Here is a 72,089-nt window from a genome sequence, read left to right as displayed (position 1 = left end):
TACCCACAAATCTTAGATAAAAAAAATAAATCTATTCAGCATAAAAGCAGTTGATTCTCCTCCTGATCCACATTTGGCTAAGCTTATCCCACCATGGAGTCCTTCTGAGAATCACTGAGATGAGGCAATCACAGCACTATAAGATAGGACTGCCATAAGTCCATTCAAAGGTGGAATTTCTGAAAGGCAGTGCTTTGTCCTAGATCTTAGGCAAGTCAATCAAAAATATGTGTTCTTTTTAGCTCAACAACTTATGTGGTGTCCTGGTTTTTCCTTTTTGAAATATGGGTGTTATGTATTCAGTGGTCTGCGTTTGCCTGAGCTTGAGTCTGGACTAAGGATTCTGAGCTCCTGAGTTCTGATTTGATACATGTTGTCCAATCACAGGACATTTCAGGATTTTGGCCTCTGCCATTGGCCCTTGAACTCTGAGTCGTGATTTGCATTGTGGAAGTGTAGACAGCCAATCACATTGGGAGTGGGAGTGGCCCAGCTTTCAGAAAAGTATATAAGTAGTTGCTTTGCCTCTGCTTCCCAGTTATGTAGTCAAAAAAAAAGGTTCTTGCTGTTATCTCTGTGTCTTGCCTCATGGGAACACACATCACTGGCGACGAAGGTGGGATGCTAGGCTAGGTATGCAGCCCTGGCTCAATGACAACCCTACCATAAGGACCATGTAGCCCAGTGTTTCCCAAACCTGGGTCTCCAGCTGTTTTTTGGACTGCAATTCCCACCATCCTGATCACTGGTCCTAGGGATGATGGGAGTTGTAGTCCAAAAACAGCTGGAGATCCTAGTTTGGGAAACCCTGATGTAGTCCAACCCCTGCTGGTGCTGGAATTCCTCTGCTACAGCATCCCTGATAGGCAGCCATCCCCACTGGAATTAAGGGTGGCCTATACTTGGCGTTCCCAGCTGGTCTCTCATCAAGGCAGTGACCAGATCTAGACCTGCTTAGCTTCAGCAAGATTGCTGTGCCATGTGCCTCAGCCCAGACCCTGGAACCCTTGTTAACGCTATAACCCAGGGGTCAGCAAACTTTTCCAGCAGGGGGCTGGTCCACTGTCCCTCAGACCTTGTGGGGGGCCGGATTATATTTTTTTTTTGGGGGGGGGAATGAACAAATTCCTATGCCCCACAAATAACCCAGAGATGCATTTTAAATGAAAGGACAAATTCTACTCATGTAAAAACACGCTGATTCCCAGACCATCTGCGGGCCAGATTTAGAAGGCAATTGGGCCAGATCTGGCCCCCGGGCCTTAGTTTGCCTACCCATGCTATAACCCCTTGCACATGTGATTTCCCCATCCAGTTAAGGGTGTGCATGTGGAAATCCTCTGGCACACCTGCAGAACCCCACAGCTGGATCAGGCTGCATGCATTTCTGGAGTGATGCATTTTATCTGCGTGACAACTCTTTCCCAATTATACAAGTTCTAAAAAATTACAGTGAAGCCTGTACTCTCCCATGCTATTTGTTTATGCTACATTGTATACACCGCCTTTCTAAAAATAGTGTTCTAAGATGGTTTACAATCAAGATAAACGAAATATCGGGTTTGCAACAATAAAATAATAAAAATCTAAGCACCATATAATTGTTAGAAATAGAAGGCTAACTGTAGGACCGTTCACCAGAAAGCAGAACAGATTCTGTGGCTTCACAATGCCAGAGGCTCAACCAAATAACAATACCTTAAGGTGTGTTCCCGAAACCCAAGGAGGGATTTGCAAACATTAAAAAATGAGCCAAAGACTTGGCACCACCACGGAGAAGGCACTGCTATGGACAGCTAGTGAATGCTAGTCGGACTCAAACTAGATTTCCATCCATTTTACTGCCTGTGTATAATGATGATGATAAGTCATAATATAAGTTTATTGATCTAGTGGTATCTCCAGTGTCTACCATTTGGTGTCAGTTGAGTACAATGCAGTCCCTTTATACCAAATTCATGGTTGAAAAAATACATTGTGCTGGACATAACCTATTAGGATTATATTTGTTTTTATCTTGTGAAATGCCCTGAGATATTTTGATGAAGGGAAGTGTATAAATTAATAATAATAATAATAATAATAACAATCCTGATTTTCCCCTGAGAGGGGAGGAGAAGAGTAAAACATTTTGTGTGGCTCTGAGATTCGGTCCATACCTCACATTTTCTAAAGGCAGATTGACTCTTACAACTTGTTCTCGTCTCTGGAAACATGCATATATTTACTGCATGAATGGATGTGGAGTTTAATATGTGCCTTGCTTTTCAACAAACCTATTAACTGCAGCACTCCGGAATACGGTTTGCAATTCAAGTACGGGCAGGCGATCAGAAATCAAATCTGAAATTCACTCAGACAATAGAGCGCTTTTATTCTGTCAAGGGATTTGATTTTGGAAGATATCCCACGCCTAGAAAATATAATGTGAGAACTGGACTGGAATTCCACCCTGTCAACTATATTCAGAGGAAGATTGGCATGCAGTTTGGTAAGACTCGGATCAGGCAGAGAAGTGCTGGATCAAGTTTAGCTCCTATGACTGATGCAAATTTGGTTATCTTCTTGAAGTATAAGGTCCTTGAGAGTCAGTCCTAGTTCACCATTATATATTTTGTCTTCCATTTAAAAAACAACAACCACAACCCAAACCCAACCTGGTACTTTATTTTAATTATTCTTGATCCTTTAAATGTAAAATCCTTTTTCCAAATGCTCATATAAGTGGCTGCTATTAAGTCTTTATCAGCTCTGTGCATTTCAGCCTCTTGCATGCAGAAATTTCTCAATCTGACAGAATAAGAAATGCATTTACATGGCCTAAGCTCTTAAATTGTCCCTTTCAATTAATGCCCCATCATGGAGCAATCTGGAAACCATTAGTCAGTAACTCTTCATTGTAATTGTTTGCAGCTGAGTACCCAGGCCCTGGTAATATAAGAATAAAGAAAACTCAGTAACAAGTGCAATTGATTCCATTCTGAATTCCCCTGGTGCTCTGCCATGTTTGGCCTGCCTAAGAGGAAACTGGAGAGGTTCCCCACCCCCACCCCTCTCCACTTTTCAGGGCCAGGAAATGAACTGGCAGACATAAGATGGTTTGTGTGCAGCATGCCTTCATTTTTCAGCTGGTCCTTGTTAAAAATGAGACGCTGGGGCTCCAGCAACCTCCCCTATTTTTAATTTTTTTTTTTTAAAAAAGAGGGCTTATTCTAGTAGCAGATAGAAAAACTACAGTGTCTCAATTTGCTGTATACTAACAGCAACGAAGCTGCCACCTTCTTCTATGTGTCCACACACGGCCAGCCCAGAAAGTTAATTTGGCTAACGAGATATTTTGGTTTCTCAGGGGTTCTAAACAGTTCTGAAAGCCAAGGAACGCAAGGCAATTCCACGAGCACCAGTGGCGCCTCCTCTTCTTGCACAGGTGGTTGTTAGGGTGTTTGGAAGTTGTCAATCACTGGACCACAAAAACACCAAACCCATTTATAATGTATTGAAATGGTAAGATCATAGAAACGAGGACAACTGATTCAGCACCCAGGTAAAGGTAAAGGTAAAGGTAAAGGGACCCCTGACCATTAGGTCCAATCGTGGCCGACTCTGGGGTTGTGGTGCTCATCTTGCTTTACTGGCTGAGGGAGCTGGCCTACATCTTCCGGGTCATGTGGCCAGCATGACTAAGCTGCTTCTGGCGAACCAGAGCAGCGCACGGAAACGCTGTTTACCTTCCCGCTGGAGCGGTACCTATTTATCTACTTGCACTTTGATGTGCTTTCAAACTGCTAGGTTGGCAGGAGCAGGGACCGAGCAACGGGAGCTCACCCTGTCATGGGGATTCGAACAGCCAACCTTCTGATCGGCAAGTCCTAGGCTCTGTGGTTTAACCAACTGTGCCACCCGTGTCCTGATTCAACACCCAACTTGGTGCCAAATTTGAAATCATAGAATCATAGAGTTGGAAGGGATCCTGAGGATCATCTAGTCCAACCCCTTGCAATGCCAGAATATGCAGTTGTCCCTTATGGGGATCGAACCTGCAACCTTGGCATTATCAGTACCACACTCTAACCAACTGAGCTCTCCAGATGATGTAGGAGGAAAGTATGACATCCCTGACAGATGGCTGTCCAGCCTCTGATTAAACACCTCCAGTGAAGGAGAGCTCATCACTTCTTGTTTTTCAAATATATTTTACGCTGTGGTCTAAACCACTGAGCCTCTTGAACTTGCCGATCAGAAGGTCGGCAGTTTGAATCCCCGTGACGGGGTGAGCTCCCTTTGCTCTGTCCCAGCTCCTGCCAACCCAGCAGTTCGAAAGCATACCAGTGCAAATAGATAAATAGGTACAGCTCCGGCGGAAAGAGAAATGGTGTTTCTGTACACTCTGGTTTCCATCATGGTGTTCCGTTGCACCAGAAGCGGTTTAGTCATGCTGGCCACATGACCCGGAAAGCTGTCTGTGGACAAACGCCGGCTCCCTTGGCCTGAAAGCAAGATGAGCAGCGCAACCCCATAGTCTCCTTTGACTGGACTTAACTGTCCAGGAGTCCTTTACCTCTTACCTTCCTAATTTCACATATAATTCCAACGCATAGTATTTTTTTTCTTTTGCTTTATCGACAGTGTTTTTCCCCTTACCCCTTTGCTGCACCACTTCTCAAGGCGGTCCATTGTAGAACTGCTCTGTATCCTAATGTTTAGCCTAAATCTGCTTCACTTCATACCACCCATTGGTTCTAGCCTTCCCCTCTGAAGGAACAGCGAATAAGCCAGCTTCATCCTCTGTGTGAGAGCCATTTAGATGTTTGAAGATTGCTATCATGTCTCCTCCACCTTAATTTTCTCTTCCACACCCCTGTCTTCAATCATTCCTCACAATGTTTCCTTTCTACACTTCTCACCATCCTGGTCATCCTACTCTGGAACACACCAGTTGGTCAATGTTATTCTCAAAGTGTTCCACCCAGAAATGGACACAGACACAATACTCCAGATGAGGTTTGTTCAGTGCTGATGAATAAAGTGGAAATATTACATTTCATGACCTGGACACTAAATGCAGCCTAAGGTTCCATTGTTATTTGCAGATTGATAAACAGCTTCACAACCAACAGTTACTGAGACAGTGTACAATGACAAAAAGCGGGTTGTTAGTGGTCGCATCACACTATTTGTGGAATTAAGAAATACCGTTGAGAAGGCACATGGCTGCACATTTACAGCATGGCAAGCTCTCATACTCTGCTATGTTCGCCTGTCCTCTCCATTTATTGAACAGGAGGAACAAAGATCGATGCAAAGTTAATCAGGTATTCAAATACATTATGCACCACTAAGCACAATATGCAGCCCTGATAAATTATAACAAACGTTTCAACCTTTTACGGTTTTCTGAAAAGAATGTCCATAAAAAACCCCCAAATGCAACTTCTCAGAAGCGTCTCCTGCTTCGTTGTTATATAAGATATCATGCAAGTCTGCAGGTTGACTTATTAAAAGCCGGTGGTCAGCTTAGAATAGAAAGAAAGCAGAGACGGAGATTACCAAGGAAGTCCCGCTGCAAAAGTCTTCCTGATTCTGAATCACTGGAATTAGCAAAGTGGGAAGTTTATCATCTTTCTTGTGATGCCAGCTATTGCATAATTGATCCGCCTGCTCCAACCATGGAGATAGAAATAGCATTCAGGGTTTTTTTGTCCTCAAAAGAATGCAGAAGGGTCTCTTCAAGATTGTGTTTAATTGCACATAGTAACAGTTATTATTGTTGGCACAATCTTCTGGTTATCATTTCATTTTTTACATTGATATCCCACCTTTCCTCAAAAGAGGCATAACATAGTTCTCCTCCCCATTTGATCCTCACAACAACCCTGTGAGGCAGGTCCGGCTGAGAGAGGCAGGGACTGGCCCAAGGTCACCCAGTGAGCTTGGGATGTGAAGCCTGATCTCTCATGTTCCAAGTCCGACATTCGAACCACTATACCACACTGCCTCCTTCCCTGTGTTCCAAAGTGTTCCTTTGTTTCCCTGTCTTCCAACATGGCACCAGTTCCCCACTGACACGCCTCATTATCTTCCCTTGTCCTGTTTGTTGTTAATAAATATATTACCAGTACAGATTGATTTTTCAGAGGCACCTGCTGCCTTGGAGCTCATTTCCCATATGATCCATGCCCTTTTCGGTCATGCACTAAACCGCACAGAGGCCGGATCTGGACAGATAGAAGAAACACTACAGAAAGAAATATTGTAAGAGCTCTTTATTGAAAATCCCATTGGCAACGGATTACTGCTGGTGCTGCATGTTTATAACACAGTTATAACGATGTATTTGACTAGCATAGCCGAGTCCCAAGATGTGGTGCTGCTGCTCATTTTATTTTTATTTTATTTTTATTAAATTATATACAGTGGTACCTCGGGATGCGAACGGGATCTGTTCCAGAGCCCCGTTCGCATCCTGAATAGAACGTAAGATGCGACTGTGCGTGCATGGGTCATGTTTTGGCGCTTCCGCGCATGCACGTGACGTCATTTTGAGCGTCTGCGCATGTGCGAGCGGCGAAACTCGGAAGTAATGCGCTCCGTTCCTTCCGGGTTGCCATGGAGCATAACTTGAAAATGCTCAACCTGAAGCACATTCAACCCGAGGTATGACTGTACTACACTTCATCCGTAGCTCTCAGGGGAGTTCACAAAATAAAATAAAAGAAGACAAGAAAAAAATGCAACATAGAATCATAGAATCATAGAATCATAGAGTTGGAAGAGACCACAAGGGCCATCGAGTCCAACCCCCTGCCAAGCAGGAAGCACCATCAGAGCACTCCTGACATATGGCTGTCAAGCCTCTGCTTAAAGACCTCCAAAGAAGGAGACTCCACCACACTCCTTGGCAGCAAATTCCACTGTCGAACAGCTCTTACTGTCAGGAAGTTCTTCCTAATGTTTAGGTGGAATCTTCTTTCTTGTAGTTTGGATCCATTGCTCCGTGTCCGCTTCTCTGGAGCAGCAGAAAACAGCCTTTCTCCCTCCTCTATGTGACATCCTTTTATATATTTGAACATAGCTATCATATCACCCCTTAACCTCCTCTTCTCCAGGCTAAACATGCCCAGCTCCCTTAGCCGTTCCTCATAAGGCATCGTTTCCAGGCCTTTGACCATTTTGGTTGCCCTCCTCTGGACACGTTCCAGTTTGTCAGTGTCCTTCTTGAACTGTGGTGCCCAGAACTGGACACAGTACTCCAGGTGAGGTCTGACCAGAGCAGAATACAGTGGCACTATTACTTCCCTTGATCTAGATGCTATACTCCTATTGATGAGGCCCAGAATTGCATTGGCTTTTTTAGCTGCCGCGTCACACTGTTGGCTCATGTCAAGTTTGTGGTCAACCAAGACTCCTAGATCCTTTTCACATGTACTGCTCTCAAGCCATACATACATAATGAAAGCCAGAATACCCCTCCCAACCCAATAGCCAATAATCATAGTCTCAGCAGTTGATACTCATGTGGAACGCACACTCTTGATAACCCAGTGGGTAGCCTCTATAGGCAACCCAAAGTGTAGAAATAAATTCTGGGGGAAAGAAGCAGTGGGCTTTGTAAGGTTAACAGAAATGTTTTCTGTAGCTTGCAGAACCCTGTGTGCAGCTGGATAGCCCCATAGGTTTTGCCAGGCTAGGAATGGCACCTTGTGGCCTGGTTGAATGGGAACATCCAAGACCAAGAAAAATCTAAGCATGTACCAACAAAGTCCCTATTGGTCCAAGTGGCTCAGCACCGCCTCCTCTGACTGCCATCAACTTTCCAGGTTATAGAACAATGGAGTTAGAAAATGGAAAGAGACCTTGGATGCCATCTATTCTAGGCCACTAATCTTCTGTGACAGATGCAACTACTATAGTACCCATGACAGGTACAGCTTCTGCTTCTGCTGAAATATCTCTAGCAATAGAGATCCAGGCTGTGGGAGTCAGAGGGTTTCCTCATCACTTACTGCTGCCTGATCCTTCAAACGGGAGACACCAGAGATTGAATTGGGTCCTTTTCCCATGCAAGGTAGGTGCCACTAAGCTCTTCCCAAAGTCTTTCTGAATATTCATTGTTCTTTTGAATGCAGTTGTTACATGGATTGCAGACAACTTTTCTCCAGCACTTGTAGTACAGAGGGAGGCTGAATTTTTCAGCATTCCAGCTGCTCCGTATTGCTGAGAAAAATAAATAAATGTAAGCACAATTTATAGCAGCAGCAATTAAGCACAATCCCCATGTGGCTTATGGGTTCAGCCGTGCTGAGTTGGTATCAACCTGTCAACCACCATAGACATCTCAGTTTGGAGCTGCCTTAAAATAATTGCTAAGCAGTAACATACTTTCAGGCAGGGCCGGCCCTGCTATTAGGCAGACTGAGGTAGCCACTTCAGGTGGCAGGTATGGAAAGACAGGGAGCAGACAGAATGCCAAATAGTCTACTCTGCACCCTTTAAGCAAATCCATTGCTCTCCATGGAAGAGATTGCCCTATCCCTAGTGTTGAAATAATTAAGGATGTAAGAAGGCATTGTTGTTTTCTGTTATTCGTCTGTGGCAAAACTGCACAACTTACGCAATTCACATAATTAATTACATAAACTGTGCTGTATTTATGTTATTGCAGCCTATTAATTTCAGACCAAAGGAAATGGAGTGCAAATGGGAAGAAACATAATCAATTACATATTGTTTGTGGACTGGAAACAACAACAGTGAACACTGACCATATTCACTGGGTTGATTTCCATTCCGAACATGGGACAAATAAGTGAACATCAGCAACTTCTGCTTCTGTTTCAATTTTTGTCAGAATTCCCTGTCAACTGCCAGTCTGTTTGTGCCATCTTATTGCTTAGCCTTGGGCAGCAAAATGTATTGGGTTGACATTGTACACTTTAATAGATATCCTTAATAATGCACAATAGAGATTTATAATAGCTGCTTCTGAACTCATGTGTCGCCAACCAGCAGTGACTTTTCCACTACACTTGTGAAAGACTTACAGGAGTTTTATTTTTTAAAAATAATAATAATTAAAAATTGAATGCAAATTATTCCAGTTGCAAATGCTTTCAGAGCAGGTCCCTCTTTTCATGCGGTTAATATTGATCTTTCTGTTGTCTCTGACATGGAATGGCCAAAACTAACAATATTAGTTGATCAATATGGAAAGCTGAGCAAAAAGAATTACAATGTGAAAGGACATGCATTGCTATGACAAAGGATTTCAGGCAGGACAACAGGGCAGCTGATGGGCACAAGTCAAACAGAAATACCCACCCAAAGCAATTGATTGGTAGGAAATTGCAAAATAGCAAATGGGGGAGGGGAACCAGAAAAACAAAAGGTGCATATTAATAAACATAACCTATTGCAACATCTTGCCAGAACTAGCCATGTCAAACATGGCAGCCCCAAAACTGGCCAAATGGGTAGTCATGGCAACATTTCCACATTAAGAAAGCCCCAGATTTTCAGACTGATCTTGCTCATTGAAGCTTCAAAATATCATCACCTGACTTCTCTTTTTTAATGGACACTTTCACTGATTTTTTTTAAATAATATTTTTTGAGGCTAAGGCAAGCCTTCTAAGAACCACGTTTCTTATAACAGAGTGAGCTGTATGTGAGACACGTCCTCTGTGAGCTCATTGTAAAAAGCAGTATCTGATCTGAGCAGCTTAGATTTAAGGTTTTGCAAGTGTACAACATATTAAATGCCTACCATGGTTTTGTTTTGTTTTCATGTTACCTTCATCTTTCTGTGTTGGGTGGAAAAGGCCCCGGGATTTCAGCGTTAGGGGAAATAAAATGGCCTTTTCTGCTTTGGTATTTCAAATCTTGGCAAGCAGTAAGGTTCAAAATATTATATTCAATGCTTGGCGCACAACATCGGGGTGTCATGCACATGATGTCGCTCCCCCAATTGCCCTTGCAAGCTGGTGCTTCTGGCCTTAACTGTTCCCCTACCCAAAAAAAAATTCACTGCACGCCACTGCAAGGGATATTCAAAGTTGCACAAGGCTGGAACCTTGCCTGTCTGCTCTTGTGCTAGAAGATTCTCATTCTTCCTTTCAGAGCAAGATCTCTTTTGTGAACCACCCAATCCTTCTTGTCTTCTGGTGAACAAGGGATGGCTTGGGTGGCGACACACACCTCACCAGAAAAGAGGAAGCATATCTCCAAAAAGGAAAACGAAAGATGACATGGATTTGCATAAAATTTGAATGTGCCATCTTTCTGTGCAGATGTAACAGTTAGAAACAATCACTATAATATAAATGCAATACACATCGCTGTGGGGAAGACTGTGACCCGATGAACTGTATGTCTGTTCTCTGTTCAGGTGTTGTTGGTTTGCTCACCCTTGAACCAGACTTGGATCAAAATCAAACAGGGGGCTCCTTCAAAACAGAGGGCTGTGTTGTTACAGCCCTTCAAATGGAGGACTGTTCTCTGTAAAGCAGGACACATGGCCCTTCTGCTACATCATAGCACTGGAAGGGTCTAAGGCATCATCTAGTAGCCCAACCCCATGCTTACTACAGGAATCTTGCAACTACAGCATCCCTGATGGAGAGCTATTCATCCTCTGCTTGAACATCTTAAGCCAAGGAGCACCTCCCACCACCCCAGGCACTCTATTCCACTGTTGAATAGCTTTTAGCACTAGTTTCCCACCCCGACCTGGCCACAGTGATCCATGTGACAGTCATCTCCAGGCTTGACTACTGTAACTCGCTCTACGCAAGGCTGCCCTTGAAACTATCCCAGAAACTCCAGTGGGTGCAGAATGCAGCAGCGAGGTTCCTCACGAGGTCCTTGCCATGGGAGCATATTCACCCAGTGCTCTACCAGCTGCACTAGCTCCCGGTGGAGTATAGGGTCAGGTTTAAGGTGCTGGTTTTGACCTTTAAAGCCCTATGTGGCCTAGGACCCTCGTCCTACGGGACCCTCATCCTTACGGGACCGCCTCTCCTGGTATGTCCCGCAGAGGATCCTAAGGTCCATGAATAATAATAGCTTAAAGGTCCTGGGCCCTAAGGAAGCCAGACTATCCTCCACCAGGGCTTTTTCACTGACAGCTTTGACCTGGTGGAATGCTCTGTCCCACAAGACTAGGGCCCTGCAGGACTTGATCTCCTTCCACAGGGCCTGTAAGACAGAGCTATTCCGCCTGACCTTCAATTTGAATTAGCCTGATCCTCTATTCCCTTTTCCCTTTCCTCTTCTATGAAGAAACCCTTTCTGGGACCCTACATTTAAATTCTTCCCTGGTCTCCTTGCTGGCCCTAGCAGGACCAACTTGGCCAGTTAGCCCTGGTGATCATTTGATGTCTACTGACTGGTTCCCCTCCATCAAATGACCTCTGTATTTTTGAATTTTAATGATATTGATGTTGTTTTTATGCTGTTTTATGCTGTTTTTAAGTCACATTTTAATCAATGTTTTATATTTGCTGTTAGCCACCCTGAGCCCAGTTTTTAAACCGGGAAGGTTTAAAAGGGGTATAAATAAAAAAATATTATTACTATTCGTTTCCAGCATTGCAATACAATGGTTCCAAATCGCTGACCTGAACTCTTGGAACCAAGCTGGTGACTCATCATTACAGCAGAAGAAATCTGGATGAATTAGGATGCCCTCCGCTCCTGCCCCACTGCTCCCTCCAGTGACAAATACCGTGTAAAATAATGCTACAGTACTAAATTAGACCTCATTACCTGCCAAGCCCCTTGATCCAGACCTCCCTTTACATAGTAATGAGGTCTGATTTATTGTGATCATTACTTGGGCATTACAGGTCACTAAATAACATGGTCTGCCCACACATGTCTTCTGAGGTAATAAATGTTCCCGATGGAAAGAATTTTTCAGAGAAATACCTTGAAAAGTTGTTCCAGTGTCTCAGCTTGCGCTCGTTTGGTTCATGTGTGCTTGTGGCAACTGGGCAGGAGAGCCGCAGAGGTAGATGGAGAAAAGGGAGACTGAAGAAACAGTGCTAAAGATCTGCTTTGAAGAGCAGTGTGGAGCAGGTGGTGGAAATTAGAGGTAAAAGATTGTTAGGAAAAATAAGAATAATTAAGCATAGATAATGAAGACAAGAAATAGTGTAGTATAGTCCTGTAAGTATATGTATCACAGATAATATTAAGCATAGACGAGTGTTTCTCAAACTTGGGTCACCAGCTTTTGTTAGACTACAACTCTCACCATCCTTGACCACTGGTCCTGCTAGCTGGGGATGATGGGAGTTGTATTCCAAAAACAGCTGGGGACCCAAACTTGAGGTGCACTGGCATAGACTATCACTACACAAATGGGTGGCAACCAACATCTATGAGATATCTTGGATGGCTTTAGAAGAGGATTAGACAAATTCATGGAGGATAAGGCTATCAATAGCCCATACCTTCCAACATTTCTTCGATGAAAATAGGGATGTCCTATTCCATAAGAAGAAGAATTTTATTATTTATAGCCCACTCATCTGATTGGGTTGCCCCAGACACTCTAGGAGGCTTCCAACACACATAAAAATGGAATGCCTTCAGGTGTCTTCTGAAGGTTGTCTAGTTACAGTGGTACCTCAGGTTACATACGCTTCAGGTTAAATACGCTTCAGGTTGCAGACTCCGCTAACCCAGAAATAGTGCTTCAGGTTAAGAACTTTGCTTCAGGATGAGAACAGAAATCGTGCTCCGGTGGCGCGGCGGCAGCAGCAGGCCCCATTAGCTAAAGTGGTGCTTCAGGTTAAGAACAGTTTCAGGTTAAGAACGGATCTCCAGAACGAATTAAGTACTTAACCCGAGGTACCACTGTACTTATCTCCTTGGCTCAGGGATCGCATAACTCCATACCCGCTGATGGAAAGAGGGCCGTCCTAAGGAGAAGCGAGGCACTCTGGGATCAAATCAGAAAGTGGGATGGCTTCTGTAAATCTGTGACTGTCCCTGGATAATAGGGACCCTTGGAGGGTCTGCTAGCCACATTGGCTATGTTCTACCCCCATTGACATAGGCAGCATGCCTTGAATACCAATTGATAGCAATTTCAGGTGGGAAGAATGCTGTTGTACTCATGTCCTGCTGTCTGGCTTGCCACAGGTTGGGCTCTGTGAGAACAGGGATGCTGGACTAGATGGGCCATTGGCCTGATCCTGCAGGCTTTTTCTTCTAATAACTAGAGCAAAGTGATGACCTTCAGATGCTCTTGGAATGTACCTCCCATTAATCCCGGCTTTGCTGGCTGGGGCTGATGGGAGTTGGAGTCCCAAAACATCTGGAGGGAACCACATAGGCTATGCTGTGAGCTAAAGGCTGATCCAGAAGCACAGGAAGTAAGGATCGCAATAACCCTATGATCTATTCCTGCGTAATGCTAAGAATGCCTCGTAGCACATCCCTCCTGCGGATGCTTTTCTTCTAAGAAACAAATCAACTCAAGTGCCGTGCCTGATGTGTACTTCGGCCCTGAGGACTAGGCGTTCAATAAAGACGAAAATGGAACACTAGGGCTTCCTTTCCCTATGTCACTATCAGTTCACACATACCACAGTCCTGATGGAAATAAGAGGGCGTAAGGATAAAATTGATAGCTGAAGCTCACTGTACACCAAGTAGATAATACTTTAGGGTGATATATTCATTTACGTGTGTCTGAAATTTGATATGAATCCAAAGGTTAGGATCCTATGTGACCATTTCTTTTTTTAAAAAAATGTTTCATTCATTGATAAATGATGCATTTCCTATATAAAGGGATACAAATCCCCCTTTCTTCAGCTAATTATGCAAAGTAGTTTTCTGGGGAATCTGGGTGAACACAAACCCTATAATCAATAGATTTACATTATTTATAGAAATAATTTGGGGTTGTTTGCCATGAAGAAATTGGATAGGACAGTTTTAAAAATTACAGGAATTAAATGAAATCGGGCCCTGTGAATTATCCATGAGCTTGAGGTTAATATAATCAATACTTCAGCCATTACAAGCTGGCGTTACATCTCAAAGACCATTTTCTAGCTTAATAAGATTAGAAATAATAAACCAGTGTTATTCTCTGCGAATTGGGGCCTCTGACCTAGTAATTTAATGACTTCATTATTGTGACCATGGAATGCCGAGAGCTTCAGCTCCCTGCATGTAATCATGACTTTACTGTGTTCAAATGAAAATGGCACCATTTAATACACACACACACACACACACACACACACACACACACACACACACAGAGTTTTCCAATGAGGTTAGATTACTTTTAACAAGAAAAAGAAAGAAAGCTGAACCCAACAACATTATTGGAGAAAACAGAATGTGCCTTGCATTTTGCTTTAGAGTAATATAGTGGGTCATCATTCTCCGGCAATATTGATGGGAATTGTTTCATAGATGTCTTATTTTCATACACCATTTGTACATCATTGTAGGTTAGTTCATCTTTATACAGTGGTACCTCGGGTTACATACGCTTCAGGTTACATACGTTTCAGGTTACAGACTCTGCTAACCCAGAAATAGTACCTCGGGTTAAGAACTTTGCTTCAGGATGAGAACCGAAATCGTGCTCCGGTGGCGCAGTGGCAGCAGGAGGCCCCATTAACTAAAGTGGTACCTCAGGCTAAGAACAGTTTCAGGTTAAGAACGGACCTCCAGAACGAATTAAGTTCTTAACATGAGGTACCACTGTACTGTTTGTTGAGCTGGGACATGTACTACTCTTTCAGGATAATGAAGGCAAAGTTATTCTCAGAACCTGGATTCCAACAATGCCATTGCAGGCTTGTGAATTCAAAGGCCAAGATTACGGTACAGACATCCTCGTAAGCTGCACTCCCTCGTCTCCACTTTACATTTTCCATCTTTGAAATTCGGTATGCACAAAATGTCTCCTAGATCCCTTCCTGAGGCTCTCAGTTGGTTTCAGAGCCTCAGAGACAGCCTGATTCCTTGGGTTTCAGCTGCCTTAGATTCCAAGGCAGATCAAATCTCTCTGAGGCAGGGATCCTTCCCTTGGACTCATACATTGTTTGAGGGGAGAGCACAGCTCTACTGTATATGCCAAGGGGAAGAATAAGAAGAACTCTGGTGGATCAGACCAAAACTAAAGATGGACGAATCTGTAAATCTGGGGGGTTTTCTCATTTCTCCAGTCTTAGGTTCAGTTCAGCACATTTCAATATCGGTCTGGAATTTATTTATTTTTATAGCCATTATGAAAATTCACCAGAATTTAATGTATACCTCGCCAAACATACACATTTTTTGTATACAAATTTGCACCGTATATACACTATTGCAAGCAGTTTCCCCTGGCGTATATTTGTATGCAATTTCCCCTACTTTCTATGTTTTTATGCACCATTTCCCCTAATATGCACCTTTCTGTTCATATGCTGTTTTGGATCTGCATTGCTGCATTTTGGTTCGCAGATTATTTCAGGAAGAGCATATTATGGATTTGTATGCTGAACTGACTTTTTCCTACATCCCTACCAAAGGCCTATCTAGTCCAGCATCCTGTATCCCACATTAACCAATCAGATACCCTGGAGAAGCCTGTAAAGAAACCATTAGTCCAATAGCGCTCTCCCACTCTTGTTTTCCAGAGATTTGCATTGAAGGGTATCCTACCCTTAATCCAGGAATAGAGGAATAGTATAGCGCCATCATGACTAGCAGACTTATCAACAGACTTACCTTCCATGAACTTGTCCAATCCCCTTTTAAAAGCCCTCCAAGTTGGTGGTCATCACTTCATCTTGTGGGAGGCGAATTTCTTAGTTTAACTATTTGCTGTGTGAAGAAGCATTTCCATTTTTCCACCCTTGCCTGAATCTCCTGCCATTCCATTTTCATGGATACTGCCAGATTCTAGTATTATATGGATGGGAGAAATCATACATATCGTGGACAGGTGGGGAGAAGCTTTTTCTTTATATACCATGCATGGTTTTTCTATCATGTCTCGCCTTACTACGGAAGGGGAATAAATTCAATGCAGTTCATATTTAAAGGTGAGCCTACATAATTTGCAATACGAGATCTAAACCAGCCGTCCTTTGAAACTGGCACTTCTCTGAATTTTGCAATGTAGCTCTCGCGTCAGTGCATATATTAGTTGGCAACAGTTTAATCAGAGAAAACTCATTGTCAGCATTTTACTAAAGACTGGGAACTTCTGATGGACAATGGCTGTGCTCCTCCTCCATGGTCATCATGCTACTACTACTAGTACTACTAAATTTTTATTCACACCCCACCCTTCCCAGTTTAAAAACCGGGTTCAGGGTGGCTAACATCAAATATAAAATATTGATTAAAATGTGACTTAAAAACAGCACAAAACAGCATAGAATACAACATAAAATGCAGCATCAATATCAATAAAATTCAAAAATTCAGGGGTCATTCTTTTTGGAACCCCAGCCAGTGGACATCGAATGATCACCAGGGCTAACTGGCCAAGTTGGTCCTACTAGGGCCAGCAAGGAGACCAGGGAAGAATTTAAATGTGCGGTCCCAGAAAGGGACTGAATGCTGGTTGCTGGAAATCATAGGAGAGAAAAGTGGTCTTGTGCGCAATGCCAGTGTAAGCATTTTTTGTGCCCTGGGTGAAGACCGAGTTACCGCCCCTTCACTCATAATATAGCAAGACATTTTAGTGATGTAAGATGGAAAAATACATAACTTGTTGAAATCCATATAAATTTCCATTTTAAAAATTTGTGCCATCAAAACTCAATACCGTATAAAATTATGCCAAAGCACTATAACACAACTTTACTATTCTGTGGTCTAGACAGCTTCCTATAATGATGTGTTTATGGTACTGTTCCTTAGGAAATAGTTTTGGACTTAATAAAGGGGTGATGTAGAGTAGAAGAACCCAATAAAATCGAATTAAATCAGATTTTGTATATGCGTGTGAGAAAATCCTGAAGGTTGCAATCCTACGCCCACTTACTTGGGGATAAGTCACAGTGAACACAACAGGACTTATTCCAAATAAATGTGCATAGGTGTTGATGTTCATTATGTTTTTAGGTGGTTTCAGTATATTGCTGCAACTCTCAAGTCCGGCTTGAGGATGGATGAACTCAAAGGCCAGTATCTGAAGGAGAAATATAGATAGATGATGATAGATGATGATAGATAGATAGATAGATAGATAGATAGATAGATAGATAGATGATAGATAGATAGATAGATAGATGATGATAGATAGATAGATAGATAGATGATAGATAGATAGATAGATAGATAGATAGATAGATAGATAGATAGATAGATGATAGATAGATAGATGAAAAATATACAGGTGACTCAAAATATTTAATTTGTTGTAAAAGTCACCAACAATATTCCTAACCATTAATAACAAGCACAAAGTTGGGAAGATAGGAGCTATATATTTGGTGGGGTGGGAAAGAGAAGAATTTGCCAATTTAGGAGAAGGGGAGGGGGGGAGAAGAGCTTCTTCTCCCAATCTCCTCTACATGAAAAATCAGATGAATTGCTCGTAACCCCCAATAGCGTTTTTTAAATTGGAATGGCAAAGCAATTTTTGAGGATAAAAGTGAAGGCAGGAGGAAGGCAATAAACCTAAACACAGTTCCAAAATAGAGGCAGACATCTTGGCTCCCAAAGCTTGGCTGAACGTGTAGATTTGCCAGCTAGAAGCCAGGATGACTGCTATTAATGTATATGCCTCCACCTGGAAGATGGCAGATTGCAGAGAGGCTTTTAATATATATACGCTGCAACTGAGGAGGGCAAGAGGTGAGGCATGGAAAGAAAGAAAGAAGAGAAGAGATAAGCAATCTTCATTAACAATCCTTTTTAGAAATTTCTTCCTTCACCCGCCCCCCACCCTGCCTCGCTTTTAAGCTCCAAATTTTCTACCCTGCTTACAAGGTGATTTCTAGCTGCTGTTAACCAGGCTGCAGTGAAACAAAACAGAAAGGGAAATATTTTTTAAAAAAGAATCTGGTTTGGTTAAAAAGAGAAGATGCAAAATAATAGCCTGGGTGGAGCCCTTAAATAAAGACAACAATTCTCTGCAAGTTGGATCTTCTCATTCTTATTGACTATTGGCAGTGGCATTAAAACCAAATTTGGTATGTTCTACAAAATAAAAAGACGGGAACTGGAAAACCTTCTCCCGCTTCTGAAGTTTGGTGGAGGAACCAACAGGGGTGGGCAACCGCCCTTCTGATTTTGCTGCCCCTGGAACTTTGTTGCCCAAGGCAGTGGCCTAACTTGGCTACGGGTTAAACCAGCTCAGTTTGTGCTTTTGGGTTCTGATTGTGGATTTTTATGTTCTCAGTCTTTCTGCTTAATGGTTGAGTCAGCATTACAGATAGGCTAGTAATACTATGGGTCAATCCAACGGCTATAGAAACCTGGTGGTCTTGACTGAGCTACAGCTCTCAGGGTGCTTTAACAGCCATTCCCTCTTCTCTGGGAACTCTGGGAATGTTAGATTTGTGAGGGACATGGAGCTCTCTTAATTACTCCCAGCATTCCACAGTTCCCCACATTCTTTGGGTGAAGCCTGACTGTTTAAAGTGGTAAATGTGTCGTGCAGATGGGGCCCTGTGCTTTAATCAAAAATCTTGAGATTTGGAGGAGGGTGAAACGTGAAGTGCTGTAGTTCAGTGGAGGAGGACTTGCTTTGTATACAGAAGGTCTCAGATTCAAACCTTGGTATCTCCAAATCAGGTTGTCTGAAATCCTTGATATCTGTTGTCAGTCAGTGAGCTAAGTAGAGCATTGGTCTGATTTAGTGTAAGGTGTCTATGTATTTTCCTAAAGCCACTGGCAGTTTTTTTTTACTCTGCAGCAGGCCTAGCCTTGGGTTTTCATGGGTGCCGTAGGAAATTCTGGTGGGCATACTGGTGCAGGGAGTCGCCATGTTGGTGACCCTGGACTTAGGGTTACCTGCTCACACAGTACAAGAGGAGAAGAAATAAGTAAGAGCATGTTAGTACAGGTACTTGTCTGTTTGCTCGATCCATTCTTGTTAGCTGGTTCCAATCCAGCTGTTCAGTGATGTCATCCACTAATGAGAACCATTCGGTCCGGTTGACTTTGGTTATTTATTTTCAACTGCCTTTGCCTCGACCTCGTTTACTGTACTTTTAGCGACACAGCACAGAGTTTTAGCAAAAAGTATCTGCACTACTGCAATAATACAATGGTATCTATAAGGGAAGCGTTATTTCATCCGAGGGGAGTAGGGGAAGCAGTACAACGTATGGTTATCATTCGAGCAATCTCTGTGTTAGAAGAGCCACGGAGAGCATGATGGAACAAATTCTTGCCCAGTTCGAATTCTGACACCTCGCAATGACATTATTTATTGCTTCGTGGCCTGGCTGGGTGGCTGATGCCCATTCAAGAATGTGGTGCTTGATTAAAAAGTCACCGAGCCTTGCAAGGTTTAGCCGCTTGCACAGGGCGGTGTTCTGTGAATTCTTTCGGCATCTCTCTTCCCTTTGGTAAGAGAGACCAGTCTCTGGTTAATGTCGCTACAACAGCCTGTTAAGAACGTTACTACAAATTACAGCCTGGATCGTTCCAAACTGAAAATAGACTTCTTTCATCTTCCAGATGGCTGTCTGATTGGGAACTGGGCAGGATCACATTTCAGGTTGTGACTTAATGATTCAGGACAGTATTTATGGTTATTACCTGACAGAGGGCACCAAAGAAAATTAAAGCACAGCCCCATGCTTCATTTATGACAAAAAAACAAATTCTTGACAGTTTGGTATATTAAAGGTGGCATCTTTAGCTCACGGCAAAATCCAGGCAAAGTTCCACATTTAAAGCAGACCCTGCCAAGGGCCGCCATTAGAGTCTCTAGCAAGGCAAAATTAGCCATCAGCTCTTTTGATTTATACGTATCCATCGGAAACATTTGGGGGCTTCTCTTGAAGTTCGCCTTCCGCACACAAGATACAAATATGACTGAGAGCTTTTGGAGGAGACAAATAACATAATTACACAAGGTCTTTTTCTTTGATCCTGGATTCCCTTGCCTGAAATACTGCTCTTTGGGGCATTGTTTATGATCAGGTATAAGCCCTAGAGGAGAAAACAGGGGGTAATTATGGTTGCCAATTGTTCTGTATGTGTTTTTAGTATGTTGATTTGCATTATGCTTTCCTGGCAAGTATGATATCACACTGGGACAAGGGGGGGGGGACAGGAGGGGGGGAGGCAGAGCAAGCAAATGGGCTTAATCAAATTTAAATTATGGGTATGGCAAGTTATTGTAGACTGTCCTCGTGAACAGGACTGGAAAACGTATCAGGAGTTGTGCTCCTATGACTCTTCCCTTCCCAATCATGCTTTGATGGGAAAAGAAATATCATCTTTTTATACAATTTGGCTTCCAAGAAATGCATGCAAATCAGAGGCAAGCTGTGAGATTTCTGAATAAAACATACTGGATAGGGAGAGGGCTTTAGTAGAGAAGTGTAAGGGGTGGGGGGAGATTGGAACCCAGGGCTGATGATAATGCCGACGAATCGCTCAGCTGAAATCTGTGAGTGTTTTTGTTTTTCAAGATTGATTGCTGAAATATTGCTGCAATTAAGTATACTTAAGGTCCCTCCTTCCTGAGAAATGTATTGTACCCATCTGTTGAATATTACTGCGAGTCTACAATCTGGGGATATTTATTGTTTAGAAACCTTCCCCCCGCCATTAGGTGGAAATAAGATTTTTTTTCTTTTTGAAGGGGGTGGAGGAGTACCCATCTAGTCCTTTGTACATTGTCTAATAGTGTGGATTTTTTTCTCCCCCTTTGGCATAGCGATGGCTGATTATGGGCATCCATGGAGTGAGTTGCTAAATTGGTTTGTAAGCCAATGCAATATGGTTTGGTGGCATAAATGTGTGTGTCCGTGCACTTGCGTGTACCCAGAAATGCACACCACAGCAGCATGCAATATTGCTACTTTAAAATAAACATTACATTTGACTATGTTCGCACATACAACATAACCTCTTAAAGCCACCCAAAATGGGATTTGATGCTCAGTGACCCCTAATTCTTGTGGAAAACCAAATCTACCATTTCCCTTTGCCCAGTAAACATGTCTACAAATTTCACAGAAAAGAGCATAAAATTCACATCTGCTGATTTTTTTAGCTGGCTCAAAACCAAATAGGGTTTCTCAGATTTTGCAAGGAAAATTTGCAAGAGACCAGATGAATGGAAGATCCAAACGACGAAGCTGAAAATAAAGAAGAAAATATTCTGATACCCCAATTCTGATATGTCTACTCAGTTGAGTAGGACTAACACCCTGATAAGAGTCTACAGAATTATAGCCTCAGACAGATTATGATTCAAAGGAATTGGACTGAAAATATCAGGGACCTGTGTGCATGTTCCACCTGTACTATAAATGATCTAATACATCAATTGGGAAAAATATTTCCTCCTCTAACATTGGGGAGTTTCAATGAATTTTTTAAAAAACAAACGAGCACCGCCACCCACCAAAATCTGCCCCAAATTTATTGATATCAAATAACAATTTACCTAGATTTGAGTGTGTGTGTGTGTGTGTGTGTGTGTGTGAGAGAGAGAGAGAGAGAGAGAGAGAGAGAGAGAGAGAGAGAGAGAAGGAAATGGACTATCCAAAATTTAAAATCAACTGACCTAAGGTCACCTAGTGATCTTCATGGCTCAGTGGGGACTTCTCTGGCTTCATCCCAAGTTTTAGTTCAGTGCTCTAACCACTACACCACACTAGCTCCCATCTATCAATGGGATGGAGACTTGTTGTCCTCCAGGTTCCATCACTTCCTGTCATTTCCAGCCAGCATGGTAGAAGCTGGAGTCCAATCACATCTGGAGGGCCACAGTTTTCTGTCCATATTATTTATGTGTGTGTGTGTGTGTGTGTGTGTGTGTGTGTGTGTGTGTGTGTTTTACATAAAGTCATGTCACGATTGATCATGAAATGCTATTGAGAGAATGTGTTTCAGGGTGCCCTGGGGAAGGTCAAAAGCAGGTGAGTCCTGTCAAGATTCCATTAGGTTTTTTCTTCCCCTGAAGGGCCATTTCCAGTGTGATTGTTTCTTTCTTTGCAGGAGTGTAGCCCCCAATTTTCTTGCCATATAACGATCGTAACACCTACAGCAGTGACAACTATGGGTGTAAATATAACCAAAGATGAGCACAGTGTGGAAGTCTTTGCCCACAATTCCCCCTTCAAGTACCACCTGAATTCATCCTTATAAATGCTTAACCTACCTTCCTTCCTTTCTCTCTCTCTCTCTCTCTCTCTCTCTCTCTCTCTCTCTCTCTCTCTTTCTTTCTTTCTTTCTTCTCACCCACACCCATACTCAAAAGGGACAGAATTCTTTCCTTAATTATACACTGTTACATTTAAAAACAAAAACAAACCATGGTTCCTTATTTAATTAAGTAGAAAGTATATGAACTATCTGCCAGTGTCAGTATTCAGAGCTCAACGCATGAAATTACACCAGGAACAGAAGACTCTTGTCTGGGAGGAAAAAAATCCATTTTCTTGTCATTTTTATGGCTATGAGAGATAATAAAATCAGGAGAGATATGACTGGAATAACAACAATATCTCTTCCCAGAAAGAGAAGGAGAGGAGAGAGGAGTGAGGAGATTGATGCATGAAAGCTCTTGTCTAAGTAAACAATCTGCATACATTTGCATTTGTATGGGGGCCATTGTGATAAAGTTGTCTTCATTAACATTAGAAGCTGAAGACATATGTTATTTCCCAATCTCTGGTTCAAAACAGCAGATACTGAGGATGAGAAGGTTCTGCTCCTGTAGCTGTGTGATTAGATCAGGAGATGGAGAACAATTAATAGAGAGGTGACAGTGAGCCTGACATTCATGAGAGCCAAACACTCACATCAAGGGCACGGGAGTGGATTCCAAAATTATATTGCCTTGAAAGAAGGAAGAAGAGACTAGAGGAAGGAGCTATAATCGTGACAATAACAGCAATCTGTCAGGCTTCACATTGTGCTCTTGCCTGAAGGGCGTTTTGTACCAAGGGACGGAAACTAAAGTGCCTCTCCATGGGCAAAACCATGGAGAAGAGGGTCATGTGGGAAGGCCGGCCCTAATGTTAGGCAGTGTGAGGTTGTTGCCTCAGGCAGCAGGTGCCGCGGGGTGAGAAGAGGAGCACCACCTTGGCCTTTCACCTCAGGCAAGCTTCTCTCAGTTCAGCTATGAATTCCCAGTGACAGGAAGAGAGCAGATTTTCAGGGAGCAGATCATAATGGTCGACCTTTCTCGACTTCCCTTACCCGCTATTTATTTATTATTTAAATTATTTACATATATATACAGCAAGAGCAATAGAGTGACCATTCAAAACTATTAAAAAAACAAAATAAGAAGAGCAGCAGATAAAAACAGATGAGCTTGACAGGCTGAAGGCCAGTATAAAATGAAAAGGTCTTGACCTGTCAGTGTCCATTCACCTGTCCACTGATAGGGGAAAAACCTGGGTGCAGCCACCAAAAAAAGGCCATCTCCCAAGTCCTTGACAAATGCACTTCAGATGTTAATGGGACATAAGCCCTCTTTAGGTGGTCAGGCCTCACAGAATGAGAGGGACCACAGGGATCAACTTACTGGTCTCACCCCTTTGTTATATACCTCAGTGGCAGACTTTGGGCTCTTAAATTTCAGCAGCACCCTGTGTGGCGCTCATATTTGGTGCCACCTCACATCTTGCACTCTGTTCTACAGCATTGTTGTGACTCCCCCTGCAGTGCAGCTTCCAGTCAGCCTACCCTTAAACTGCCCCTGCATATCTATTAAAGGTAAAGGTACCCCTGCCCGTACGGGCCAGTCATGTCCGACTCTAGGGTTGCGCGCTCATCTCGCTCAAGAGGCTAGGAGCCGGCGCCGTCCGAAGACACTTCTGGGTCACGTGGCCACCGTGACGAAGCTGCAGCTGGCAAGCCAGCACCAGCGCCGCACACGGAAACGCCGTTTACCTTCCCGCTATAAAGCGGTACCTATTTATCTACTTGCACTTAGGGGTGCTTTCGAACTGCTAGGTGGGCAGGAGCTGGGACCGAACGACGGGAACTCACTCTGCCACGGGGATTCGAACCGCTGACCGTACGGTCAGCAAGTCCTAGGCACTGAGGTTTTACCCACAGCGCCACCCGCGTCCCTCAGCGCCACCTGCATTCTCTCCCTATTTTACACATGGGGCTGAAGAACAACTGATGAGGGCTGTCCTAAAGATCTTAAAACCAGACAACAAGGTATTCTGGTAACATGTGAGCATATTTACAAATATACGCTCTAACATTATGGGACAGTGTAGGTCAGCAGCTTATTGCTTCCACAAAGCAAGCTCACTGCTTCCACAGGCGATCTCTAGAGATGAGATCAGCCCTCCTCTGTTCCCTGTTGCTGTTTTCCTACAGCTCCCAGATCTCCTTCAGGGCCAAACTAAACATTTGCTGAACTCGTAGCTTGCAGCTACATGTCTAGCTATTTTCAGGTGTGGTGTAGAGTGCTTCTGACTGGGAAGGCAATGTGCTAGCAAGGGATGAATGAAGATTGCCTCCCCCCACCTTTGGCTAAGAGCCCAGTTGCCCCCCCCCTCCTAGCCATGCAGGTGTATGTGCTGGAAAAGGAAAAGATAGACCTTCCTAATGAGGGCTACCTGCCCCATGCCTGCAGTCCCATCTGCACTATGCATTGAAACAACCATGGCTTTCACCAAAGAACTGTAGCTTGTTAAGGGTGCTGAGAGTTTGTTGTTGTTGTTGTTTAGTTATTTAGTCGTGTCCGACTCTTCGTGACCCCATGGACCAGAGCACGCCAGGCATTCCTGTCTTCCACTGCCTCCCGCAGTTTGGTCAAACTCATGTTGGTAGCTTTGAGAATACTATCCAATCATCTCGTCCACTGTCATCCCCTTCTCCTTGTGCCCTCCATCTTTCCCAACATCAGGGTTTTTTCCAGGGAGTCTTCTCTTCTCATGAGGTGGCCAAAGTATTGGAGCCTCAGCTTCAGGATCTGTCCTTCCAGTGAGCACTCAGGGCTGATTTCCTTAAGAATGGATCAGTTTGATCTTCCATGGGACTCTCAAGTGTCTCTTCCAACACCATAATTCAAAAGCATCAATTCTTCGGCGATCAGCCTTCTTTATGGTCCAGCTCTCACTTCCATACATCACTTCCATTTCTACTTCTCACTGAGAGTTTACAAGACCCCTATTCCCCTCCCAGGGCTACAGTCCTCAGCATGGTTTAACAACCAATCCTTCTTCCCCGGGAGCAATAGGGTACAAAGTACAGTATCCAGGACTCTTGGAGGGAAGCTGTGGCTATTTAAAGTGGTATGATACTGCTTTAAATGTATAGTGCAGCTGGGGCTTAAGAAAAAGAAGAAGAAATTAGACTTCTGAATGCTACTTATCTAGTAAATGCCTAGATTGGACAGGTCTTCAGTCTTTTTCTTCTGCCTCATTGCAAACTATGGCTTCTAATGTTGCTCTGATCTTGCTGACATCACCTTGAGCTTGGAAGGGGGAAAGTATGACATCTATCCCCCAGCCACCCCCCAGCTCCACGGGGTTTCAAATTCTTGGGAAGCTTCTGCTATTTGCTGGCCACTGATTACCAATAAGAGACATTTCCCCGGCCACTAAGTCTTGAGCCAGTATTCCTAAAAAAATAAAAAATAAAAAAATGAAGCTCAAATTGTGCTTGATGCCTGTTCTTAGATTCCAGACGCATTAGTTTCCCCAATGAAAACAGGCAACTGAATGAGTCAACATGCTTTATTGTGCAGAATAAAGAGAAACCCTTCCATTGGAAGACTCAAAACTTTCACACACACCAATGTGTGTGTGTGTGTTTATGAATAATTGGCATAGCCCATCCAGAATATTTGGCAGGAAACTGTACTATTCCACATTCAAACAGTGCCTTTGTATCAAAAAGTCAAACAATCTGGTGATTGCAACAAGCCAAATATTCTGTGCAGTGTTTTTCCAAAGCAACGTTTTTTTTCTCTCTCTCTCTCTCTATGAAGAAGAAAAATAATTGAATGCAAAACACAATTGAATGCAAGGTGCTAAACAGCCAAACAACATTGCAAAATGAGTGTAGTAATGAGGCATCTGGGAGAGCCAATCTGGGACTGATGACTTTCAGGGAAGGCCTTGATGCCATTCAGATTTCCAAAGAAAAATAAACGGATGACAAAAGAATAGCAGCTGTGGATGCATGAAGGAAATTAGTTGGAGCAGACTTATAATTAAGCATTGGAAAAGGATCAAAAAGAGAGTTCCTTTCATATATAACTTAGATCCTGTCTATCACAAAAGCAATTAAACAAAGCATAAACTCCACACACTCTGCTTCACATACGAATTCATCCCAATCAATGCTTTCGGAAATGCGAAAAAGAAAGAAAGAAAGAAAGAAAGAAAGAAAGAAAGAAAGAAAGGGGATGTTTGGCAAAGGAGGACCCTTGAGGGAATTGCATACTTTTTAATAGTGATGAGTGCAATGTTGCTTTCTAGTGGAGTGTGAAAACAAATTTTTGGTCACCCAAGGGCCTAACCACACGTGACGTTAAATGCTTTGCTTGGAGCAAAATCAGGGGAGAGAGTTAGGTTCCCCCTCTTCGGAGGTTGTGGTCCTGGTCTGGATTGGACTCCTTGCTTTTCATTTTTAAAAATGCTGATGTTACTTCAAGAAATGCATTTAGCATTGTCTGTAGTTAGGCCCCAAGGAGTGCTCTGAAAGTAGAGGGAATGTTAGATGAAAGCATACATGGTGCTCTAAATGTGTGTGAGTGTGTGTAGAAGTCACAATTGTGTGTGGAGTGTTGCTGTTGCTGTAATTGCAGCATTATTATTATTATTATTATTATTATTATTATTATCATCATCATTTCTATACCACTTTGTAAAGAAAACATACTATGCTGGGGGTATTGTTTTAACATCAGCATGCAATGCATTTTTCGGTGTACAGTATTACAACAGCCACTTTGGGGTTGACTTTCCATCATTTTGAAGCTGAAAGTCATGTCGTGCTTGGCCTCTGCATTACTCTTGGCCCCTCCCACACTGTCATGTAAACTGTATCCTAAGGTAACACAGCACAAAGATGCACAGCTAAACAAGGGAGCATCCAAACTCAGAACCCTGGAAAGCAGGCTAGGCATTGGCAGTGTGACTTAGAACAAAGAGTGGGGAACATTTTCCACCTTGGGGGCCATATTTCCTATTTTTTTTTAAAAAAATAAACCTTCCAGGGGCCACATGCAAGTGGTGGTGGGTGGGGTCAGCAGTGAAGTGGGTGGAAGAATGAATGTAAATTTTATTTCCGTGCACATGCACACACTTCTGTGGACAAGCTAATGCCATTATCAGAGTGCAAACGCACATTCCAGCCAGGCAAATGAACTCAAGGAGGGGGTGAGTCAATGCAGATGAGGGGTGTGGCTGGGGAGGTCTGGGAAGAGTCCCAAGGGCAAGATGGAGAGGCCTAGAGGGACACTTTGGATTCCTGGGCCTGGCACACAGACCTGATATCTATGTCACACACACACACACACACACACACACACACACACACACACAGAAGCAACAAGGGAAAGCACAAGCCAAGCAACCGTAGTCCATCTCCTGCAATATGTATTTATAAAAAGTAGAATAAGTCAATAAGTTATCACCAAGTCACCACCAGGTCACAAGCAGTGTCTCATCAAAGGTCGAGCATGGAAAGCAAGAGGTGACCTGCATCATGTGTGTCAGCATAACAGGAAACTAAACTAGGAGGAGGGGGAGGGGGAGGGGGAGGAGGAGGGGGAGGAGGAGGAGGAGAAGAGTTAGGATTTGATATCCCGCTTTATCACTACCCTAAGGAGTCTCAAAGCAGCTAACATTCTCCTTTCCCTTCCTCCCCCACAACAAACACTCTGTGAGGTGAGTGAGGCTGAGAGACTTCAGAGAAGTGTGACTGGTCCAAGGTCACCCAGCAGCTGCATGTGGAGGAGCGGAGACGCAAACCCGGTTCACCAGTATACGTGTCCACCGTTCTTAACCACTACACCACACTGGCTCCCCCCCCCCCCCGGCAGTATGCTCTGGGACCATTTATTGGGACCGTAATCCTACAGGGTATAAAAATCTATGGTTTCTGAGCCAGCACAGCTTTCTGGTAACATAAAACATGAACAGCCCCTCCCCCCGCCCCTCACCCTCAGTCTTCAAATGTACTTGCTGACCAGTGGAAAAACTGCAGGACATTTGTCAATTGTCTAGAACTTTGAAAAAGTTCGTAAGGAGAGATGACATCCATCTGGCACAATTATGCATGTATTTTAGGTCTTATTTTTCTCTCCCACCCCATTTTAGATCTTTCATTAGCTTATTTCCTTTTTTAAAAAACCAACTGTTCTTCACTTTTAGAAACCTGGTTCTACTGCAGGGTTTTGTAGCCTATGAGCCTCCATATATACACTGTGATCGTAAAGAACACAGTATCAAAACCACTTTCTCAAATGATTAGGAAAAGAGCATCTTCCTGTATTGTTTTACTTCAAGATTTTCAGTGTGTGGCTGGGTAGGCAATGATCAAATGCTACCCCAAGTCAAAATCTTCCTGCATGTGGGTATGTAGCACCTCAGGGGGGAAAGCTAAACAGAAATGTGCCTACACATTTGTAAGTCCACTTCTACACTGGTTGCTTGCAAAGCTAAGAACAGGTGCAGCTAGCATTAGGAAGGGGTGGATTAACCTATGGTTCTTCCAGTAGCCCTCACCTGACCTCCAGAGAGGGAAGTTGCTGCTGCTTATAACAGCGGAGAAGGGAAGGGGTGAGGCAGTGGAGAGGTTGGTGCAGTGAAAATGCACCAGCAGGAGTAACGGATTGGCTTTGCTGGTGTGTTTGCACCATGCTGACATTATTACCCTGCTTACCTGTCTTTCCTGGTAAGCAGCAGTGACCCAGTTGTCTGGAGGCCAGGAGCCACTGCCCCACCAAACCATTCACTACTGGGTCCTAACACACACATGAGAGAGAGAGAGAGAGAGAGAGAGAGAGAGAGAGAGAGAGAGAGAGAGAGAGATGGATCCCCTTCTCTTTTTGTTTGACCACTGATCAAGGCACCGATCTATTGGGTGCTATTTCTTTCCACAGTAAAGATAAGAAAAAGGTTGCTCCCATTTCTCTGCACAAGAGAGGCTGTCCACAATGACGAAATAATGCCAGATGAGTGGGTTAAGGGACACGGATTATGCTTGTAGGATTATCAGTTTCACACAAACCTGTTAACGCATCCAAATTTCAACCGCTCCATTTTTCATATTCGGTGGATGACTGCAGAACACTCAGTTGCCAACTTCTTCCTCTCTGTGTACCCAAAAACAGTGAGGTTTATCTATTATTTCAGGAAGCGAAATATATTTGAGTAGTGATGTCACTTTGAAACAACAATGGGCAAGGCACTGCAATTTGCAGGAGGCATGTAATATTTTCCCCATCTGCTTTGCACATTAACGTAGCTGAGTAGAAGATAGAAAAAAAAGGTTAAACTTCGGTGCAGCTATCAGGATGAGGGATTCCAGGCTGCAGAAAGACTTCGCCAAAGGAAGCTGCAAAGTTTCAGAGGTGATAGAAATCAGCTGCGCATCAGGCGTAGGAGATGTGTAGACACACATGTTTAGGAGCTGTGTTTAATATTTCCACAGGGTCATCCCAAGGCATTTTGCTGCATGAGAGGAAGGACAAGATACCCCCCTCCTCCCTTCCATTCCATTTGTAAGAGTCAGTTGGACTGGCAGGTGAATTTAACACCACCCATAGCAATGGGACACTGCATCTGAGGGCTGCAAGGGAAACTGAGTGTGGCACCCACAGCTCTGCCATGTAACACCTTATCATCGCCCTCTTCTCCCCAGTATCTGACCTCTGAGCTGGCTGCCTGAGTCTGCCTAATGGTAGGACTAGTCCTGCGCAAAAATAAGTGTGCGCGCGCGCGCGCACACACACACACACACACACACACACACGTTGTGGTGAGGCTGGGGCTACAGAAGGTCCTGCGAATCCTCTGAACCAGCTTGGTGCACAGAAAAAGTAGAAGGAAACTGCCTACCATCTTGTACCCTGTCTGGCATGAGTGTCAAGGCTTGAGATGTGGTTCTGGATCTGCTGCTCTACCTTATTTTTCCTTGGGATTTTAGAATTTCTCTTCTCATCTAACTGGATAGCCATAGCTTGAACGGTAAGTCCCACGGAGTTCCGCATTCATCCGGTTTTGTTCAGATTTACAATCTTCATCGGAGAGAAAACCTCGGGAACAATGAGTTCTCTTTGTTACCTCTGCAGAATGCTGATTGGCCGGCCCCTGTAAGAGAACCCAAAGCCAGTTGTGCAGAGTGCTGACTGGTTAGCCACGGTGTTGATTGGCATGTGTCTTTGACCATGTTCAGACATCTCCCACTCCTCCCCACAGCAGTGCTTTGTGTAAAATAAATAAATACAGTGGTACCTTGGGTTAAGTACTTAATCCGTTCTGGAGGTCTGTTCTTAACCTGAAACTATTCTTAACCTGAAGCACCACTTTAGCTAATGGGGCCTCCTGCTGCCGCCGCACCGCCAGAGCACAATTTCTGTTCTCATCCTGAAGCAAAGTTCTTAACCTGAAGCACTATTTCTGGGTTAGTGGAGTCTGTAACCTGAAGCGGATGTAACCCGAGGTACCACTGTAAAATGAATTTTGGGCTTTGTTTCAGGGAATAAGCATCTAACTGGAGGATGACATGCCCAAATCATAAAAGAAGGAAGCTTGGAGCAAAGACAAAAAGGACCCTAGCTCTGGATATGAAGACAGGTATATATGGTTTTCCCAGTAGTGATGTATGGAAGTGAGGGCTGGACCATAAAGAAGACTGATTGCCAAAGAATTGATGCTTTTGAATTATGGTGCTGGAGGAGACTCTTGAGAGTCCCATGGACTGCAAGAAGATCAAACCTATCCATTCTTAAGGAAATCAGCCCTGAGTGCTCACTGGAAGGACAGATCCTGAAGCTGAGGCTCCAGTACTTTGGCCACCTCATGAGAAGAGAAGACTCCCTGGAAAAGATCCTGATGTTGGGAAAGATGGAGGGCACAAGGAGAAGGGGACGACAGAGGATGAGATGGCTGGATAGTGTTCTCGAAGCTACTAACATGAATTTGACCAAACTGCGGGAGGCAGTGGAAGACAGGAGTGCCTGGCGTGCTCTGGTCCATGGGGTCACGAAGAGTCGGACATGACTAAACGACTAAACAACAACAACATTAGGGGGAAGAAGGTGGGAAGCAGAGCTTACACCAAGGAGTGAGGGTGTGTGTGTGGGGAAACTACCCAACAGTCTCTTTATTCAAGCTCCGATAACCTGTAGTTACCTCTTCTAATATGGGTCTGTGAACAACCCCTGTTGGTGCTGCCTAGCTAGGGAAACTATGTAGCTTTAATTCACAATGCTCCAAGAATAATATCTACTTAATGACGCTCGCCTACCTCGGGGAGTATCCGCGAAAATATGTTTCCATTTATATAATGGTCCATCTGCCTATGAAAAATACTGCATTGAAACATGGAGTTCAGGGACAGACATCTTATAAAAGCACAGCATATGGCAATGCAGCCATTAGATGCACGATGGGCTCCTGAGAGTCCTTTGGAGCTGACAAAGGGGTTAAAGTGAATGTTGGTTCAATGCTAAATGCAAGGCTGAAAAATGAATGAGTGCTATAGATTTGCAAATACCTCTATGACTGTTTTAAAATAACACTTTTAAACAGCCCGAGGGACTCCAGGCAGTAGGGGGAAGGGGTGATGGAGAAGCCTTGAATAATGCATGCAGGATAATTTCCCAACTTTTACCTTCCTTAACTAGTACCACATTCTCCTGACTGTGTCCGCACAGGCATGCTTCACCATTTGTTAATCCCAGTGCATAAGGAATGAAGATAGCCCCTGCGGATAAGACCTAATGGACACCATCATGGAATAATATACAGAGTTCAGTCTGCAAAACATGTGTCTTCAATTTAAAATAATTCAGCAATCATGTTCAACCCAAACCTGATTACACAAAATGGGACTTTTTAACTCCCAGGCTTGGATCAAATTTTAAAGGGCACAATGAAGAGAGAGAGAGAGAGAGAGAGAGAGAGAGAGAGAGAGAGAGAGAGAGAAGGAAGGGGGAAGTGCCATGTTTATACATTCCAGATCCTTTGGATGAATTATCTACACACAAATTTAACTGTTCCTTTAAGCCTTTTTATCAACTCTGCTGAGCAAACTACAAAGGTTAGGTTAAAAAACAACAACCAGTTGCAGCTATTTTGTACTATATTGAAATCATCATGATAAAATGAAGCTTCTGGAATATGGAAAAGAATTAAAAATGAAGGATGGGGTTGGTGGAAAGTCTAGTTGTAAAAACCATAACTGTAATACATTTTACATACACACTAGTGGGGTCTGAGAGGGCAGTGACAGGCCAAGGATGACATCTTGGGGTGATAGTGGATAGCTGGATGAAGATTTCAACCCTGTGTGTAGGAGCTGTGGAAAAGGCAACTTGTGGGCACCTTTCATCATATGTGGTGGAATTGTAAAATGATAAAGGAATTCTGGGAAATGATATATAATGGATTAAAGAAAATGTTTAAAATAACTTTTGTTCAAAAAACCCAGAAGCCTATTTGTTGGGAATTGTAGGTGCAGAGATACCGAAGGAATTGAAAAGACCGTTGATTTCTCTAGTCCAGTGTTTCCCAAACTTGGTTCTTCGGCTGTTTTTGGATGACAATTCCCACAATCCCTGACCACTGGTCCTAGGGATGATGGGAGTTGTAGTCAAAAATCAGCTGGAGACCCTAGTTTGGGAAACACTGACTAGTCCAGCCCATACACAGCTGTCCCATACAGGGATCGAACCTTCAACCTTGACATTATCAGCACCATACGCTAACCAATTGAGCTATCGGGTCTATATGGTGAGAGACAGGAATGCTTCTGAATATGAGTTGCTGCTGGAAACCACAAGAGGGGAGAGTGATCCTGTCCTTCTTGAGGAGGAGGAAGAAGAACTACCAAAACATCTCTAAACCTTCAGCCCTTGGCCGTTTCAAAGCTGCCATCTGTCACCTATTCTGGCAGCATTTCATTTGCCTAATGAAAAGGGATTTTTCAGGCATCCATTAGATCCTCTGTTTTGTCTAGGCAGGTAGATAATTAGTGCAGAAAAGAGAATACATTCTAAGGCAGCATTTTTGGCTCACACGTCTTAAAGAATGTTGTCAAGTACAACACAGAATTGATAAGCGGTAGCAGAAGAAAAAGTAGGGAGATTATCTGTAAAAACAAAACAAAAACCCAGTGGAAGAACATCATTGGTATCCCAGAGGGAATTTCTGGTATATTACTGAAAGGGAACATATTTTAAAAGCAAAACAGCCATGCAGTTGGGTCTCCTGATATCTTTTCCCTAGATTATGGGGAAAGGACTCTGATTTTTATTTGTGGGACAGTTCTGGGGATGCAGAGGAGATGATTTTTTTAAAAAGTTTCTTTGCCCACACTTTCCCTGCTCAAAATCACTTTCCGAGAGCCACTAATAGCTCCACTGGAGAAATAATAATAATACAGGAATGATACTAGTACGTTTCCCCCATGGGGCTAATAACAGATGGTGAAGAAGTGGAGTGAGGATTTTAATAGGGAATGGTTTAGGCAAAATATGTAAATAACTCCTTCCCTGGGATATTGCCCAATCTAATCCCGCTCACAACTGATTTTAAGTTAAAAAACAAAACAGAAGCAGAGTTGGCCCTACCATTAGGCAGAGTGTGGCATGTGCCGCAGGTAGTAGACAGGCAGGATAGGGGGAGAGCCATGGGGAGGTGTTCCTCCAAAGCTGCCCTACTGCCCTCAAAGGTGGTGGACAGTCTTCTCCCATCCTCAACACTGAAATCAGATTCAGCGACCATTCTATCAATTTCAAGCAGAGAATGGGAGGGCCGCCATCTTATTCTTTGCCTCAGGTAACAAAGTGCCTTGGGCAGGCCCTGATGTGAAGAGTATCTCCCAGATCTCCCTTGTCACATCTGTTTTGGCCCCAAGCTCAAAAAAAATAAAATCCTGGCAAATGATGGGCTCTTCTTCCTCCAACGCTGTCTCTCTGTTCCTCCAACACTGAGAATTTGAGACAGCAAAATACTGATGAAGAGCTGAGGTCACCTCTGAAGTTCTGACCTCATTCACTTTGAAATTACTTAAGATGAAATGAGTCAGCTGAACGCAACATCGAGTGGCGAGAACAAAGTGAACATCTCAACCCTTCTGCCTTTCAGACAGGGAACACGCTGTGCTGGGCACTGGGCAGACTCCAAAGCAATTCATTTTGTGAAATTTATTTAATATGCAAAGAAATGAAACCTTTCCCAAATGGCTATAAAGCCAGGAGGGAGCTGATACCTGCTTGGGCTGTTACCAGAGCACTGAAACAAATTTCTTCTTTCCATTTGACCTCCCCAATGAAGTATGTTTTGCCCAAACTTTGTTTTCCTTCAGACAGGGTGGGGGATCCTCAGGCCTGGTTGCTGGGACTCCTCTGTCTGGCCATTTTGGACTCAGGTCATGCACTCCCAGGCCGTGCCCCTTACCAGTCCAGCCCTGAGGTGATTTTATCTGACTGAAATGTGTCCTTGAGCTATAATGGTACTGTCTACCAGCTCCATCTGGTATACAGGCTGAGACCCTACCTGCCCGTGGACTGTCTCACCAGAGTGGTGCATGCTCTAGTTATCTCCCGCTTGGACTACTGCAATGCGCTCTACGTGGGGCTACCTTTGAAGGTGACCCGGAAACTACAACTAATCCAGAATGCGGCAGCTAGACTGGTGACTGGGGGCAGCCGCCGAGACCACATAACACTGGTCTTGAAAGACCTGCATTGGCTCCCTGTACATTTCCAAGCACAATTCAAAGGCCCACCTGCAGGTGAGGTCCAGCGCTGAGGGCCTTCTGGTGGTTCCCTCACTGCGAGAAGCAAAGCTACAGGGAACCAGGCAGAGGGCCTTCTCGGTAGTGGCGCCCACCCTGTGGAACACCCTCCCATCAGATGTCAAAGAGATAAACAACTACCTGACATTTAGAAGATATCTGAAGGCAGCCCTGTTTAGGGAAGTTTTTAATGTGTGACATTTTAATGTATTTTTAATCTTTGCTGGAATCCACCCAGAGTGGCTGGGGAAAGCCAGCCAGATGGGCGGGGTACAAATAAATTATTATTATTATTATTATTATTATTATTATTATTATTATTATTATTACTACTACTACTACTACTACTACTACTACTACTATTACTATTTTGTTTGCCTGAATGGAGAATAGTGTGTGTCTGGCCCCATACACCCTTGGGTAAGTGGTCCCTGAAAGTCTCCTGCAAGGGAATGTGGCCACCAACTGAAAAATGGTTCCGACCTCTGGTTTAGGTGTTGGGTAAGTCTCACCTTTTTCGTCAATAATGACGAGAGGTCAATATTCTCAACAGACTGGCTTGGTGAGTAAAAGGTAGGGGAGTTTGGAGGCTTGAGGGAATGACAGGGGACCCACTGCCACTCTCCTCAGCATCTACCACCTGACAGAAACATCTCACCCTGCCTAATGGTAGGAACAGCCCACCCTGGGCTGCACAGCAGGACAAGAACTTTGAGGTCATATTCAAAACAAGAACCTAAGAAGTGCTCTGCTTGATCAGTTCAATGGTCTATCTGGTCCAGCATTTTCTTCTTCATGGAGACCAGCCAGATGTCTGCAGGAAGCCCACAGGCAGGACCTTAGAGCAACATCATTCTTCCCCACTTGCGATTCCCAGAAATTGGCATTTAGAGTCATACTGCCTCCGACAGTATAGGTAGATCATAGCCTCTGAAATGCAAACTAAATTCATTTCAAGCTTTGTGGCTCCACACCGCTGCCTAAGGAAGCCCAGGGAAGTTACTAGAAGTTTCTCAGCTGACTTCAAAGGCTTTGGCTTAGGCCTTCTTTTCATCATCACAAGCAGTTTGTGTATATATACGGATGTAACAAGCAGCAGAATAGCTATGCTTCTTTCTCTGATGTGCCTCTCCTGCTATCTTTCAGCTGCAAGCCAAACGCAGAATACGTCCTCTCAAATCTTGCCAGAAAACCCTCGGCGCCGGTATGTTAATAATCTGGAAAACCTGATTAGCATTAACAAAAAGTGTTCTTTATTCATTGGGAACAAAGACAAGAGAAGGGATCCAAAACATATGTAATGATTCCTAGCCTTATTTGGGAATCGGTCCTCCTCTCCATCTGTGATCATCTAAAAATCACAACAAAAACTATCCATAACATCCTGCAGACACACTCATGGCTTACACAAAGCCTTGTCACATCTTAAAACAAAACAAAACAAAACAATTCTGCTTTTTTATAAAAAAAGACACATCGAAGAAAGTGCAGTTTTAGTTCATAGTTGGCAAACTCCTTGCACTGTAGAGACGCCATTGATCTTTAAAAGCCCATTACATTATTGAAGTAGTTTTTCATTATTACTGGAACCATTTGACCACAAGGAACTATTGCCAATTCCTGATTAAAAGAGACTCATTAGGGCTGAATTAGTAGAAATTAGAATGCTGTGACATCTTGATGAATGAAACAAGGGGAGGGGTAATCTGTTCCATTGCAAAGGACCGGGGTTTCCAAATATCAAGAGGTGATATGAGCATCTTACTAGCTGAGAAAACAGCTTTCCCGGGTAATATTAATGTTTTCTAATTTACACGTAATAGGACTTCAAGCAAGAACATTTCTGGTAATGAGGAAATCTCAATTGTAATTTCCAGGCAGACTTTTATAGGGAAACGGCCAGCTTCTTCTAAAAGATAATACTGCGAATAAATAAATAAATAAATGACACAAATGAGATGGGATGCTAAAACACATCATTAGGAAACATGTCAGCCTTTTTTTTAAAAAAAAAAAAAACCCCAAGTCTAGCCACTCCCCCATCTTTCCATAGTCCATAGCGCATGGAGAGGGGAGGTTGAATCATTCCCTGTCATGAACTTGGCAAAAATTGCCCTCCCCTTTATCACTTGACATGCTTTCTAATGATGTGTTTAGCATCACATTTTTGCAAGGATAGATGAAGCAGTGACAATGAACTAGAAATAATGAGATGGTGTCAGGGTCTGAAGTGACAGAGAGGTACCTGTTCTGGTTGATTCCCACTTGGATTACTGCAATGCGCTCTACATGAGGCTCCCTTTGAAGGTGACTCGGAAACTGCAACTAATCCAGAAGGCAGCAGCTAGACTGGTGACTGGGAGCGGCTGCCGAGATCGCATAACGCCGGTCCTGAAAGACCTACATTGGCTCCCAGTACATTTCCAAGCACAATTCAAAGTGTTAGTGCTGACTTTTAAAGCCCTAAATGGCTTCGGCCCTGTATACCTCCACCCCATCATTCAGCCCAGACACTGAGATACACCTCTGAGGGTCTTCTGGCGGTTCCCTCACTGTGAGAAGTGAAGTTAAAGGGAACCAGGCTGGGGGCATTCTCAGTAGTCATGGGTGCCCTGTGAAACACCCTCCAGTCAGATGTCAAGGAAACAAACAACTATCTGACTTTTAGAAGACATCTGAAGGCAGCCCTGTTTAGGGAAGTTTTTAATGTGTGATGTTTTGATGGGTGGCATATTGACATCATCATCATCAACAACAACAACTTCTCTTTCTATTCTTTTTCTCTCTTTTCGCTGGACATGTCAGGTATCGAACTTGGGACCTTCTGCCTGCAAGCATGTGATCTGCTGCTGAACTATCCCTGACCTAGCTACAAATGTTTCCAGGTTAGACATGGATCTTTGCCTGGGAAGCAGCCAAAGCCTGGCCTTGCCTGTGACGCTCTCCAGATGCTTTTGCAAACCCCCACACCTCCCAGCCTTCATGTCTGTTTTTTCATCCCACTGTCTGCCTCCCTTCGCATCTTGTTGTTAAGCTGCCTGTTAACCACCTTGCTAAGCTGCAATTTGGTTCACGATCTTGTGAGTTTTGGGGGCTAGGTCTGGATGATGCACTGATTCCCTTCCAGTTCTTGGGGTCTTGTACCCAGCGAGGGTTGGAATCTGACAGAAGATTCTATTGGTGAACAAGCCAGACAATTTTCTTTGTAAGACAAAGACCATAGCTGGCCACTTACGTGTCCTCATCTGCCTCTCAAAAGAATGAGCTAGGTTGCAAGAGCGACAACCAAGTGATGGTCCTCTCCTGGCTAATGGGCAGACCTTTCATCCCCTCCCCACAACTAGCTGTTAGGTAGGAGAACAATCCGGTAGTGTGTGGCAGCTGAGCTGGGAAACAGACTGGAAGCTGGGGACAGAGGCATGTTTGCTCTGTGCTCTTGGGATGCAAATGCTGTTGGCTCCTCTATTTTATGCTCAGGTTGGATAGATGTGTAACTAAAACCCTATATCTCTCATCTGCTCCTCTCTTGAATATCCTAAGGACACCATAGTCTCCACAGACCTTCATTCGAAGGAACCCAATCTGGATAAGCACCTGGAACCCCTAGATTCTCTCACCACTTGGGGTGGTGTATAACACTATGGACCATAGGCTGATCGCCAAAGAATTGATGCTTTTGAATTATGGTGCTGGAGGAGACTCTTGAGAGTCCCATGGACTGCAAGAAGATCAAATCTATCCATTCTGAAGGAAATCAGCCCTGAGTGCTTACTGGAAGGACAGATCGTGAAGCTGAGGCTCCAATACTTTGGCCACCTCATGAGAAGAGAAGACTCCCTGGAAAAGACCCTGATGTTGGGAAAGATGGAGGGCACAAGGAGAAGGGGACGACAGAGGACGAGATGGCTGGATAGTGTCTTCGAAAGCTACCAGCATGAGTTTGACCAAACTGCGGGAGGCAGTGGAGGACAGAAGTGCCTGGCGTGCTCTGGTCCATGGGGTCACGAAGAGTCGGACACGACTAAACGACTAAACAACAACAACAAATACTGTAACACTATATTGTTAGGTAAACTGGCATTGAAATGGGAGTTGAAACCAAATTTCTTCCTCACCCCTACCCTTCGGAGGGCTGAAACCCATCATGCACAAAGGCAGCCTTGCGGGCTAAAGTTTTGAGAAAAGCTTGGCAGCCATCATGGCTTCCGCATCTCTGGAAATGTCTGACTATATGCTGTTTGCAAGATCCCTCCATTTAAAGGAAGCGAGAAGAATGATGATGAGTGAGCAGGTGTTTTCCGTTTCCATTTGTTTATTTATTTCTGAAAAAGATGCAAGTTCAGAAAAGGCTTTTGAAATGACTCAGGCCTGCGTGCCGGCTGTGCGTGTGTCGAAGATTTGGCAGACAGCACTGAGCGGACAAGGAAAACACAGATCGTGATGCTTTGCTGGGTCAGGCCCCCTTCCAGCTGCAGAGGTCACAGAACCTTGAGCCTTTTGGAAGACGGCGGATTATTTTGAAAGAAGCACCGGGCCTCTCTTTGCACGATGCTGTCCCCGAGTCCCGGTTATCTCAATTGGTGGTCTTCCTGGCACCCTGCCTTGCTCTGGAAGTGCTGACACTTAGGCTCTTGTTCTGACAAGCGATAGCATCTGCTCTGCATGTTTGGCTCGGCTGTAGCAACAGCAGCACAGACCCTTCCAATAAAGTTTCTTCAAATGGAACAGCAAACACATCGGGACAGTAAAGTGGTGCAACGCGATCCAAGGAGACAAGGAGAAAATTGAGCCACAGGGACAAGAGGAAATGTCGGTTTCAGCCGCCACGTAAGCGAACAGCAGCAGGAACGTAAAGGATCATTCACGGCTAGGCCTCAGCTGGGGCTCATAGAATCATAGAACTGTAGAGTTGGAAGGGACCACGAGGGTTATCTAGTCGAACCCCCTGCAATGCCCCATGCAGGGATCGAACCTGCAATCTTGGTGTCATCAGCAACACACTCTAACCAACTGAGCTATCCTGCCTTCCCCCAAAGAATCCTGTGAATTGTAGGTCGTTAAGGGTGCTGCAAATTGTAGCTCCATGAGGGAAAAACTGCCGTTCCCAGGAGTTCCGTGGGAAGAGGGACTGATTGCTAAACCACTGTGGGAATTGCAGCTCTGTGATTGGAACAGGGGTGTCCTCACACTTAACAAATGACAGCTCCCAGAATTCTTTGGGGGAAGCCATGACTGTTCAAAGTGGCATTATAGTGCTTTAAACAGGGCCGGATTTAGGTTTGATGAGGCCCTAAGCTCCTGAAGATAATGGGGCCCTTTATATGTCCAGCTGTCCTTTGTCAACAATAAATTGTCGCTGTTTTCTGTGTTGAATATATGCTATATGGTAATTTATGGACCTAATAGGTATCTAAAGCCATAATGGGATCAAAATAAATAAATTATGTATTACATGAAATCAACCAGTAGGCATAAGACTCATACCCATAGTCTATACTGCCTGATCATCAGTCTACAAGCACTCTTTAATATTAGAAAACAGGTACAACAACTTGACCTACATTCAACTGTGCTGCACTGCAGTCTGCAGCTGCACGCTACATGTTGCCATGCAACCGGTCCATACAGAATGTAGGCACCCTGTATATAGAAATGAGCAAACCAGTGATATTTTAGGGAGCAGGCTAGCAGGTGGGGCCCATTACTTACATCATAGGAGCCTACACAACACAAAACACTGTTGCTGTATGTAGGTTTTATTTCATTTGTTTTTTTATCTTACATTTTGGAAATGTACATCCAGGTTTTTTTCCTTTAATTTTTTTGGGGGCCCCCAAGAGAGTGGGGCCCTAAGCTATAGCTTGTTTAGCTTATACATAAACCCGGCACTGGCTTTAAATGTATGGTGTGAATGTGGACTTGGTATAAGACAGCACACTTTGTTCCTAGCCAGTGTGGTGTAGTGGTTAAGAGCAGTAGTCTCATAATCTGGGGAACGGGGTTCGCGTCTCCGCTCCTCCACATGCAGCTGCTGGGTGACCTTGGGCCAGTCACACTTCTCTGAAGTCTCTCAGCCCCACTCACCTCACAGAGTGTTTGTTGTGGGGGAGGAAGGGAAAGGAGAATGTTAGCCGCTTTGAGACTCCTTAAAGGGAGTGAAAGGTGGGATATCAAACCCAAACTCTTCTTCTTCTTCTTCTTCTTCTTCTTCTTCTTCTTCTTCTTCTTCTTCTTCTTCTTCTTCTTCTTCTTCTTCTTCTATGTGTTTTGTTTGGGCAAACACTGAGAAACTATGCATTTGCTAGCAATTCACCATCTTTGGTACTTTCTTCTTCCAGACCGTTCAACAAAGACTGGCTGTGGCTACCGTCCAGAAATATATTTCTAGGAAGCATTTTACAGCTGGAGCCGACAAGAGTAATTTTGTTTAAGCGTTGCTCCTTTTATTTATGAATTGCTTTAAAACGTCGCCATCCGCCCGGTGCCTTTGAGGATAGCGCAGGTCAAAGCTCCAAGCATCCCCGAGAATCGTTCCTGAGCTTCAGAATGTTACATCGGAACTCCCCAGAATGTGTTCCTGATTCCCGGAGACTGTAAACAGCTAATCTAGCAAAGTCTGGCAACCCTAGGAACGCCGCACGAGAGATTAACAACTCCTGGTCCTAAGCCAGCTTCTCCATCTCAAAAAACGATGGAGCTAATAATTCTTGCTTACCTTTGTAAAAGCTCTTCGGAACCCTCTGATGGGAAAGAGAGAGGGGAGAGGAGAGGGGTGTAATAGTTTGTTATTAATTCACTAATTTGTTAATGCTCCTCAAAAGAGCACCAAGGGGGCTTGCTCCTTGTGGGACCAAAGAGTTATTTATCTGAAGCGTTCCTGCACGTGCGCACCCAACAATCACACCAGGTTTAAATAGATGGCCCTCCCTGGTGCTATATATCTTAACACTGCAGCAAGCAATTAACTGCATCAAGTACATTGTAGAAGCAAGAAGGGGTTATAGCTGCCAGTCAGCAATTCCGTCGAAGCTCTTTCCTCCTCGATGAGCTAACCAACCTTTTTGGCAAGACCCCGCGCTGTTAATTGAATTAATGGGATCACATTCCGCCAGCTCATCAGTGCCATTACTTCTCCCGTCAAGGCACAACAGAGGCATGAACTGAGAACCCCCTTGCAAGTGCTGCAAGGTGGCATTGCTAACCTACAAGGCCATGCATGACGCCACCTCTCTCCTCTTTTGGATCATGGCTGTGAGAGGCAAAATGCTCAAGAGTGACTTTCCTATGAAGAAAGATTGCAGGGACTTTTTACTTGGATTACTGCAATGCACTCTACATGGGGCTACCTTTGAAGGTGACCTGGAAACTACAACTAATCCACAATGTGGCAGCCAGACTGGTGACTGGGAGTGGCCACCAAGACCACATAACAGCAGTCCTGAAAGACCTACATTGGCTAGCAGTACGTTTCCAAGCACAATTCAAAGTGTTGGTGCTGACCTTTAAAGCCCTAAACGGACTCAGCCCAGTATACCTGAAGGAGCGTCTCCACCCCCATCGTTCAGCCCAGACACTGAGGTCCAGCTCCGAGGGCCTTCTGGCGGTTCCCTCACTGCAGGAAGTGAGGTTACAGGGAACCAGGCAGAGGGCCTTCTCAGTAGTGGCGCCCGCCCTGTGGAATGCCCTCCCATCAGATGTCAAGGAAATAAACAACTATCTGACTTTTAGAAAACATCTGAAGGCAGCCCTGCATAGGGAAGTTTTTAATGTTTGAAGTTTTATTCTGTTTTTAGTGTTCTATTGGGAGCTGCCCAGAGTGACTGGGGAAACCCAGTCAGATGGACGGGGTATAAATAAAAAATTTATTTTTATTTTTATTTTTATTACTTTAGAGAAGAGTAAGAGGCAATGTGATAGAACCTGATACAATCATGCATGAGAGAGGATAGAGAGAGGTTTTTTTCTCTCTCCCCTAACACATCATGGACATCCCATCAAGCTGAATGTTGTAAGATTCAGGACAGTACTTCTTCATGCAGCTCAACAGCTTTTGGAGTGTCCTGGTTTTTACTTTTTGAAACATGGCAAGCCTACTGCTTCCACAGTTGCTTCTGAATACCAGTTGCTGGAAAAGACAGCAAGGGCTGAACACTTTGAGTACTTTAAGATCAGCATGTGCTGTTGCTTTCTGGTGCAAGTTCAGTGGTGGCTCCCTATGTTGTGACATTGTGGTGGTCCCTGAAAGCAACGTTTTGTTTGACAGCGACGGAAACCTGCCTACATAAATCCACAGCCGATGAGCAACAGAGAGTCTCTATAGAGGAAGCCAATATTCCATTATAAATCAATCCACTAGAGGGCATCTAACGTACATTTTGATGGCAGGCTTTGCAAGGAAAATCCACCAGGTGGCATAACCCGTTTAGAATCAGGATTTTTATGTCCATTTCCCACCCACCAACCCCATTGTTTAATGGCTGGGTTAATGTCCAGGGCTCTATCTCCGAGACCAAACAGTCCCACTGTTTTTATTTTCACTCTGAACTGACCGTAGCATATTCGTACGTCTCATTTAAAAGCCGCAGTAAAAATGTCACTGACTGGCCATTCCATTTTATATAGCCACTTAAACTGTAAGAATTTATTAGTTATATTAGTCTCTGAAGTATATTTGTGGGCTACAGCAATATTTTTTCTTATTAATTAGTCTGCATTTATCTTTCTTCTTCTTTTTTTTTAAGAGCTGCCATTTGCTCCGGATTCTTTTTAAACATCTTAACTAAGGGTGTGGTTGCTGGTGGAAGATTTACAGATGGAAGTGCCCTTGCTTTGGGTCCTGCAATAAACTATTCCTTGGTGTGTTTTAAAAGCAGGGAGCCTTGCAGTAAAAAACAAACAATGGATCTGTGGCACTAACTATGTCAGGTCCTTAGGATGTTCCTATTTTCATTGGAGAAATGTTGGTGGGTATGGACATAGGTGGCGCTGTGGTCTAAACTACAGAGCCTAGGGCTTGCCGATCAGAAGGTCGGTGGTTCGAATCCCCACAACGGGCTGAGCTCCGGTTGCTCGGTCCCTTCCTCCTGCCAACCTAGCAGTTCGAAAGCACATCAAAGTCCAAGTAGATAAATAGGTACCGCTCCAGTGGGAAGGTAAACAGTGTTTCCATGTGCTGCTCTGGTTCGCCAGAAGCGGCTTAGTCATGCTGGCCACATGACCCGGAAGCTGTACGCTGGCTCCCTCGGCCAATAAAGGGAGATGAGCGCCGCAACCCCAGAGTCGTCCATGACTGGACCTAATAGTCAGGGGTCCCTTTACCTTTACCTGTGGAGTTATCCAACCTTCAAGCCGTCGGAAGGCAATCCTGTATAGGGAAGCTTTTGAAAAATGTTTAATGTTTTATTATGTTTTTATATATGTCAGAAGCTGCCCAGAGGGGCTGGTGAAACCCAATAACATGTATGGGGTATAAATAGTAAAATTATCATTATGGAATGGGACATCCCTATTTTCATCTGAGAAATGTTGGAGGGTGTGTTATTTACACCTTCAGTCTGCATGGAGGGAGTCCACATCTTACAGTGTGATCATTTCAAGAGGAGCTTGTCCCCACAGTGGTGAAGTCCAAGGCATCTCTCCCAGCCAGCCTGCCCAAGATGGATCCTAGGTTCCGATAATAATAATAATAATAATAATAATAATAATAATAATAATAATAATTTATTTATACCCTGCCCATCTGGCTGGGTTTCCTCATCCAGTCTGGGCAGCTCCCAAGAGACAATTAAAAATGCAATAAAACATCAAACATTAAAAACTTCCCTAAACAGGGTTGCCTTCAGATGCCTTGTAAAAGTCAGATAGTTTTTTATTTCCTTGACGTTTGATGGGAGGGCGTTCCACAGGGCGGGTGCCACTACCAAGAAGGACCTCTGCCTGGTTCCCTGCAACCTCACATCTCGTAGGGAGGGAACTGCCAGAAGGCCCTCAGAGCTGGACCTCAGTGCACGGGCTGAACAATGGGGGTGGAGACGCTCCTTCATGTACACCTTGCTCTAAAGACTCTCTTTTCCTGTCACTTTGAACCCGCACTCCATCACCATGGCAACCTCTGTCTGCCTAGACCCAGGCTCTCAGATTGGCCATCAGCATCATTTGTCATGTTAATGACTCTATCCCAGGTGAGGCCCTGGCTTAGGAAGAAATCTTAGCCTGTACTTTTCCACTGACCTCCAATCTTCCCCTGGATAGTCAAAATAATCAAAATCCTACTGTTTATTAATTTCTAGGGTTCAGGGGGGCCCTCCCCCCCCCAAATCTATAACACTATTATAGTTATTCTTTCTAATGCGGCATTCATACATAATTTAGAATGTGCACATGTTAGCATTGTGGAGGAGAGGATATCAGTGGCTACTATGCATCATGGTTACGTTCTGTCTCCAAGAGTTGGAGTCAGCTATGCTTCTGGCAAATAGAAGGGGAAGAAATGGAGGCAGTGAGAGATTTTACTTTCTTGGGCTCCATGATCACTGCAGATGGTGACAGCAGTCACGAAATTAAAAGACGCCTGCTTCTTGGGAGAAAAGCTATGACAAACCTAGACAGCATCTTAAAAAGCAGAGGCATCACCTTGCCAACAAAGGTCTGTATAGTTAAAGCCATGGTTTTCCCAGTAGTGATGTATGGAAGTGAGAGCTGGACCATAAAGAAGGCTGATCGCCGAAAAATTGATGCTTTTGAATTATGGTGCTGGAGGAGACTCTTGAGAGTCCCATGGACTGCAAGAAGATCAAACATGTCCATTCTGAAGGAAATCCGCCCTGAGTGCTCACTGGAAGGACAGATCCTGAAGCTGAGGCTCCAGTACTTTGACCACCTCATGAGAAGAGAAGACTCCCTGGAAAAGACCCTGATGTTGGGAAAGATGGAGGACACAAGGAGAAGGGGACGATAGAGGACAAGATGGTTGGACAGTGCTCTCGAAGCTACCAGCATGAGTTTGACCAAGCTGCGGGAGAAAGTGGAAGACAGTAATGCCTGGCGTGCTCTGGTCCATGGGGTCACGAAGAGTCGGACATGATTAAACGACTAAACAACAACAACATGCTTCTAATGCCAGTTGCTGGGAGCGAAAGCAGGGGAGAGTAATCTTGTGCTTGGGTCCTCTTGAGGGTTTCCTGCAGGCACCTGGTTGGCCAATGTGCAAACAAGATGCTGGACTAGATGGGCCATTGGCTTGGTGCAGCAGGCTCTTACAATCTTATGCAAATCGGTGCCCTCATTTTTAGGGTATGCAAAAGTGGCCACCCTAGTTTTGACATCCTGTAGTCAAGTCAAGGTTTCCTTTTCCTAGAGACCAGGGCAGATGCCAGGGAAGGGTTGGGATGGTGGTTGTGGGGAATGACAGATAGAACTCATCCCCCTTGCATCCAGCAGTAATTGACTCCCCTGGCAGAGACGTAGCACATTCAGGTCACAATCCTACACCTTCCTATGTGGCAGCAAACCACATGGACTTATTTCACAGTCGACAGGTATAGGATAGTACTATCAAGTACTTAGCTGCAATGTGATTCTGAGGGGATCAATTAAGATTTTATGAGATGATGATCGATCTAAGTCCCCCTTTTCCTTTAATCTAGGCTAGAAGACACCAAGGTGAGCCAAAAACAATACTTCGTTTTCTTCATTCATATGCAAGTTTCTTCATTCATATCCACAACTCAGCATCTACTATTGCAGCAATGAGTGAAGTGTTGGGTAGAAATATTTAAGCATTTTGTGTTTTCATATGTCTCTCTCTAGTTCACCACCAAAGTCCATCTCATCCTCTGCTAAAATATTTAAGGTTTTAAAGGTGATGGCACATGAGGAATGCAAGTTATATGTACTGCAAGCCTATATATTATTCAGAGAGGCTTACTCCTTGCAAAGTATGCACAGGATTCCAGCATTATGGACCCAGGTCCTGGGATGAATGCACAGATATAGACAATGGTTATTGATCCAAGAGTGAAATGGATCTCGAGGAGACAGAGACACTTTTGAAGGCCCCAAAACTGGAGATCAGGGATATACTTGGAGGGTCAGGCAAACCTACTGGCTCGCAGATTTGATCCCCAGATAATCAAGCACATCTACGCTCCTGCCATAAGGAGAATTATACTCAAACTAAAATTTCCAGTTTTCAAAGTCAAAGACAGCATGAATTGATATTACCCGCTAAAACACAATGTGATTAAATCAATAACATCTGCAATAAGGCATAATGAAGATAAAATTATATCTCTGCTTGCCCGAACAGCTGTGAATCTATTTTTAATTATCTTGGTTTTTGGCAGTCAGCTTAACAACTTTTAGAATGTCCTCGTATTTGGATTGTTAAGTAGATCAGCAGTGCAGACCACTGAAAACACATTAACAGCAGGCTTTGACTCTGTGCGGAATGATACATTGGCAATAGAATTGTACCAGCCACGGAATGCTCAGCAATACACCACCCATGTTTATGGTTTCCTATAATAGGATGTTAAGCAGGTGCATTTAAACAATTTTGCTGTGCATAGAACTGGAGCGAAATTTCTGCCTGCTCACACTATCAGGTGCTCATATCACTGTTCTGTAAAATTGTTGTTCATTTAGCTAAGTCTGTTGAGGAGATATACGTTAAGAGTGCCATAGGGAAGTTTTTAAGGTTTGATGTTTTATTGTGTTTATAATATTCTGTTGGGAGCTGCTTAGAGTAGCTGGGGCAACCCAGTCGGATGGGCAGCATACAAATAAAATGGTAATTGTTGTTGTTGTTATAATTATTACATTTGCATTAATCTTGAATCCTGAGGTGAAGTCAGGTGCCTTGGAGAGATTATGGTCATGTCAGACACAAAGTGGGGTAACAACAACAACTTATTTTTATGCTGCCCAGCCACTCAGGGCAGTTTCCAACAAATTAAAACCAGGTAATAATAATAATAATAATAATAATAATAATAATAATAATAATAATAATTTATTATTTATACCCCGCCCATCTGGCTGGGTTTCCCCAGCCACTCTGGGCGGCTTCCAACTGAATATTAAAAACAGTACAGCATCAAACATTAAAAACTTCCCTAAAGAGGGCTGCCTTCAGATGACTTTTAAAAGTAAAATAGTTGTTTATTGCTTTGACATCTGCTGGGAGGGCGTTCCACAGGGCAGGAGCCACTACCGAGAAGGCCCTCTGCCTGGTTCCCTGTAACCTTACTTCTCGCAATGAGGGAACCGCCAGAAGGCCCTCGGCGCTGGATCTCAGTGTCCGGGCTGGACGATGGGGGTGGAGACGCTCCTTCAGATATACTGGACCGAGGCCGTTTAGGGCTTTAAAGGTCAGCACCAACACTTTGAATTGTGCTCGGAAACGTAAGACATCCTGGATTTCCCAGGAGGTAGCACAAGTTGAAGAGGAGGCCCGTGAAGCTGTTTGTGGTGCCTCGGCAATCCAGAATATTAAAAAATTCTCCAGACAAGCATCCACTGAAAGCAGAGGCGATACCTCTAAGTTTACCAGAATGCCAAGGAAGGCTGCTTGGGGAAGGAATTTATCTATGTAATACTGTTTCTATATCCCTTTTCATGTAAACATTACAAGATGATGAGCAGAATTCCATTTAATTTACATTAGTTTGCATTTTCTCTGCAATTCTATACACGTCTATTCAGAAATAAGCCTTATGAGTTTAGTGGGACTTACTCCCAGGTAAATGTGTATTCTATAGCAATTAACAGGCCATTCTTAAAATCCCTTTGGCTTGTGACATGTCCATGATCACAATTCACAATCACATCGTTGAAAAATTTCCCTTGGTAATGTACACATTTTTGAAATTTATTTTCAAATTTGAACTTAACCTGATTTCTCCTCAGGCTATTCCTACTGCCTTCTGAAAGTCTGAAATACCGGGTGATGAATCTCCAGAAAACCCCCAATTATGCCAAGCAATTGGGGCTGTGGCCCATATGCTCATGATCTACAAAACTGGCTGGTGTGCATTGGAACTGCTGGGTTGGAAGACAGAGGTGTCAGCAGTAAGGGCAGCCAGAGCCAAAGGCAGGCAGAGCCAATGGAGTCTAGTTCCCCTCTCCGTCTTTCTGCCTGTGTTCTACAAGAGCAGCATGAGAGGAGGAGGAGGAAGTTGATAGGCAGACTCACCCTCTGGACTGGTTGCAAGTAGAAAGCAGGCAGGTGGGTGTTGATTGGAGGAAGACTGAGATTGGTGGTTCATTGCCCCATTTGTCCTAAATGGACGCGGGTGGCGCTGTGGTCTAAACCACTGAGCCTCTTGGGCTTGCCGATCAGAGAATTGGCAATTCAAATCCCCGTGACGGGGTGAGCTCCCTTTGCTCTGTCCCAGCTCCTGCCAACCTAGCAGTTCGAAAGCATACCAGTGCAAGTAGAGAAATAGGTATCGCTGCAGTGGGAAGGTATATGGCGTTTCTGTGCACTCTGGTTTCCATCATTGTGTTCCGTTGTGCCAGAAGAGGCTTAGTCATGCTGGGCACAAGACCCGGAAAGCTGTCTGTGGACAAACGCTGACTCCCTCGACCTGAAAGCGAGATGAGCGCCACAACCCCATTGTCCCCTTTGACTGGACTTAACCGTCCAAGGGGGGGGGCCAGCTACCTTAACTAATGGACCAGCCTCCACTAACCACATGGACCTTTCCATGTTGCTACTGGTGCATGGAGCTCCTGCTGATTTCACATGGCTGATCTTGTCATGCAGAGGATGCACTAATAATAATAATAATAATAATTTATTATTTATACCCTGCCCATCTGGCTGGGTTTCCCCAGCCACTCTTGGCGGCTTCCAACAAAACACTAAATTACAATAACCTATCGGAGCTCCAGCCCCAAGGGCATCCCCATTCACTTCAGGAGAGGGCTTCCCTCTCCATTGAACTGAATGGGGCCTGCGTGTCTAACTGAGCATACAATAACAGTCAAGTAAAACAATGCACACACACATCAGTAACTGTTGCCGAATTATATTCTGGGAGGTTAATATTTCTGATTGCAGGTTATAAAAATATTTGCAATTTTACTTTTGAAAGAAAAAATAGAAAATGGGGTGGCTCCCTCCTCTTGAGGACTCAACACTTCAGTTTATCATCTCTAAGGGGAAACCGTGGATACGGCCGCTGACCTGATGAAAGCCTCTTGTGTCTCATGCTAACAGAAGGTCGATAGACACACGGTGGCCAAAATGGGGTGCTCTGTACGAAAACCAGCCATCAGCTATCTGTCTTCATCGTTTTTACAGTAACCCCGTGGTTTTAAGTAATGCGGCAAATTATTTTGAGAGAATTATGGCTATTTTAGACTGCAATCAGCAGAGAATAAGAATAATTATGCAAAGGAAGAGAGAGGGGAAAAGCTGAAACACGGTTGAGCAATATTCTGATTGATGGCAAAGTCATTTCCTGGTTGTTAATGGCTGGTTTTTCAACAGTCAGCACAAGATCTAGCTGGGGAGGCTAGGGGTCAGAGGAAGAAATGAAGGACTTAGGCTGCAATCCTAACCTCCGTGTATGTGAAAGTGAGCTTCGCTGGACTCAGTGGGACTCACTGCTGTGTAGGTGGGATTAGGGTTTCCACTGTTGATTTGAAACTACTCTGGCCACATTCAAACCATACATTTGAAGCGCTGTGATGCCCCTTTAAATTGTCATGGTTTTCCCCAAAGAATTCTGGGAGCTTCAGTTTGCTAAGGGTGCTAGGAGGACTCCCCTGTTCCTCTCCCAGAGCTACAATTCCCACAGTGGTTTAACAACCAATCCCTCTTCACAGGGAACTCTGAGAAGCCAGCATTTGAGAAACGGTCGCTCGTTGTTCCCTCCAATTGTTACATTAGCCCCAGCAAAGGCATAAAGGATGTGATAACCTCCTACACCACAGTATCCTAGAGCATCCATGGGACCCAATCCATAATGCCATCCATGTGCAAAAATCTGGATACTACAGGTATCGCCCTTGGCTGCTGTTATCACAAAAACAGCAAACAGGTCATTCATTCCAAAAATGCCCTTCTGTAGCAGAAACAGCATCAATGTTATATATGATGTAGGTTAATATAACTTAATTATTAGGACCTGTAACTCTGTTAATTTACTTTCTCCCCATGGTAGATCTTTTTCTGTATTGGTCTTCGCTGCTAGAAAGTCGGGTTTGGAGGGATTGTCGGTGCCCGATCGCAATGAATAAAGCGAGAAAACTCTTGGAGCGGGCTGTGGCGCGTAGAGTGGCGGCTCTGGGGTGTGTGTGTTATTTGCCACCCCGACATCCAGTTCAGCAAAGAGGCCCTCTACAGAGGTGATGGTGTGCATCTTTCGGATGCTGGAAATGACATTTGGTTGGATGACATTGCTGGGGGGGTTAGGAATTGGTTGAAGGTTTGAGGGTATTGGCGGCAAGCTTTTGCTCGATTGGCGGTTAGGCATTGGTAGGGGTATTGTTATGCAAATGGGGGGGGGGGGAGGAAGTGCCATCACCTTCCCCCAAAGCAAAGGGTAGTCCAGTAAAGGATTCCGGGGGGCGTTGCCCTGTCCAAAGCCTATGGAGGTGTGGGCCTAAGGCACGCCCCCGAGCGGTGACCCCGGGGGAGATCCTAGTTGATGTACATCAGCAGGACTCCCCCTACTGGTGGTTAACCCTCACTGGTCTTCATGCAATCGGGCTGAAGCCGGTTAGCTGGTAGGACCAATGCCTACCCAATACTGCTCAATTCCTGCAATCAATAAAGTTGTGGCCATTTTCGCCCATTAACCTTTGTCTTTATTTCCCAGGGGGGGGGGGACTTGCCACGCAACTTAATTATTAGGACCTATAACTCTGTTAATTTACTTTCTCCCCATGGTAGATCTTTTTCTGTATTAACTATTAAACTGGGCACCAAAAAAATTTCTTAGAATATTTCATTGTATCTGATACAGGCTCCAGAAACTGTATGACTATACATCCACAGTCTGGCCATTTCATCTTAAATTGAGAGCAGATTTTTGTATTTATTGAAAAGCAAGTTTCCCCAAGAAAGCTGGATTTGCAGATATATTGCCTTTTCTTCATTTACCAGCCTCCCACCTGCTAAACTCCTTCATAAAAATAAAGGTCACTTTCATTCTGTTTCTGGCACTAGCATTTAATTTTCCCATTGTTAAAAAATAATACAAATTCATTACTGGGTTTCAACAGTGGTTTTATTAAGCATACGGGGATCATCTACCTTTGTTAAAAAATGGCTGTTAGGGACAAGTGTTTGTATTATGCACTCCACACAGACTATTAAAAGTCTTCTATGTGGGGCAGCTATTAGAAACAGCTCAGAAACTTTAGCTGGTACAGAATACAGTTGCTCGGATGCTCCCAGAAGTCAGGTAGTAGAATATATGTAAAATAAAAATAAGAATGAGCAGCCAGTACTCCTATATTGATAAAAGTGCCATGGGTGCCAGCACAAAATGGGTGTTATGGATAGCAAAAGGTAAAAGGTAAAGGACCCCTGGACGGTTAAGTCCAGTCAAAGGCGACTATGGGGTTGTGGCACTCATTTCGCTTTCAGGCTGAGGGAGCCGGCGTTTGTCTGCAGACAGCTTTCCGGGTCTTGTGTCCAGCATGACTAAACCGCTTCTGGCACAACAGAACACCGAGACGGAAACCAGAGAGCCCAGAAACGCCGTTTACCTTCCCGCCACAGTGGTATCTATTTATCTACTTGCACTTGTGTGCTTTTGAACTGCTAGGTTGGCAGGAGCTGGGGCAGAGCAACAGGAGCTCACCGCGCTGCGGGGCTTTGAACCACCGACCTTCTGATCGGCAATCCCAAGAGACTCTGTGGTTTAGACCAAAGCACCACCCGTGTCCTACCAGTAGCAAAAGAATAGGTGCTTACACTCTGTATCAGTGAATACTGTCACAACACAACACACGCTCACGCTCTCTCGCTCTCTCGCTCTCGCTCTCTCTCTCTCACACACACACGTATGTGTGCATATCACACAACTGTCCCATTTTGGCTCCCGTGCTCTAGCTGTCAGTTGGCTCACACCAGAGTGTGAGGGGTGGGGGTGGGGGAAGGGAAGCAATTTCTGCCTTGGCCTGAGGCTTCACCGCTCTTCTTCCTCCTTCCTTTCACGGTGCTTCTGGAAGCTGGCTGGCTTCCGGAAGTTCACCTGCAGCACCGAAAGAGGAGGCTGTGCAGGCCAGCATGGCTTCTCCCAAGGCCACAGAGGAGGAGGCTGTGGACAAAGATACGAGGCAGGGAACGATGGAGGGGGCGAGGAAGCTAGTGAGCAGGCAGCGATGAACAAGCAAGAAAGCAGACGAGAGAGGAGCTGGTGAGGGAGCAAGTGATGGGAGCAGCAGGGTGGTGGTGGTGTGGTGCCCGAATTTGTCCTCCCCAAATGTTGGTGTGGGTGTGTATCAATGCAACACCTATACCAGAGGGTCCTCCGAGCGCTGATGAACTCCAAGTCCCATCAGCTCCATTCAGCAGGGCCAATGGCCAAGGATGATGGGAAACACACTCTGGAGACCATCTTATTTAAAGGTGCTTTTAATTGGAATGTGTGGCGATCTGTACTGTTTTAATGCTTTACTGTATGGATGTATTTCAGTCTGGGTAGTGGTTTTTCAGTAGGCGTGTGACGAGCTTCATAGCATTGCCTTATGTTTTATTTTGCCATTATTTTATTTTGATGCTCACTGCCTTGGGAGTGCTTGCCCTGAAAGGTGTCATCCAAATCCTGAAATAAAGAGATAATATATGAGATATTGGGCTCTGGGCTACTGTCTGTGAGGACTACTCTTTTTAAAAAATACCCTCTCCTTCTGCAACTATTTATCATGCAGTAAGCACATTATCAAAATTCAGTCCTTCCATTTTTCTGAGGTAGAACAAACATACATACTCATTACTAGGGAAGGGGGCTTACAAACACATTCCTTCATATTAATGATTATCCTCACAATGAGCCATATGGAGATGAGCAAAGGCTGTTAATATGTTCTCAAAAGGATGCAGACAAAAACAGATGCTTAGCGGCAATAAATTTTTTTGGTACATTTTCTTCATTCTGTGTGTGTGCTCTCCCCCTCCCCCCAAATTCTTTTTACTCAACATTAAGAGTTTCCTTGGCCCTGTTATTTATTGCACCCACTATAGCTAGGTTCCTGGGAGGGCAAAATCAAAAGCGATGTGGTACTCCATTCTCTTGAAGAGGGCTTTTCAAAACCAGAAAATATGTGATTTTTCATTTCATTTCATTTTTTTAGAAAGTTGTGAGTTTGCTTTGGAGAGGCTAAACATTTGTGGTAAAGGTAAAGGTAAAGGGACCCCTGACCATTAGGTCAAGTCGTGGCTGACTCTCGCTTTATTGGCCAAGGGAGCCGGCGTAGAGTTTACCAAATGGGGCAGATTCTTATGGGAAATGGTAGAGAAGAATGACAGTAGATTCTTGATTTTTTTCCCAGCTGGTGTCAGACATAAACCTGTTGAGTTACCTTCTCAGCATGAAGGCAAAATGTGAATGACCATTATGGACCAAAAACCCTGCAGTTTTCATATCCGCTTAAAATCACCTCAGCCACTTCACTTTTCAATGAAAGCCATTTGAACGCTCATCCAAGTGTCACTGAGCAATATGTCATCAAGTAAGTATTGTATATGCATGTCACGTATGAAGCAGTCATTGAAGATCCTGTGGGATGTAACATAAGCAGTTAAGTACAACACTTCCTGTTTGCCTAGAGTGGACATGCAGGGGGCGGGGTGTTACCCCAGCCAGGAGAACTTCCTGTTACACCTGGTCTGAAGCTTCCTCCCCCTGCGTGTGACCAGTTAGGTGGGCGTGACCCTGGAGACCCCATAAAAGGGCTGGTCACGCGGCCATTTTCCTTTCTTCTTCTTGCTGTTCTTCTGCTGATACTTTTATATTTTGCTGTCTGCTTTCTTAAGGTCACTGTCCAACAACATCTGCAAGGCCCCACCGTTCCCCATCCAAATTAGCCACGTCAAATTCTAGTAGAGAGTTTGATACGTGGCTAAATTGGATGGGGAACGGTGGGGCCTTGCAGATGTTGTTGGACAGCGACCTGCCCATTGGCTGTGCTGGCTGGGGCTGATGGGAGTTGGAGTCCAAAAACACCGGGAAGGCCACCGGTCCCTCAGTGAAATGTTGACAATTTCACTGTTAATTTAGCAGACTTGATGTGCATTTGTTTCCACAGGCATGTGGTCTGGATGTGGACCACACTGTGCTCATCATTACATTACTAGACAAGTATTTTTCTTAGGCTGTTCCAAACCCCACTGCACTGCATCCAAGTAAATATGCACTAGGATCAGACGACGTGACAAAAATTGGTCTAATTTTACATCCTGCCGACATTGAGAGTCATTAAGCAGGACACTGTAATTGGGATGGTGGTTAAGGGAAATGTCATTTTGCATTTGTGATATTTGGTGGGGGGTTTCTTAGTTTTGGAAGAAGAAAAAAGGGCAAGGAAGGAAAGGCTTGATACAGGGGAATATAAAATTATGCCTGGTGCAGCACCAAAGGAGCAGCACCAAACAAGAACACTACCCTAGGATCTTTTGATAAAGGGCAGTATATAAGGTAAAAAGGTAAAAGGTAAAGGACTTCTGGACGGTTAAGTCCAGACAAAGGCGGCTATGGTGTTGCAGTGCTCATCTCACTTTTCAGGCCAAGGGAGCCGGTGTTTGTCCACAGACAGCTTTCCGGGTCATGTGGCCAGCATGACTAAACCGCTTCTGGTGCAACGGAACACTGTGTCAGAAACCAGAGCGCACGGAAATGCCGTTTACCTTCCCGCTGCAGCAGTACCTATTTATCTACTTGCACTGGCGTGCTTTCAAACTGCTAGAGAGCCAGTGTGGTGTAGTGGTTAAGAGCGGTAATCTCGTAATCTGGGGGACAGGGTTCGCGTCCTCGCTCCTCCACATGCAGCTGCTGGCTGACCTTGGGCTAGTCACACTTCTTTGAAGTCTCTCAGCCTCACTCACCTCACAGAGTGTTTGTTGTGGGGGATGAAGGGAAAGGAGAATGTTAGCCGCTTTGAGACTCCTTAAAGGGAGTGAAAGGCAGGATATCAAATCCAAACTCTTCTTCTTCTTCTGCTAGGTTTTCAGGAGCTGGGACAGAGCAATGGGAGCTCACCTTGTTGCGAGAATTCGAACTGACTGTCTGTGCTATTAAACCTACGGTTTTTAAAAAACCCATTTGCCGAACCCACCAAATTTCTTCAGGAACTGATCCAGGGTGGGGGTAGGTTGTCCCCAAGAGCATCGCAGGGTGAATGGATCTGATCCGGGGACCGCAGACCAGCCTCCACATTCTCTACTGTACTCTCTTTCCATTGAAATTATAGCCTGCAATTTTATAATTCTATGATTCTAGAGTGATCATTTCTAACTATCATCTGTACATGTGTGTGTGTGTTCACGTGCAGCTATATGTTTGAATGATTCCTTTCGGCAGTGTATACATATTTTAGCATATGCGTGCTTTATGCAAATCAGCATCCCTTTTTTGTCTTCTCTTCTGGTGACGCTTGAGTGGCCATCCAGCTGGCTGGAACCCTTAGAGAAGTCCCAGTCTCAAAACTTTGCCTAAAAGCAAATGAGAATGAATTGGGAAAGTTTCTATAATCTCGAAGTGCCTTAAGCTGTGATGTGACAATGTGCTCAGCTGCTTTCTCCATCAGTGGCGTAGCGTGGGGGGTGCAGGGGGGGCCGGCCGCACCGGGTGCAACATCTGGGGTTAGGGCAAATCCACGGGTTAGGGGGCGCAAATCCACGGGTTAGGGGGCGCAAATTACTTGCCTTGCCCCGGGTGCTGACAACCCACGCTACGCTGCTGTTCTCCATATAGGGAAGGTCAGGTGATCCTTATCTATTCCATATGCCACAAATATAGCTCATTTATATTAAGCTTCCTGGGGAATATCACATAATAATTGTTCTTGCAAAGTTGAGGGAGAAAAAACATAAACACGACTTCCAATTGCCCTGAACCGTCTGTGATCCACCCCATTGCTAACTGTCACACAAAATATACCATTTGCTCGCTGCTTTCTCTCTCTTTATGGAAATGTTGAAAGGAATCATTCAAACGGCCAGGTCCCAGGTGTACAACCCTCCACTCTCTGAGGCGGCTGAGTCTCGCAAAATCTTCAAGCCCACAGGTCAAATCAAGGGCTTCCAATTTCTTATTCATAGCCCTTGAGTTGCTGGCACTTACATCAGCTGACCTAGAAAAAGAATAGAAACAGACACTGCATTGTCTTCATCAGTGCTTTTTTTCCTGGGGGGACGCAGGGGTACACATACCCCTAGACATTTTGTGAATCTAAGTTTGGCCTCATTGAGGGGCAGGATTTCAATATGAGTAGGAAAGTGAGAGTATCCCTAAACATATTTTTTTAAAGTAAAAAAGCACTGGTCTTCATTGCGAGCAAATATATAGCTAGGTATTATTATTATTATTATTATTATTATTATTATTATTATTATTATTATTATTATTATTATTATCATCATCATCATCATCATCATCAACCAATCACCAGCTGGTCCCAGGGCAGGTTAAAACAATTTAAAATTTGGAATTAAAACACTAGTTTTAATCAAAAGGAATTAAAACACTGAAAACACTAGTGAACAAGCCACACACACCATTGTGGGAAAGAAATCCAACCATTTCAGAGCTGCCACAGAGAATGCCTTCTCCCTACCAGGCTGCCACCCCAAAACTTCTGAGGGGATTGGAACTACCAAGAGGGTCCCCCCAAGAGGGGCGCACTCGGACCCATATAATTGGTATTAAGATAGGCTGTTAAGATTTAGATTTGGTTAAGTCCCCCTCCCCTTTGTTTTATATGTCTACTGTATTTTGTGACCATTACTGAACGCATATTGTCGATTGTTTCCCTCTGAGTTGTGAGCCACTGTGATGGCCTTTCAACGTGTGGGATGAACACATTTTAAATGAAACTAAAATGATTCTACACAGAAAAATTCAAAAAATTATGTGGGTGGGGAAAACAGACCGCTGTAATGGAAGCATGTAATGGAGGGAATCGGGAAATCCTCATTGCACAAGTGGCTTTTGTCTTAGGTAACTTTCCAAATAGCCTAATACAAATAAAGACCAAAAATAAGGAAAGGCTATTTTTATATGCCACAGCCAAATTATTACTTGCTAAAAACTGGAAATGGGGCATCATCCCCACTAAAGAAGATTGGTTAGGTAAACAACGTGAATTTATAGAATTGGCTAAATTAACGGCAGCCATAAGGCACCAGTCAAACCAGAAATTAAGGAAGGAATGGCAATGTTTTGAGGATTATATGAAAAAACACTGTTCCAAAGAAAATGTATAGATTAAGTATGTAAAGCTGAACTGGATCACGACATAATTAATAATAGGCGAATGTCAAATAATATAAAAAACACAATGTAAATAAGAGTATAGAATATCAAAAGATGTCAAGTTGAGGTGCAGGGAAGTCACAGCAGTGGAATTCTTATTTTATGTTTTTGTAAAGGATGGTATATTGATTGTGCATATACTTTCTAGAAAAAACTTTATTTACAAAAAAATAAAGACCAAAGAGAGAAAATGAGCAGCTTCTTATATTTGATCATTTAAGGTGTCAGGCTCCATTTTTCCAGTGACTATTCCTGATCCCAGGAGAGGTACAATTGTCACAGACCTGCCAACCATTCTCTTTGATGGCAGCATCCTGCCAGGTTGGGAAGGCAGGGATAAGATGTCAACTTTCCCCAAGAAAATTCCTGAAAAGTAGGACTGATGAGTTATTCTATGTAAACCAACGTACAAATCAAACATCAGAAATCACATGAAAGAAACGAGAAGGGGGTGAAATAGCCTCCCTCTCCGTAGCCCCTTTAAATGACAAAAACTGGAACACCTTTTGTCTCGTTTTGTGGAATGTCTTTGGCAAATTGTGCTGCATGGCTGCCTTGCTGTTGGAGGCTCATTGTCCTGTACATCACATGGTGACCCTGGTCCTTGCATTATAATCCCACAATCGCTTAGCCTGCATGGTTGTACAGACATCTACAACCCGTGTGTTGCGCACTCCATTACAAAGGCGCTCATGTCTCCGCGTTCTCCTCCTATGGCTAGCACCTTTGTCATGGGCATGATTGAAAATTACCAAGTCACTGGAAGAGTCCATTAGGATAATAGGAAGAGGAGCGCTCTAGGATTGGAACTCATCAGCTTAATTTCCGATTTAGTGTTTTATGCTTTTTATGACTTGTCTCATTTGCTTCCAGTTTGGGTAGCTTCCTCTCTCCCCCCCCCCCCCCCCGATCGCAAAACCTGTGGGGAGAAATAAGGGCCTGGCTTTGCCCATCATTCATTTTAGGTTACAAAATGGAGCTGGGGTGGAAAAACCGGTCCCTTTCCAAAGGCTATTAGATTACTAATGATAGCCTACCTCACTTGACAATTCTCAGACTGATAAAATACTCCGGCACATCCACATCGCCGGCAAAGGGAGCCCTTCCAGGCCTCTGTTCTCCGCAGCTTCCCTGTGTTTTCAAGCATAATTTTGTGCCTGCTTTCTGACAGCTCATTAAACAAAGGCCTCTTGGTGCATATATTGCCCATCTTCCAGCTGAGATTGTAACATATTTATGGCGCTTGCCGATTGCTGGCTGTTTGCTTTTCTCGTTTGCGGTGTCCTGCCTGCCAAATGCTTATCAGTCTTACGGAGAGGTGACAGTTTCTGTTTGTGTCTCTCCCCTCCGCCCCCTCCCCTCCCTTGCGCCGGCCCACCTCCCCGATGCATTTGTCTCGGCAGCAATGGACTTGTATTTGACCCTCAAAGGCAAGAAGCGGTATGATTAGAAGCAATTCCTGCAAGCCACAGATAAATGCAATCACACAGAGAAAGACAGCGAGGGAGCGCCCTGGGGAGGAGGCGGATGTCGGAGAGGATGATAGCTCCCATTCAGGAAAAGCGCTGGCAGTTAGTTAGCGAGACAGCTGGTCCCATCCAGACCTTGTGGGATTTTGGCTTTCTGCAAAGCAAACAAGGCTTCAGGACAGGAGAGCCGAGCAACTCTCTGGCACGGCGTTCAAGGGTGATCAGAACGACTCACTTCTAATTACCCGCCTCTCTTCTGCCATTAAACCGTCATAATTACACATTTGAACCAATAAAAGTTGAGTGAATTTAGGAGCCAAGATTGCCTGCGAAGGCCAATGCCAAACTCTTGTTTCTCTCCCCCCGCAGAAGAGGACACACACCTTCCCCTCAACCTACTTCCATTTAGCTGCCAATTCAGCCACCGCAGAAGGGAACCAGTGACCACTGGCTACTGAGAGATTGGGACATTGGATTAGATGGGCCTTTGGCCCGATCCAGGGAGTTGATGGATAGCTCAGATGGTACAGCACAAGACTCAATCTCACGGTTGTAGGTTTGAGCCCCACGTTGGGTGAAAGATTCCTACATTGCAGGGGGCTGGACTAGATGTCCCCAAGTCGATCTATCTATCTATCATCTATCTATCATCTGTATACTGTATCTGTATTTGCTCCAGTTATTTTACCCTGGGCCTGTACAACTTTGGGCTCCAGCCATCCAAAGGTTTTATTGATTTATTTTATACCTCACCTTTCCTTCGAAATAGCTCAAGGTAGTGCACATAGCTCTTTCGCTTTTCATTTCATCGTCACGACAACCCTCTGAGGTAGGCCTGCCTAAAAGAAAGTGATGGCCAAGATCAACCAGTGAGCTGACTGGGATTTGAACCCTGGTCTCCCATGTCCTAGTCGAACACTCTAACCACTACACCACACTGGACCGCTAAGCCCTGCAAAGTACTTGATGACATTCCTCCTCCCTCTGTCCTTTCTATCCTGGAGAGACAGCAGAAGGCATTGGCCTGAGTTCCTTCTGGGCTCCCATACATGCCTGATGGGCAGCACTCAGTGTGAGAAGCCACAAGTTCTGCAGGCTCGACTTATTCTAGGCCTATTCTGTCGACGGTGGAAGAATAGCTCTGCCAAATTCAAAGGAGCCATTATTTTCCTTTCCCATCTTGCCAAGCCGATCTCCTTACTTTGTGTTGAAGAAAACCTGCTGACAGATTTGTTCAGATGCCAACTTCCAGCCCATGCCAAAGAGCCGTCAGGCAACCGTCCAAGACATTTTGACCCTCGCAGTGAGCATTCCAGGAAAGGAAGGGTCCCAGAACTAACCGCCGTGGGTGAGGCAAATATTTCACTGGCATTAAGAACAATCCTTCTCCCTCTAACATCAGAGCTGGTTGGCTGGCTGCAAATTCCAAAAATTCTGATTCAGCAGTCTTGCATGCAGAGACCTAGAGGGGCCTTTTCAGACAACCTGCCTTTCAAGCATTCGCCTTGAGTTGTTTTTGCAGAGTTTGTGTGGCGCTTCTATGATGTCCAATGTTTACTGAGCACTCATTCGGGGTTGTCTGCAAAGTTCAAGGGCATCATGTCAAGCGGCTGTCATGTTCTTTACCACAAAAGTTTGAGGTTTGTTGTGCAGGAAAAACAAAGCCCACTTTATTTGCAGAACCTTAAATTTGCCTGTATATGACTGAAACCCACAAAATAATGGCAGTTTGGAAGCAGGCACAGGGACTTGCTGAGTCCAGAGAGACTCGAGTCCATGCTTCCCACATTTATATCTTCCTTCTCTTCCTTCTGGACTGCAGAGTGAAAGAAGTCAGTTGGACAGAGTGATTCCAATTACAAATGGAAATCTGTCTGTCTGTCTGTCTGTCTGTCTGTCTGTCTAGGATTCCTGCATTTCAGGGAGTTGGAAGTGATGACCCTTGGGGTCCCTTCAAACTGTATAATTCTATGATTCTATATCATCTATCATCTACTGTATCCATCATTTATCTATCTGTCTGTCTGTCTGTCTATCTCTATCTCTATCTCTATCTATCTATCTATCTATCTATCTATCTATCTATCTATCTATCTGACTGTCATCTATCTATCATCTATCTATCTATATCTATCTATCTATGTATCTATGTATCTATCTATCTATCTATCTATCTATCTATCTATCTATCTATCTATCATCTATCTATCTATCATCTATCTATCTATCTATCTATCTATCTATCTATCCATATCTATCTATCTATCATCTATCTATCTATCTATCTATCTATCTATCTATCTATCTATCTATCATCTATATCATCATCTCTGTCTGTCTGCCTGTCTGTCTGTCTCTCTATCATCATCATCATCATCTCTCCCTCTTATCCATCTATCTATCTATCTATCTATCTATATCTATCTATCTATCTATCTATCTATCTATCTATCTATATCTATCTATCTATCATCTATCATCTATCTATCTATCATCTATCTATCTATCATCTATCAACCTACCTATCTATCTATCTATATCTATATCTATATCTATATCTATATCTATATCTATATCTATATCTATATATCTATATCATCTATCTATCTATCTATCTATCTATCTATCTATCATCTATCTATCTATCTATCTATATCTATCTATCTATCATCTATCTATCTATCACCGGTATACTGTATCTGTATATCATCTATCTATCTATCATCTATCTATCTATCTATCTATCTATCTATCTATCATCTATCTATCTATCTATCTATCTATCTATCTATCATCTATCATCTATCTGTCTATCATCTATCATCTATCATCTATCATCTATCTATCTATCATCTATCTATCATCTATCTATCTATCTATCTATCTATCTATCTATCTATCATCTCTCTATCTATCATCTATCTATCTATCTATCTATCTATCTATCTATCTATCATCTATCTATCTATCTATCTATCATCTATCTATCTATCTATCTATCTATCTATCTATCTATCTATCTATCTATATCTATCTATCATCTATCTATCTATCATCTATCTATCTATCTATCTATCTATCTATCTATCTATCTAATCTATCTATCTATCTATCTCTATCATCTATATCTATCTATCTATCTATCATCTATATCTATATCTATATCTATATCTATATCTATATCTATATCTATATCTATCTATCTATCTATCTATCTATCTATCTATCCAGCTATCTAGCTATCTATCTATCTATCATCTATCTATCTATCTATCTATCTATCTATCATCTATCTATCATCTATCTAGCTATCTATATCATCTATCTATCTATCATCTATCATCTATCATCTATCATCTATCATCTATCATCTATCATCTATCATCTATCATCTATCGCTATCTATCTATCATCTATCTATCTATCTATCTATCTATCTATCTATCTATCTATCATCTATCATCATCTCTATCTATCTCCTTCATTTTTTCAAAGTGAAACTTAACATGAACAGAAAGTCAGATCAAGATGCTCCAGCTAAGGGAAAGAAAGTGAATCCACCCACTGGGTCCCATCTGAACATCAGATTCTGCATTCTGGGTTCAGCTATAGCTCAGGGATAGAGCACACAACCGGAACGCAGAAGGTTCAAAGTGCAATCATCAGCATCTTCAGGTAGGATTGAGAAAGACTCCTGCCTGAAACCCTGGGGAGCCCCTGTCAACCAAATAAGACAATACAGAGCTAAATATACTGATGCCCACAGCTTTCTCTGTAGGGTCACCATATTGTTGCACCCTCAACCTCCCCCCCCCCCCCAAGATTCATGTCTGTGAATAATATTTGCTATTTTCTGTGTATGAGTATATTGATACTTTGCTCTTTTCTGCATTCTAACGATCACTTTTTGTGGTCCTCATTTTGGTCTTGGTAGTAGTGCACCAAGAAGGGGAAGGGCCGCAGTTTAGTAGAAAATCACCTGCCTTCTATGCAGAAAGTCCCAAATTCCCGGCACATCCAGGTAGGGCTGAGACAGATTCCCTAGGAAAACCCTGGAGAAGCACTGCCAGTCAGCACAGGTAATACTGAGCTAGGTGGACAAATGGTTGGACTCTGTTTAAGACAGCTTCCCTTGTTTGTGTACTGTTTTTGACTATGCCTTCTGTGGCAGCTGAATATACTCAGTCCTCATTGGGCTCCTTTTGGGTTTTTCCTGTTGCAGATATTAAATACTACACAGTTTAGAGCTACTGGAAGCATAAAAAAATGGACTCCTTTTGGAATAAATCATTGTCCAGACCCTTGAAAACATTATTCAAATTTTACTAGCAGAACTTTCTTCATACATCCAATATTTCCATACAATGTCTTGTCTTGTAGGGACGCGGGTGGCACTGTGGTCTAAACCAGGCATAGGCAAACTCAGCCCTCCAGATGTTTTGAGACTACAACTCCCATCATCCTTAGCTAACAGGACCAGTGGTCAGGGACGATGGGAGTTGTAGTCCCAAAACACCTGGAGGGCCAAGTTTGCCTATGCCTGGTCTAAACCACTGAGCTTCTTGGGCCTGATGATCAGAAGGTCAGCGGTTCAAATCCCTGTAACGGAGTGAGCTCCCATTGCTCTGTCCCAGCTTCTGCCAACCTAGCAGTTCGAAAGCACGCCAGTGCAAGTAGATAAATAGATACTGCTGTGGCGGGAAGGTAAATGGTGTTTCTGTGTGCTCTGGTTTCCATCACAGTGTTCCGTTGCGCCAGAAGCGGTTTAGTCATGCTGGCCACATGACCCAGAAAGCTGTCTGTGGACAAACCCCAGACTGAAGTGAGATGAGCACCACAAGCCCATAGTTGCCTTTGACTGGACTTAACCATCCAGGGGTCCTTTACCTTTACCTTACAATGTTTTGTGCTGTCCAGCATAGCCTCAGCATCTTAGAAATAAGATAACTCCAAAAACCCAAACGGTGTTTCTCTCCCAGATCCACCTGCCTCTGGTCCTAGACTTCCTCTGAGTTGCCTTTAAGAGGGAGTGAGGAGAGCGATGGCTTTCTGAGAAAGTCTTATGAACTGCACAAGGGTCTTGCTCTCTCAACTTTGCTTTATACCCTAACACTACTAATGAAGCTGAGCACCTTCTTGGATTACGGATACAAACAACAACTGATTTGCCACTATGAATGTGACAGGGTTGATGGATCTCACTACAACCTGAATAGGTTGTCTCCATAGCTATTTGTCAGCACAGCCTGTGCAGGGCTTCGTGATAACATACTGTTCTAAATTCACCGTTATGTCTACAAAGGAATAAAAAATGGCTCATTTGAGTCAATAGAGGTCTCAGAGTAAACAACAGCAAAAAATGGGAAAAAATATATTAAAAAATGGATGCAGTCATATTATAGTCTGGCCAAAAATAAAACAAAATTGCACTGCTGAACTATTTGCTGGCAATTCATACCTAGAAGCCTGAAAATATGCTGCTAGCATTAGATTCTTTGTTATATCTCATGTTTCTTGTCTGACAAGTGCTATTTCATGTACAATGATACGTTCATTATTACTCTTCATAGATATGATTTCCCTCCGATATAGCATAGGAAGGAAAGAAAGAAATCTTTGTGGCTTATTAAATATGATTAGTTTCTTAAGACCTGTGTTACAAAATCAATGCTAATATTTGCATTGTTCTGAAATTTGCCAAAGCAATGCTGAATTCTGAATCAGAGAACTGTGGAAATAGCGTAAGGCTGGACTCACAGAAAGGCACTGCCTAGTTATAAGATTATCCACAGATTACAAGTCCCTCTGGACACAACTAACTTCTGAGTTATCATGCATACAGTTGTGGTTTTGGGGTGGTCTTTTCATTAGTGTGGAGTTTTGGTTTCCTTGATAGAGCAGATCTTGTTTTCACATGCAGGCCACATGTCTTAGAATGGATTGGAGTGTTTTTGCCCAAATGTAAATGAGAGGCCAAAGGTCTTGCTGTAACTGAACCATAGAATGTCAGTTACCAAGCAATGTCTTGTACAATTTGGTGCATGGAACATGAACCACCACTGAATTTCTGTACACACTGTACATTGAGAAGACCTCACCCTGCAGTTGTTCCTAGTGAAGTATAGAACAAATTTTTTTTTTAAATCACAGTGATAAATCACCATGTTATTTTTTTATGAGGTGTTCCAGAGTTGCCTGGAACAGAATTCAGCTAACTGTATGCTCCTAGTGAGCAAACTTGGGGATGGGGGGTGATTTTCACTGATTCTCCTTTCCACTGCAGTGCCGTATGCCTCCTGAAAATCTGCTTCAGGAGATTTGAAGACCCTCTGAAATGCCATGGGAAGTGGTGCTGTAAGCTGCCTGGGAAGATGAATTTGTTAAGAATGGCCTTTCCCTACTGCAGCCCGTGTTTTGTTAGCCCAAAAATGGAAAACGAGCAAGGTCCCAGCTAAAGAAGAATGGCAGCTGAAACTGATGGAATATGCGCAGTTTGCAGACCTAACATACAGAATAAGAGAAGAAGAAGAACATACATTTAAAGAAGATTGGAAAATGTTTATTGACTATTTGGAAGGCAGGAATTGTGTACACCTGAAAACGTTGGCAGCATTAAGATAAATTCAACAGCGTTTATGAGTTTTGATGGATGTAATAATGGAATACTGAACGGTTTAGTTTATATAAAATATGCAGGGATTTATGTTATGCAAAATGAGCCATGGAAAGAGAAGAAGGGAAGTCATTGATATTTTAAGGTCGTTTAAATGAATATTCTAAATTGTAAAACAGAAAATTTAATTAAAATTATATAAAAAGAAAAGAAAAAAGAATGGCCTTTCCCTCATTCTCCAGCAGGGAGGCCAAGCCACTTCCATGAACAGAAGCATTCCTTCCATTTATGGAACAGCTGGTCCAGATCCAATCCCTTCTATACGAAAACCTATCTGACTGTGTATTATGTGCAAAGTATTCTAAACCAAACGCAAAAGCTGTAGTCTACTTGTTTGGGCTCTTTGCCAGGGAACTCTCCGCCAGCTAACTTTTTTGTGACTCTGTACCTTGAGACTCTGTACCTCTGTTTCTTTGTAACTCTAGGAGGCTGCACTCAAAGGGAGAGTAAGGACTGGAAAGGGCCCTGGATGGCCCAGATCCAGAGATCATGAGTGCTGCAGCTCAGTTCTGTGGGCAAGAATCCTTACGCTGAACAGATGGCTGGCACTATCAGGTTCGACAGCTCTAATCACACATTAAAGGAGGGGTGGAAATGCTTGGATCCGAGCCCTTTCCACACATGTCCAGCAAGTATTTGGTGTGGTCAGAGCCAACAGCTTTGACCATCTGTTCAGTGGTACGTACACAGTCCCAATCCAGCCAGGAAGGGGAAGGGCCATAACACTGGTAGAACATCTGCTTTGCATGCAGAAGCTTCCAGGTTCTATTGCTGGTGTCTCCAGGTAAGGTTGGGAGCAACCCCTGCCTGAAACCCGGGAAAGCCACTGCCGGTCAGAGTAGAGAATGCTGGCTCACTCTAAGACAGCTTCCTATGCTCCTTTAGATTTGGCTTGCCTCATGGGATGGAGCCTCAATGGTAGCTTCCCAGCTAGTGTCACTGTTGCTTACCAGGAGAGAGAAGCAAGGTGGCAGAGGGAGGGCGGCACAGCATCAATGCACTGGCAGAAGTGTCAAATTGGCTCACCAGTGTTGCATTGAGCTGACCTCTCCGCTGCCTTACCCACTCCCTCCCAGTAAAAAAACAGTGTCAGGAAGGTAATGTAGTGGCTCTGCCGCACCCAGAAAGCCACTCCTGCATTGCCCAAATGTAAACTATCACTTTGAGCCGCCCTCCCCAAATGTGAGGGTACTACAGCTCTGAGCTAAAGTGTGCCTACTTGTGGTGACGAGTGTCAGTAGACATTTAAGGGGTCAGGAGGGGAGGAATTCCCCTTTGTGCCTCTTCTTCAATACCCAAATCTTTCTTCTTCTTCCCACCCTTCTGCATTTCTTCTGTCTTACCCCTCCAAGATTGAAAATAAACCCCAATCTTTGCCTATATCTATATCTATCTATATCTATCTACCATCTATCTACCATCTATCTATCTATCTATCTATCATCTATCTATCTATCTATCTATCTATCTATCTATCTATCTATCTATCTATCATCTATCTATCATCTATCATCTATCATCTATCTATCTATCTATCTATCTATCTATCTATCTATCTATCTATCTATCTATCTATCATCTATCTATCTATCTATCTATCATTATCTATCTATCTATCTATCTATCTATCTATCTATCTATCTATCTATCATCTATCTATCTATCATCTATCTATCTATCTATCATCTATCTAATCTATCTATCATCTATCCATCTATCTATCTCTATCTATCTGTCTGTCTGTCTGTCTATCATCTATCTATCTATCTATCTATCTATCTATCTATCTATCTATCTATCTATCTATCATCTATCTAATCTATCTATAATGTTAAAACTTAGGCAGATAATGAGAAACACTGGAAAACAAATCTAACATTTTATATATTTGAATTATCGATGGCAGTCGCAGAATTTGGGTTTTGAGATTTTATTTCTTGTAAAATCACATGAATCCTATCAGTCTCGCTGTAATGGGTTTCATGTTGTTGCCTTCAAGTCCCCCCCCCCCCCCCACTTCAACTCAGTTGATTCGCTTGCAGGCCCTTTCATCCTGTGTCTTTTATATTCCCGCTTTGTGCCAACCATTCAGCTGTTTTCATGCATCAGAGACATGTGTGTCCCTAGCAACCCCTGACCGCTTAAGAACCAGATAAAAGCAGGTGGGGAGGACCGAAATGACCCTCGGAAATGTGACAGTTTCTGTTGAAGTGTGAAAGTTGCTATGAAGACTGCCTGGGGGGGGGGTGTGATCCTGAATGGCTGACCTTTTGCCACCCTGCTCTCCCCTTTGATGCTATCAAAATCTTCTGACACACTGAAAGGATAAGTTTGAACAGCTTGCTTGTTGGCTACCCTGTTGCTATCTTCGCAGCTCATTGTGACACGAATTTTCTGGCACTCTCCTGGAGTGGGTCTGAGGGTCGAATTTCCACCTCCATTTTCCTGTCAAAGCTGTAAGCATGTAGCAGAAGCAATCAGGTTTCATCGTCCTGAAAGTCAGAAGTCTTCCAAGGTTTTAGGAAACTAGTAAAGAAAAATTGAGTCCTAGTCAGGTCTTATTGTAAAGTGGAAGTTCTGGAGGAACACACAAATTCAAGGATCCATTCCTTTTTGGCCAACCTACCAGGGGCTCCCTGCTAATGGTGGCTACAGCCAAAGGGAAAAATTGGCTAGGGCAATGGTTGTGACTCTTATCTTCACAATGTAAAAGCCCTTGCAATTGCCTCATCCCAGCATGACATAATGGGAAGGATTGCTGCGATCTCTAGGTCTGTGGTGTTTTGGTTTCTTTGAATAAAGAGTAAGCTTCAGTGATAACAGTGTGGATTTTTTTTTATTGCTGACCTACTCTGACTCCAGCTCCTGACCCCATGGCTTTATCTTTTCTGCAACTGACATCATGTAATGTCAGGTAATGTACATGGGAGTGGCCACCAAGACCATGTAACACTGGTCCTGAAAGACCTACATTGGCTCACAGTACGTTTCCAAGCACAATTCAAAATGTTGGTGTTGACCTTTAAAGCCCTAAACAGCCTCAGCCCAGTATACCCAAAGGAGTGTCTCCACCCCCATCGTTCAGCCCGGACACTGAGGTCCAGCTCTGAGGGTCTTCTGGTGGTTCCTTCATTGTGAGAAGTGAGGTTACAGGGAACCGGGCAGAGGGCCTTCTCAGTAGTGGCACCTGCCCTGTGGAACGCCCTCCCATCAGATGTCAAGGAAATAAACAACTACCTGACTTTTAGAAGACATCTGAAAGCAGCCCTGTTTAGGGAAGTTTTTAATGTTTGATGTTTTATTGTGTTTTTAATATTCTGTTGGGAGCTGCCCAGAGTGGCTGGGGAGGCCCGGCCAGATGGGTTGGGTATAAGTAGTAGTAGTAATAATAATAATAATAATAATAATAATAACTACTACTACTACTACTACTACTACTACTACTACTACTACTATTACAGGGCATGGCTTGCCTGAAATGGCCTCATGGGTAAAACTGGGAGTCTGGGGGGCTTAATTAGACCCATGGGTCTGAAGCTCCCCACTAATGGGTCACCCAGTTAGCCAATGAACTTCACCACAAAGCAGGTGTTTGAATCAAGCACTTTCTGGTCTAACTGCTGTGGTCTAGACCAGCCTCCCCCGGGCTGGTTGCATTGAGGTTGCTTTGGATACACCTTCCTTCACTCCCTATTGGCCAAGTTGCCTGGGCTGACAGGAGCTATCATCCAAAACATTTGTAGAGCATCACTTGGGGGAGGCTGCTCTGGTCATTGCAAGAGGATGCTGTCAAGAAGAGTACAGCATACAAATGGCAAACGACTAGGAGTCAACAGAAGTTCTGTGCCCTTAACAAGACTGGGGATTTGTCTTCGGTCTCCTTATATCTTCACTAGCTAAAATGCTTCACAACATAGTGTTCACTGGGACCAGAAATTCTCCCCGCTCCACAGTACATTAAATAGGTAGGAATGGAAATTATCCTTAGACAACAGTACATTAAATACTGAGACCATGACTCACCAAGCGACAGCAGACATCTCCATAGCAAAAACCACCCAGCATCTTCACCATGAAGTAATTAATATAACAAAAGCATTGACAAATGTGTCACATGTAATTACTTCCAAATCAGCACTTTACTGACACAGCAGGGAGACTGTGGAGCACAGAGTAACCTGCAGCTGGAACATTTTTGGAGAGTGTGATGCTATGTTTTAATTTCCTTTTGCCTTTGCCCTTGAACATACGAACCTAAGAAGAGCCTGTTGCTAATGACCCATCTAGTCCAGCATGCTGTTATCTCAGGGGCTGGGCGAGGACATGGGTGGCCCTGTAGTTTAAACCACTGAGCCTCTTGAGCTTGCCAATCAGAAGGTCAGCAGTTCGAATCCCCACAACGGGGTGAGCTCCTGTTGCTCTGTTCCAGCTCCTGCCAACCTAGCAGTTCAAAAGCACACCAGTGCAAGTAGAGAAATAGGTATCGCTGCAGTGGGAAGGTATATGGTGTTTCCGTGTGCTCTAGTTACAGTCCACAACATCTGGCGGACAGCATTTTGGCTATATCCTTGGACTAGAACACTGGTCTTCAACTGGTGGGTCACAGCAGGAGTGCTGTGTGGTGCTGTGGTCTAAACCACTGAGCCTCTTGGGCTTGCCGATCAGAAGGTCAGTGGTTCAAATCCCTGCGACGGGGTGAGCTCCCCTTGCTCTGTTCAGCTCCTGCCAACCTAGCAGTTCAAAAGCATGCCAGTGCAAGTAGATAAATGGGTACTGCTGTAAATGGTGTTTCCGTGTGCTCTAGTTTCCGTCACGGTGTCCCGTTGCGCCAGAAGCGGTTTCGTCATGCTGGCCACATGACCCAGAAAGCTGTCTGTGGACAAACGCCAGTTCTCTCGGCCTGAAAGCAATATGAGCACCGCAACTTTACAGTCACCTTTGACTGGACTTAACTGTCCAGGGGTCCTTTACCTTTTTACCTATCACAGGGGCTGGCCAGATGTCTGTGGGATGCCTGCAAACTGGACTCAAGCGCAACAGCACTCTAACCAACTGGGTGGCTCCCAATCGAGTGTTAAAAACAATACAGCATTAAATATTTAAAATTTCCCTAAACAGGGCTGCCTTCAGCAGTCTTTTAAAAATAAGATAGCTGCTTATTTCCTTGACATCTGATGGGAGGGCGTTCCACAGGGCGGGTGTCACTACCAAGAAGGCCCTCTGCCTGGTTCCCTGTAACCTCACTTCTCACAATGAGGGAACCACCAGAAGGCCCTTGGAGCCGAGCCTCAGTGTCCGGGCTGAATGATGGTTGTGGAGACGCTCCTTCAGGTATACTGGACCGAG

General features: G+C 43.9%; 1 long non-coding RNA gene across 1 annotated transcript; it reads right to left on the bottom strand.

The window, feature by feature from the left end:
* Window positions 1-53,688: 53,688 nt before the first annotated feature.
* LOC144329274 (uncharacterized) lies at window positions 53,689-59,899 on the bottom strand. Its single transcript, XR_013394751.1, has 3 exons — window positions 59,639-59,899; window positions 57,228-57,420; window positions 53,689-53,894 (listed from the first exon to the last, which is right to left on the bottom strand). It is a non-coding gene; the product is annotated as an uncharacterized LOC144329274 (long non-coding RNA).
* Window positions 59,900-72,089: the final 12,190 nt, after the last annotated feature.

The sequence above is a fragment of the Podarcis muralis genome, chromosome 12, assembly GCF_964188315.1.
Source record: "Podarcis muralis chromosome 12, rPodMur119.hap1.1, whole genome shotgun sequence".
Lineage (NCBI taxonomy): Eukaryota > Metazoa > Chordata > Lepidosauria > Squamata > Lacertidae > Podarcis > Podarcis muralis.
Note: the sequence above shows the minus strand (reverse complement) of the source record. Positions and strands in the feature narration are given on the sequence as shown.